The 72,089-nt window shown below is 36.7% G+C and overlaps 1 non-coding gene across 1 annotated transcript; it reads left to right on the top strand.

The window, feature by feature from the left end:
- Nucleotides 1–48,035: 48,035 nt before the first annotated feature.
- On the top strand, nucleotides 48,036–48,142 carry LOC128286334 (small nucleolar RNA R71). The gene has a single exon (XR_008276877.1). It is a non-coding gene; the product is annotated as a small nucleolar RNA R71 (small nucleolar RNA).
- The last annotated feature ends 23,947 nt before the right edge of the window (nucleotides 48,143–72,089 follow it).

Below are 72,089 nucleotides of genomic sequence, written 5' to 3'. Positions count from 1 at the left end.
CCCGAATCACGTACCTTCGGAATTTAACCGGATATAGCGACTCGCTCGATTGTCTTCGGGACATAGCCCGATTATAGTAATTCGCACAATTGCCTTCGGGAATTAGCCCGGATTTAGTAACTCGCACAAATGCCTTCGGGACTTAACCCGGTTTTGGTAACTCGCACAAATGCCTTCGGGACTTAACCCGGTTTTGGTAACTCGCACAAATGCCTTCGGGAATTGACCCGGATTTAGTCACTTAGCACAAAAGCCTTCGGGACTTAGCCCGGATACCATTCGAATAACCAAGCACATATATCAACAAATCATCACACATCCTTATTACATTCTCGTTACCAAAGCTCAAACACAAGACACTTATCATATTTACAATTTCGGCTCAATAGCCACATACAAGGGCATGATTTTGATTTGTTTATTACATAATCTAATTAGATCATAATCTAAGTTCCATTACTCGAAAACTTACCTCGGATGTGGTCGAGCGATTTCGACGGCTATTCGATCACTTTTTTCCTTCCCCTTATCCAACTGTGGTCCTCTAAGCTCTTGAGCTAATTCACACAAATTTAACTTATTAAAGTCTCATTATGCTAGCTTATGGCCGAATATGACAAGGAGTTTAAAAGGTCATGTGGCCACCCTTTAGCTCAAATACACAATGGTCATGCACATTTTTAATCACATCAAGCAATTCAATACAATTCATTCAAACATCAAAGAGAAGCTCAAGGTATTTAGCCTATGTATACATTAGACATTAGAGTCACATGTGTACGAAATCACGGATCGAATTCAACATACTAGCTAATATTTCCCCCTTAGCCGAATTTCTAAGTCAAGCTAAAGCCATCAATAGGCTACCTAAGGCCGAACATACACATCAACATATGTACTCATTCATGTGGCCGAACATACATGTCTATGTTGAGGCCGATTGCAACACTTGGTACATTCTACAAGTATGGTCACTTGTATCGACTAAACACCATTTTGTTTCAAGTTCAAAACTAGGCTAATACACACTTATACACTAGTAAATCAAACACTAACATTTGTACTTCACCTTACTACCATTTCCCATCCAAATAACATGAACAACGACCATAATTTTCTTTTACTTCCTACCATGGCGAATGCCTTACAACCCCATACCATTTCAATTTTGGTCATGGTTGAACAAGGAACTTAATGTCTCACTCAAGGATGCTAAAAAAAAAGAAAGTCCAAGAGCCATCAATCCACCATCACATGTATCATTAGCAAGCTTCATATTTAACATGCAATGGCATTTACACAAAATCCACCTTGGCCGAATATCATCCCCATGACTTAGCAAAGATTTGAACCATGGGTTAATTAGAACTCAAGCTAGCAACTAAAAACATGCATGAATCTCATGGCACAACATCAAACATACCTTAATCTTGATACAAGTATGGCCAAACCTCTTCCTAATCCTCTTCCAAACCAAGCATAAAGCAAGAACTCCTTCCTTCTTCCTTAGAATTTTCGGCTCAAAGAAATGAAAAAGGATGAACAATTTTTTTTTCTTTTTTTTCTTCAACTCACGACAAAATGGGGGGAAATGGATGAGACCATTTTTTTTCATCACTCCTCCCTTTCATTATTTTATTTTTTTCTCCCATGATGCTCCAACATAACATGTTTATGACATGTTTTGCCCATAATTCTTTGTCATGGCCGGCCACTAGCAATTAAAAAGGGGAAAATTGACATGCAAGTCCTCCCTTTTGCTTACATGCACTATTAGATCCTTATAGATTAGCCTATCACATTTCAAAAGTGTCACACAAGTCCTATTAACTAAATTCACATGAAATTTACTAAATCGAAACTTAAAACTTTCACACATTCATAATCACATATTTTAGACAATAAATATTGTATTCAAATAATTCGGTGACTCGGTTTAGCGGTCCCGAAACCGCTTTCCGACTAGGGTCACTTTAGGGCTGTCACAACTCTCCCCCACTTAAGAAATTTTCGTCCCCGAAAATCTTACCGGTAAATAAGTTTGGGTATCGTTCTTTCATGGCATTCTCGGTTTCCCAAGTAGCTTCTTCAACTCCGTGTTTGAGCCATAACACTTTCACTAGCGGAACCCTTTTGTTTCGCAACCTTTCACTTCACGTGTTAGGATACGAATCGGTTCTTCTTTCATAACTCATATTGGCTTGAATTTCAACCTCTGATGGACTAATTACGTGTGACGGATCAGATCTATAGCATCGAAGCATCGAAACATGAAAGACGTCGTGAATCTTTTCAAGTTCAGGGGGCAAAATCAAACGATACGCAACTGGACCGACTCGCTCGGCTATTCACATATCTTTTCACTCGATTATTCGTTTTCAATTCCATCTTCACCAGAATGCTCATTGCTTCACAAGCTATCATTTACCACCAATATTACACAAACTAGCCAAGGTTATCTACTTCCCCTTCACCTTGGCCAAATGTACCAAGTAGACTTTTCATCCAATTTTATTTCTTCTTCATACTTCTAACAAGCTAGAATTCATCTTCTAACCATTTTCTATCCAAAAATGTATCTATTTCACTTAAGTTTTCTATGTTTCCATCAGTGTCCTTCAATGACAACTTTCAATATACTTGATAAAATAAAAAACTATTAGTACATATATGTAAAAAATACTTCAAAGATTCAATATCTATGAAAATTTTGAAGAAAAACCATACCTTATACTTGAATTTCAAGGAAAATGATGAAAGAAATATTTTCTTCTTCTTTCCCCAACTTTCGTGAATAAGAAAGAAAAATAAAGAAAGATGTTCATATTTCTTTTATTTATATTATAATAATACTTAATAAAATACTAATATTTTAAATAAAATATTAAATAATAATTATTTAATAAAAATATCATTTAAAGGCCATCATGAAACCATTGATTTTTAAGTAATGGTAAAATTTCCATTAAGTCCTTTCCATCAAAATAAAAATAGGATAATTGCACTTTAGTCTCTATACTTTCCCAACTTATTCAATTTAGTTCCTGAACTCTATACCAAAATTTTAACTTAGCCATATGCTCCCACTAATAATTCTTTATGTTTTCATGTTTGACAGTTTCCTCTAAATATAATTACAATTTCTCATACTATTATTTATTTATAGATCACTTATTCAAGGACTTCTACCTTAAATATATATTTTTTTAAAGTGGGGATGTTACAATTCTCCCCCCTTTAAAGAAATTTATTTATAGATCACTTATTCAAGGACTTTTACCTTAAATATTCTTTTTTTTTAAACTGGGGATGTTACAATTCTCACCCCTTTAAAGAAATTTCATCCTTGAAATTTATATGAAGAGTTGCGGATATTGCGATCACATTATATCTTCAAGTTCCCAAGTAGCTTCTTCTTGTCTCTTGCTAAAATCTGCATCGATTCTTCTTCATACGATAAATCGGGCCATAACTCAATGTTTTCCATTAACACAGTATAGGATGGATTTGACCTATGTCTTCTGAGTATCGATACATGAAATACATTATGGATTCGGTTTAATTCTGGTGGCAAAGCTAACTGATAAGTAACATGTCCAACTCTTTCTATAATCTCATATGGTCCAATGAACCTCAGACTTAATTTTTCTTTTTGACCAAATCTGAAATTTTTTCCATGAGATTCTTTTAAAAATACTTTATCTCCCACTTCATATTCAGTTTCTTTTCTTTTCAAATCATCATATGACTTCTATCGATCTGAAGTTTCTTTTAATTTTTTTTTTAATTAGTCAAGCCTTCTTCTTCTTCTGTTTCTTGTATTAATTCTGAGCCAACCATATTCTTTTTACCTAATTCAATCTAACACAAAAAAGTACGACATTTATGTCTATATAAAGCTTCATACAATGCCATCTAAATACTTGATTGGAAACTATTGTTATATGCAAATTCTACAAGTGGTAGATACTGTTCCCTATCTCAATCAAAGTCAATAATACAAGCTCGTAACATATCTTTTAACAACTGAATCACGCATTCTAATTGGCCATCTATCTGAGGATGAAAGATTGTGTTGCAATTCAATCTGGTGCCAAGTGATTCATGTAACTTCCTCTAAAATCTTGCTGTAAATCGAGGATCACGATCATAAATAATAGACTTTGGTACACCATACAATCTCACTATCTCAGCTATGTTTAATTTTGCAAGTTTATCTAATGACCAATTTGTCCTTATTGGTAGAAAATGAGCTGACTTCATTAATCGATCCACTATAACCCATATTGTTTTATGCTTCTTTCGAGTGAGAGGTAAACCACTGACAAAATTCATAGTTATTCTTTCCCATTTCCACTTGGAAATTGATATAGGCTGAAGTAATCCTATCAGAACTTGGTGTTTAACTTTCACCCTTTGACAAGTTAGACATTTTGTAACATAATCTCTCTCTTTATACTTAGCTACCAATATAGTTCTCAAAAATCCCGATACATCTTGGTACTTCCTAGATGCATAATATAAGGACTATTATGTGCCTCTTGAAGTATCTCGTTCTTCAATTCAACCTTGTTTGACACATAAATCCTTTCTTGAAATCTTACACACACATTATCCCTAATATCAAAGTCTCCCGGCTTATTATGCTTAATTGATCTTCGTTTTTTTATCACTTTATCATCATTTTGCCGAGTCTCTGTAATCTGCTCAATTAACTGCGACTTCACCTTTAATTCAACTAATAATGCACCATCATCACAAACACTTAACTGTGCAAACATTAATATCAAATCAGTAAGGGATTTTTGGCTAAAAGCATCAGCAATAACATTTGCTTTACCTAGATGATAATCAAGCACACAATCGTAATCTTTTAACAAATCTATCTAATGACACTGTCTCAAGTTCAATTTTTCCTAGATGAGAAGATATTTCAAACTTTTATAATTTGTGTAGATGTATCGCTTTCCACCATATAAATAGTGCATCTAGATATTTAATGCAAAAATAACTGCTGCCAGTTCTAAACATGCATCGAATAGTTGCATTCATATGGTCTTAGTTTTTTTGAAGCAAATGCAATCACTATTCTATCTTACATCAAAACGCAACCAAGACCATTAAGAAAAGCATCACTGTATAGCACAAACTCCTTTCTTAATCTTAGAAGTGTTAACACTGGAGCCTCTATCAACAATTTCTTAAGCATATCAAAGATTTCTTGGCACCGCTCATCCAATTTGAATGGGACATTCTTCTGGAGTAGTTGTGTCAGGGGCAAAGCTATCTTTGAAAATACTTTCATAAATCTTCGGTAGTATCCCACTAATCCTAAAAAATTACGGATCTTTAAAACATTTTTCGGTTGTTTCCATTCTAGGATGTCCTCAACTTTCTTCAGATCTACATGGATACCTTCGGTCGAGACTATATGCCCAAGGAATACTAACTCAGATAAACCAAAACTCACATTTGCTAAGTTTCCCATAAAGTTGTTTTTCTCGTAATTTCTGCAATACAATTCTTAAATACTGATCATGCTTCTCCTTAGTCTTTGAATAAATTAAAATATAGTCAGCCCAAAAGGCATCACCAGAAATTTATATTGTTAGAGAATATTGTTACACCTTTTAATTGATCAAATAAATCATCAATACGAGGCAAATGATATTTATTATTTATTTTCTCGTTGTTTAACTATCAATAATTGATACACAACCACAACGAACCATCTTTCTTATTTACAAACAACATTGGTGTGCCCCAATGTGATACGCTAGGTCATATAAAGCTTTGATCTAATAAATCTTGCAATTGTACTTTCAATTCTTTCAACTTTTTTGGTGACATGTGATAAGGGGCAGTAGATGCTGGAATAGTTCCCATTTAAACTTCAATTGCAAACTCCACCTCTCGACCAAGTGGAAGTCTTGGTAATTCTTCCGTAAACACATCTAAAAATTCACACACCATACGAATTTCCTCAAATTTTGAACTTTTCACAGTTGAATTTATAACATAAGTAAGAAATGCTTCATAACCCTGATTAATTAACTTATCTACCTTTATTGCTGAGATTATTCAGGCAAAGACCAACTGGTTTAATACCTTTCACTTCCATCTCTTTGCCATTTGAATCTTGTATCATGAACTTTTTCTTTCGAAAATCAAGAATTACACCATACTTTGACAACCAATCCATTCTCAAAATCACATCAAATTCATCAAATGACATTAACAATAAATCGGTTAAAAATATTTTACCCTGAATCTTGATAGGGCACCACCTACATACTTGATTTACTATAACTGAATGTTCTACCGGATTTGAAACATTAATTCTAATGCATGAATAGATAAAAAAAATAGATAAAACATACCCGAAACAACATCAGTAGCATCACCTTCCTCTCTGGTCCTAACAGTATAAACTTTGGCAGGAATGGTAGCCTCTGCACGACTCACAAATGAATCTATAACAGCCCGATTTAGGGCCTAGGCGAAATAGTGGTCTCGGGACCATAAATTCAGAGTTGAATAAATTATTTTATAATTATTTAGATTTTATAACATATTTTTAAGAGTGCATGAAAAATATGGTGAGTTAATTGTGACGTTTGTGAGCCCAATTGTGAAAAAGGACTAAATCGCATAAAATGCAAAAGTCCTATTTCGATAGCTAAAAGTTCGAAATAGCTAGAGAACCTAAATTGGGGGTCTTTAAAGGAAAATTAGACCCTTTAGGGAGTCATGGCCTGCCATAGGAGACAAAGGTGGTCAAATTTTCAAAATTTGGTAAGTTAGATGGCTTATTTTCACTAAAATAGGAGTAAATAAAGGAAAGATGATATCATCCCATTTTCATCTTCTTTCTCCATAAAAAATCAGCCATTGAAGTGGGTTTGAAAGCTTAAAAATTTCAGCAACTTGTAATCCTCACAAGTAAGTGATTTTGATATTTTTACACTTTTTGAGACCCTTGAAGCATGAGCTTTCAAATGAGGGTACTATTTCGCAAAATGATTAAGAGTTTAGGGTTTTTTCATGAACATATTTTTAATGTTTTCCATGAGTCTTAGGTGTCTAATAAACAACTTTTGTGAAAGGTGTTAGCATGAAAACACCTAAAATGACTATTTTGCACAAGTTGTAAAATAGATGATAAATGTGTGATATAATGGGAATTTGGAGTTGCTATAAGAGTAACAAGGGTTTAGCTAGACCTAAGATAAGAAGAAATTCGATAAAAATCAATTTTCGAGCATAGGGGAAAAATGGTCATTTTGTCAAAATATAGGGGCAAAATGGTCGTTTTACCAAAGATATGTATTTTCGATTGCCTAATTTTAATTAGTGACTAAATAAGTACATTTTGCTATTATAGATCAAGAAATACCGAATCCAAACCTAGACCGGGGGAAAGGCAAGCAAATCGACTAAATCGACTAGCCGCCACATTTTGTAATCCGAGGTAAGTTGTATGTAAATAGTACAACCACATTAATAATATATGAATTTGAATTGTATTGAAATTATTATAGCATAAATTGCTTGATTGTGGAAATGAGGAAATGTGATGAGAACAGAGATAGTAGAATTCCCGATTGAACCTTAGGAAATAAATTGGATATTCATGCCATGACGTTTGCGTTACTTGTGTGAGCTAGTGTAAGACATGTCTGGGACATGCATCGGCCACATTATGAGAGCCAGTGTAAGACCATGTCTGGGACATGGAATCAGCATTGAGACGAGTGTTAGTGTAAGACATGTCTGAGACATGCTTTGGCCTCGAGACGTAAGCCAGTGTAAGACATGTCTGGGACATGCATCGGCTACGAGATGTGTAGTGTAAGACCATGTTTGGGACATGGCATTGACAAAAATATGGTAGAACTTGTGTAAGACCATGTATGGGACATGGCATCAGTACCTGACCCCATGTTTGAGGCTAAATGAGTATCCGATAATGTTCCAAATGGTTCAACAGTGAAAGTATGATTTCAAGTTAACAAGGAAAGTATAACCGTGTTGTGAATGGTACAGGTACCTATATGGTATATATGAAATGTGAGCTCAATATATGCTATATGGGGTGTAACATCGCTTACCCAATACCGTCGCCGGAGTCGAGTACGAGGCATTACCAAACTTAGCTTACTAATTCGGGGCATAAAAATTTGTTTTTAAAATTAATTTAGTTTCATTCATTCAATATGTACCTAAAAAGGGTCCTCGAGACCCTAAAACATGAAATTGAAACGGTTCAGGAACAAACTGGAATCAATAAAAATTTTCCGATCACTTAAACAAATAAAAACAATTTATTTCATCTTTCATAAATAAACTGTCCATCTGCGTCATAGTCACTAAATAAATCATAACTCGAGTTACAAAACTTGAAATTAATATCCATAAATTTTCTATAAAACTAGACTCATATATATTCTTACTAAATTTGTTTCAGAAATTTTTTGTCTAGCCAATTAGTACAATTTATTAGTTAAAGTTTTCCCTATTTCAATGTTCGGCTGCTCTGACCTCTGTTCACTACGAATTAATTTTCTCCCTGTATAGAATTCAAATAACCATGTTGTTTATTTCTCTTAAAATTAGACTCAATAAGGAATCTATACATATAAATTATAACTCCTAATTATTTTTTTTTTACAATATTTAGTGAATTTCTAAATTTAGAATAGGGGATTCAAAAATCACTCTGACCCTGTCTCACCAAAATTTAAATATCTCATAAAATACAACTCTTTTATTTACTATATTTCTTTCATATGAAAATAGACTAAATAATATTTACTTCTATCTCTCATTAACTATCTAAATCCATTTCTACTATTTTTAGTGATTTTTCAAATTCACATCATTACTGCTGTCCGATACTATTATAAAGCTACTTTCACCTTTTTCATGATTTCCATGGAATAACTAGCATTTAGGCATACATAACACCAAACATGTCCTTGATTAGCCATTCCAATAGCTAATCATTATCAAGCATTTACGTACGATTCATTAGCCATATCATAAGATCATACACACAAAATGGCTATGATGCTATACATGCTATACTCAAAATGAAACGTCTAGCTATACCAAAATAATTCTTGTGATAGTGTGCCCGGACCTCCGACGTACTTTACGATCCTCGAGTTAGCTTGAAAAAACTATAAAAAGAAGGAAAATAAAGGGGGTAAGCATTAAGCTTAGTAAGTTTTCATGCAAATAAATAACAACATTCATAAGAATTATCTTACTACTTGGCATGATATTACTTAATGCAACTTCATTAATTGTCATAGATATATTTTAAACTTCTTCACTTACTCATTTACTTAAATACTTACTTAATCAAATTTATTAATACATTTTACTTACCTTTTTCCTTATCAAGCATACATAAACATTATATACTTACCTTTGCTCTTCTAGCATGAACTTGTCTTACCTTTTTAGTATAACTCGTCTTACCTTACCTTACCTAGATATTCTCTTTAAATTTTCCCATTGAACCACTTGGAATGCTAAGGATACATGGGTACCTTACCATTGCCATGACTTGTCATGGTCTTACGTGGTATCCTTTTTAAACTTACCATTTCCATGTCTCGACATGGTCTTACATGGTATCCTTGCCTTATGAACTCACCAATGCCATGTCTTGGCATGGTCTTACATGGGACCTTTGCCTTATAGTAACTTATCAATGCCATGTCTTGACATGGTCTTACATGATATTCTTGCCTTAGAAACCTTACCAATAGCCATGCCTTGGCATGGTCTTACATGGTATCCTGAAACCCTAATGTCATGACATTTGTATCCTACACATTCCTAAGGTTCAACCGGGACTTTCTGAAATTACTTCTCCGTCAATTCATGCTTGAGTCTTCTTTGAATAATTTCATAATATAAATATATGCATGCTTGAAATTAACAACATTAACTTAAAATAATAGAATATTGCATTATTTCCCGTAAACTTACGTCGAAACAAAATACGATCAACTATATCGATTTAGTCTACTATCTTTTTCTTTCCCCGGTCTAACTCTGGATTTCATTCTTCTTGATCTATAATAAAAAATTTAGCTTATTTAATACTCACATTTATTAAAATAGTCCTTGAATCAAACTTTGGAAAAATTACGCTTTTACCCCTAAACTTTTACATATTTACACTTTTTCCCCAAGGCTCAGAAATTAAAATTCATACTATTTTCTTATGTTTTATGAGATGCTGATCATTTTTCCCTTCTATGGCAACATCAAATTCTCACTCTAACATGCACTTATGAACATTAGGTATTTTTACAAATTATGTCGTGTTACTCGTTTTCACGTAAAATCGCTTAGCAAAAGTTGTTTAACACAATTTTAAGCTTCATATTCTACCATAAAACATCAAAATAAACACATTTCACCTATGGGTATTTTACCAAATATAAACCCTAGATTAAATTATTGCTAGAATAAGCTTAATCAAGTTACTGGGACTCCAAAAACGTAAAGAACATTAAAAACGGGGCTTGAAAATCACTTACTATGGAGCTTGGAAGCTTGAAACAAACCCTAGCTATGGAGAACCCTTGATATTCGGCCTAAGGAAGAAGATGAGCACATTTTTGCCATCTTTTTCCCTTTTTAATTCTTTTATTTGGCACTTTACTAAAATGCCCTTCATTAAAATTTTTAGTTATTTCTACCTATATATATCCATTTTTGTCCATGAAAATATAATGACCTAATTACCATTTAAGGACCTATACTTCAATTATGCACTTCAATTTAATCCCTTAGCATTTAGAACTCATATTTATCAACTTTTGCAATTAAGCCCTAATATGCAAATCAGACATGCAATCACTGAAATTTCTTATCGGTATTCTAACACATGCATCTAATCACTCGATAAATCATAAAATTAATCGCAAAAAACTTTTCTATCATAGATTCATGGTTTCACAACCACTATTCTGTTTAGGCCCTATTTCGGGATGTTACATGGGGTGTATTGAATATTGATGAGTAAGTTTTGCTTATTCCACTTGTGTATTATGATACTTGTTGATGAATGGTAAATTTATGTTGTATATTTATTTATGTGCAACTTACTAATCTTTATGCTTACTCCCTCTCCTTTCTCATTTTCTTATAGTGCTGCCTATCTAGCTCAAGGACCAAAGAAAGTCAGAGATATCGATCACACTATCAATCGAAGCATTCGATATAGTTTGATTTATATTTTTGAATATGGCAAGTATAGGGCTTAGACTTTACTATTTTTGTGTCATTGATAACTGGCCAAATGTGTTGGCTTAAGTTGGAAACCCTTCATTTTGTATTAAGCCTTGAATGATGGAAAATATTCATTTTGGTATATGCAAATGAAGTTACTCTCATGAATGAGTATTCGCTTAATTGATATGTAGTCTTTTGTGGCTGATTAGTTTAAATAAGTTATTCTTGTATTAGTTTGGTTGCTTTTGTGTAGGTTGTGTAAGTAAGGGTGACAAAGAGGCTTGGTAAATAGCATTATATCATCCACACGGGTAGACACATGTCTAGGCTGTGTGTGACACACGGTCTGCCCCATGGGCTTGTGGTCCGGCCGTGTGTCCCCTGCACTTTCAAGTTAGTATACATGGTAGTAAACATACGGGCAGAAACTCGGCCTTGTGTCTCAATCGTGTGATGGACACAGCCTAGCACACGGGCGTGTGCCTTGACCTTGTAACATTTTGGGGATGCTGACATCAGAAATAGAATGTCCATGTTTTTGAACACAGGCTAGGAAACAGGCATGTCATAGCCGTGTAAAGGACACGGTTCGGGGACACGTACGTGTGCCAGATTGTGTGAAAACCCCTGTAGGTGTCCATTTAGAATTAATTCCACATGGGTGGAGGACACGGGAGTGTCCTTGTATTTCTTAGGCAGTGTGAGCCACACGGGCCATCAACACGACCATGTTGAAATGGCCACAAGGGCGTGTTGCCCTTCTACACGGGCGTGTGCCCTATTTCAAAGTCAAATTTTCTATAGATGGTTTAAGGACCCGGGTTGATCCTGAATAGTTTTCAGTGGTCGATTTGGGGCTCATAGGCCCATAATAAGAAGTTTAAAGTAGAAATTGAAAAATTTCTAATTGGTGACTTAGGGAATGTTTGTGTGCATGAGATCGACTTAGGTAATGCCTCGTATTCCGCTCTGGCGTGGGTTACGGGTATGGGGTGTTACAGAATCAGTAACTCTCCCTGGATTGCCTCTGCCACTGACACCACCTTGGGTACTACCATAACCTCGAGGTGCAAAATTTGACCTCTGAGATGACAGGGGTGACATCAATCGACTTCGGACAATCCTAAACACAATGCTCTATTGAACCACATTTAATACATGCTCCGTCTTATGCCAACACTCTCCTTTATGAATCTTCCTACAATAATCGCATTGAGGTATCCAAACACTACGATTAGGATGGTCTATTCTGGCTATTAGAACAAATGGCTGTCTAGATCGGCTTCTGCCCTTAGCACCAATCTGAAGTGTAGGGGATCTCTTTTGACTTCTGAAATCTTTAGCTCGTTTAGAAGGTGGTTGTGAGCTAGAACCAATCAACCTCTTTCCTTGAGCTTTATCATCCCCTTTCTTTTTATCTAACCCCATGGCTTGCTTTACCATTTCGTCTGTTTCTACCATAGTAGCAATCTTTGTAATCTTTTAAGAAGCTAGCTGAACTTTAATCTCATCTCCCAATCCCTGATTGAAGCGTTTGCAACTAGCTTAGTTAGTAAGAACCAATTCTAAAGCATACTTGGAATGGTAAAAAAATTCTCATTTTGGAATGGTAAAAAAATTCTCATTCATAATCAATAATGTTCATCTTCCCCTATTTCATCTCAATAAACTCTTTCTTCTTTTCTTTTAGATGTAATTCTCCAACATGCCTATTATTGAACTCAGTTTGAAACAACTCCCAATTAATTTGATTTGTATGGTGAGAACAGACCATTGTTCTCCAACAATGGAAGACATCTCCTTGCAGTAGAGACATCTCCCTACTGCATTTTTGACACTGTATTGAGATGGGCTAAGGCCCAAACTGCCACTAATACTAAAAAGGACTTAGGCCCAAGACTGTTCAACTGTGCATTGTGAATACTGATTGTTTGTTTGTTTATGCGGGATTACATATTGAGTTTACGTGAACTCACCCTTTTTGTTTAATGTGCACAGGTAATCCCCAGACTTAGACGGATTGGTGCGACGGAGGACTCAGCGGTGACCACAATAATTTTTGGACTTCATGGTTTTCATTTTACGATTTATAATTTGATTATTATTGATTATTTGGGTTGTAATTTAAGGATCCTCTGGGACTTTGGTTTTAAATTTGGGTTTTTATTTATTTATTTATTTTACTTCATGGATTTATACCTGCTGGTCATAGGAAATTAAGTTTTCAAAAAGTTAAAGTATTTTCTAAACGCATGATCACTTAGACTGTTTTATTAAAGCTTCCACAATGAGGGATGTTTCAAAACTAATGTTTTAAATGAATAAAGACGACTTTCTAAGTTCTAACAAAGGTTTACCAAAGATAATAACATGGAATGTTTTCATCGCAACAACGAGGTTTCAAAAACACTATTATGTGACATTGTCAGATACGTCCATAACGTCTAGGCTGGGTTTGGGGTGTTAGATTTCTAGTCAAGTGAATTCCAATGAACTTACATTTGACAAATATTTAAGTAGTTAACATAACTATCTAACATCATACATAACCTGTTGTGTAACAACCTAATTTTTAGTGATGTCAAAAAAGGCAGTTTTAGAATCCCAATTCTGTAAATCAGGTCCATAACAATTTATTAAAGTTTGGTCTGGTAATTTTTTGAATTAATTACTTAAATAAGTACATGTGTTAAATTGTAAAAGTCTTATCGCTATAGATTTTTAATTAGATAAAGGTTCAAAATGGTAAATAAACCATTTTGTTTCATCAAATAGTGGAGGGTGATGTTAACATCAACTAATTTTGATTAATTATGATTAATGTTTAGTTAATTAAGATTTAATTAATTAATTTTGATTAATTAAGATTTAAACTAAGTATATATAAACTTGACTTAGTACGATTGTTATCTTTATTTTATTCTTCTTCACCGAACCAACATAAAACCTAAAGGGAAAAATCATTTTTGAGTTTCAAGGGTTCAATCCTCAATTAGAATGCATTTCCAAGTCCTTTTTTTTTATAATTTTTTTTGTTTTTGAGGTCACGAGAGCTTGATTTAGCTATCCCATGTACCAATTTATAAGATTGTTAAAGTTTTTAAAAGTTGTCATTGTTGATTTTTTGAAGAAATTGATGTTAAATTGATAGATTTAAAGCTTAGATGTGAAAAAAGACTAGATTGTAATGTTTAATTGTTAGTTTTGTACATAAGAACTAAATTGAATAAAATGTGAAATTGATGTGAAATTCTGGTAATAATAGATAGTAAAGGGTCTATTGAATGTAATTGAGGTCAATTTTCGAACTGAAGTTAAAAATTTAAAGTTATGACTATTTCGGTTTCAGGGAATAAATTGAATAAAATTTAAAACTGTAGGGGTATCGAAAAATGAAATTATTTAGGTCCATCCATTTCATGGTATAGTGTATAAATGTTTCATATTGATGAATTGAATGTAATAATTGAATAGATCAAGAATTGGATTAGACTGGTGATAATCGAGGAAATGCCAAATTTTCGCTATTTGCTGTTTTGAACAGGTAATATGAACTTACCATTCAATTTATATTTTATGTATGAAGGATGTTTGAATTTATACTTGTTTATATTTTTAGTTAAGTAGAGTTAATGAATTTGGAAAAAATAACTCGAAATTGATTGAATTGTAAATTCATGTAAATATTGGTTATATAGACATAGTACAGAATGTAAATGTGATTGTTAAAAAATTATTTGTATTGAAAATGAGAAATGAAAAATGTATAAGATTTGATATCAACATTTATACGAAAGTTATGCCCGAGTGAATAAGTAAAAGGTTAGGGTACATATAACATGCCATTAGGGTTATACATGTATTCGATAAGGGATTTACATGTTATTATGAGATCTAGCATTTGTTGCAGATTCTTGAGTTAAACTTATTGTAGGTTTAGCCTGAACGGGTAACCTCAATATAATCTCAACTTGTGTGAGCAATTTGGTTGTAGTGTTAGCTTTGTGAGCAATCTTGAAATATTATGAGCTTCTGTAAGCATTACATTCTTGTGTATCCGAGTCCATTTTACTAAAGTTCTATCGGGCAATGTTCAATTGTTTGAAAATGGCAATTTAACTATTGATTGGAAAATGAAATGGTCTTTGGCAATGTTAATATATTGATGATTATATGAATTTGAATGGGGTTTGAATTATATATGAATCGAGAATGTATCTACTACGTTTGATTGATGTTGTTATATGTATAGATATGTCATCATATGCCAAAGGATTGTTAGATGGTTGCTAAATGGATTAGTTAATTATGCTTAAATGGTCGAGGTAAGCTTTGGGTTCTGTATGAGCTTACTAAGCATCCTATATGCTTACCCCATTTGTTTTCCCTTTTCCTTGTAGATATTGACCTTGTAGAACATGTCAGGTTAGATCGTCTCAAAGCTCACACTATCCTATCCTTAATTCAGTATCTATTTGTTCATTTTGAGTCAAGGGTTGTGGCATGTATATAGGTGATATGGTGTGTAAATTAATATGTGTATGTATTTACTTGTGGCAAGTTGTTTTAACCTTTATTTATCATGTTGAATTGGTGACTTGAATCATTCATGTTGTTGAGAATATATATGTATGCTTATGCTAATAGATGTGATGAACTATAATAAAATGTATGACATATGAATTGACATGAAGAAGAAGAAGGAAACATGTTTGAACATTGGTAACTTGATGCATGCTTGTAAAATGTGGCCTAAACGTGAAATTTGATGATTATTCTTAGGGCTTATGTGTCACAGAATATGCTTAAGGCTTAGGGGATGATGAAATGAAATGAAACAATGTAGCACTCTCACCTGACCCATCCACCGAATTCGGGTGTGGAGTGTCGTAAATGGGCCGATTTGGACTAAATATCAAATTGTGAGCTTGAAAATTTCAGGGCAGACTTTATTAAATAATGACTATTTATTTACAATAGAAACCTCAAAGTTTAAAAAAAAAGTTTAATATCTGCAATCTCAACTCTAAGGGAACAATTTAACTATATTATATTCGACTTGAGGCGAAGCCTCTGAAGGTACCCCTTTCCTATGTGCACGACACCTTGCTGATGCTGATCTTTGACCTAACACAGCCTGGCTTGGTCCATCCCTAGAGCTCCTTATCTCGCTATTTCTGCAACCACAGGTCAAACCCTTATAAGTTCGTAGGAACTTACTGAGTTTCTTCTTTACTAAATTGCATAACTTACCCCTTCTTTACAGGGGTAAAATTTTAAAAGAAAAATAAAATACTTTAACTCCCTATTTATGCTCAGACCTTAGCACCTTATCTGAACTGGCGGACTTTTATGCATCTTTTGTTGTTCTTTAATGGTTATTCGATTGCTAATACCCTGATTCCCTAGTCAAACCTATGTCCCTACAACAAGGTTTCGGTGGTTTATAGATGTCTTGTTATCTTGACGGGTTCTCATTGTACCCTACTCACCTTTTTATCTAGAATATCCCTTTTTTTCTTATTCAGGATCGTAAGTGCCACAATTGGAATACCCCTAACCCATATCTATCGCCGGATTAGGATTAAGAGGTATTATCAATCAAACACAACATTTAACTAACATTTCACAACTTAATAAACATTCATTATCGAGTAACATTCATTCACATACACAATGTCCCTTAAATATGTCTATGAGACCTTAAATCATGCTTTAAAGAAGGTTAGGGACTAAACCGATCACATATGCAAACTTTGGGAAGCATAGAGAATTTTCAACATTTAAGGGTCACATGGCCGTGTAAATAGGCTGTGTGCCTCACACGGCTACCAGACACGCCTGTTACAAACCGTGTGAAAGCAGGGCATACATATTGACTTGCATCACATGGCCGAGGACACGCCCGTGTGCTAGGCCTTGGGAAAATTAAGGAGGTTACTGACTTGGTCACACGGCTGGCCACATGCCCATGTGCCAGCTCGTGTGTCACACATGGCCAATAGACACACCCGTGTGTCAAAATTGTAGGGTATACCGAATTAATTCGAAAGGGTGCCCCAGAGGACACATGGCCGTGCAGTAGGACCGTGTGTCACACACAGCTGAGACACACGCCCATGTATCTGCCCGTGTGGGAAAAAAAATAGGCCATTTGTAAAGCCAATTTGCCACGCTTTTTCTCATACACACCTAGCCATCAGAATGGTATCATTTCAACACATATATAGTCAGCCAAAATATGCCAATTCAATCACGTATCATGTTATCTATCATCAACCAATTCAACTACTAAATTTCATAATCAAAACATACCAAATCAACATGCCACAATCATTAAACTCACATAACTCCTAAATGAAATTTCTGACTTTTCTATCAACTAATTCATGTTTCTCAAACATACCAATTCTTTATCCACAAATCATACCAAAATATACCATTCCTCAAGCATTAATACATCAACTAATAACTAATCAAATGAACAACCACCTAGTCATATCAACAACCATGATAAACATGCCAAAACGCATGATAACTTATATTACGTATATCACTTATAAAACATATAATTCAAGCCAACTTAAATGGCCATATACCAACATTTACAAGCCAAATCTCATGGCTAATATCATGACTCAAAACATACCAAAATGACACTAGCCTATACATGCCATATGCCATATATACGAAGCTTGAAAAGTACCAACGAGTAGATCAATAGTGTGATGACGTTTCCCAACGATCCCTGAGTCTGAGTTAGTTTTGATACTCTATAAAACACAGACAAATAACACACAGTAAGCTTCATAGCTTAGTAATTTTGTACTAAATAAACTTGACAGTTTATAATATTCAAATCATCAATTAATAAACACTTAATAAGTATTATTTTATCACTCAATTCTAACCCATGACCATTTATCATATATATAAAAATACATCAAGCTTCATACACATAGTATCAACTACTACATAGGTATCGTACGTACCTGTACTCTTCTGTATTTATTTATTACATTTTCACCTCTTTGTTCAATAAATTAATCCATTCGAAAATCTTACAATACTCAAGGAACTCGCACACATAATGTAAAAATGATTAGTCGAAGCTATAACGATATCGCACACTTAGTGCCATCACATTAAACTGAAGTTATCTTAGTATCACACACTTAGTGCCACATATAGCCAAAGCTATTCCAATTCGCACACTAAGTGCTATATATAGCCGAAGCTATCTCGAAACTCACACTAAGTGCCAACATAGTTGATTTGTCATCGTACACAACCATCGTCTCATTTATATTATTTATGCAATATTAAAGCATTAAAAACATAATTGTAACAATGTCTATCACGTACGAACTTACCTCGTACTCGGAATTGACGAATCCGATCGATTGCTCGATAACCTTCGATTTTCCCCAATCTAAATTTGAGTTCTTTATTTCTTGATCTATATGTATTCAAAATTAAGCCATTTAATAAACACATAATTTTAGCCAATTTTCACTTTGGCCCTAAACTTTCACATTTTAACAATTTAGTCTTTATTTCATAAAAATACAAATTACTCAAAATTCAATAAGACCTATGCTTGGCCAAATTCTCTAGAGGTCCCTAACAGCCCATATTTTTCATTTATTTCAAAATTTAACCCCTCAGTTTACACTTTTCTCAATTTAATCCATAATATGCATTTTTACTCAAAATCACTTTACAAAACATGTATATTAAACACCAAGCTTTCATAATTCTTCATCAAACATCATAAAACTCATGGATCCATCAATGGCATTTTCCAAAATCACTAACAAACTCAAAAATTAAGGTACGAGCTAGCTAATAATCAAAGCAACGATCACAAAACGTAGAAATCATCAAAAATCGAGCTTGAAACTTACCTGAATTAAGCCACAGAAGTGTCAAATGCATGAAAGCTTCCTATCCCTTATTTTATTTCTATTTTTGGTTAAAAAGATGAATGAATGAATCATCTTTTGTTTTGATTTTGTTTAATTAAACTTAATTTTACAATTATAAAAATAACCTTTATTAATACATTAATAAAACACATAATGGTTGGTCATTTATGAAAAATTCCATTAACCATGGTCTAATCACATCATAAGGACCTCACATTTAAGAAACCATAGTAATTGGGCACTTTTATCAAATAGAATGCAACTTTTTCATTTTATGCGATTTAATCCTTTTCTCAAATTAACCACTTAAATGATAAAATTAGCACACGAAACTTTCACATATATCTAATTTCATGCCATAAACACCAAAAATAATATTAAAATAAATTTACAACCTCAAATTTGTGGTCCCAAAACCATTATTCCAATTTAAGCTAAAACGGGCTGTTACAACTCTCCCCCATTAAGAATTTTCGTCTCCGAAAATCTTACTAGCGAATAGATTTAGATATTACTTTCTCATAGCATCCTCAGGTTCCTATGTAGCTTCTTCAACCCCGTGTTGATGCCATAATACTTTCACTAATGCTATTCTTTTATTTCTCAGCTCTCTGATCTCACGAGCTAGAATTCAGATTGGTTCTTCACTATACGATAAATCTAACTGAATCTCAACTTCGGTCGGGGAAATAACATGCCATGGATTGGATCAGTATCGTTGAAGCATCGATACATGAAATACATTGTGAATCTTTTCTAACTCAGATGGTAATGCTAGCCGATAAGCAACTGGTCCAACTCATTCAATAATCTCATATGGTCTGATGTATCTCGGACTCAACTTTCCTTTTCTCCCGAATTTGAGTATTTTCTTCCACGGTGAAACTTTGAAAAACACTCTATCCCAGATCTTAAACTCAATATCTTTCCATTTCAAGTCTACATATGATTTTTGTCGATCTGACGCTGCTTTCAGATTATCACAAATTACTTTCACTTTTTCTTCAGTCTCTCTAATCAGATCAACCCAGTGAATCTTATTCTCGCTTAGCTTAGTCTAGTACAACAGTGTTCGATATTTACGACCATATAAGGCTTCATATGGTGCCATCTTTATTCTCGATTGGAAGCTATTGTTATACGCGAATTCAATCAACGACAAATACCTTTCCCACGTACCTTCGAACTCAAGAATACAACATCTCAATATATCCTCGAGTATCTATATAACTTGTTTGGATTGACCATGCACCTGTGGGTGAAATGTGGTACTAAAATTTTGTTTTGTACCCAGTGCATCTTGCAGTTTTTTCCAAAACCTCGATGTGAATCTCGGATCTCTATCCGAAACAATAGAAACAAGTACTCCATATAATCTTACAACCTCGGAGATATATAACTCAGCTAACTTTTCAAGCGAATAGTCTATTCGTACCAGAATGAAATGAGCTAATTTTGTCAACCGATCAACAACAATCTAGATTGCATCTTTCTTACTTGGAGATAGGGGCAAACTCGAAACAAAATCCATAGTTACTCTATCCCATTTCCACTCAGGAATCATAATCGGCTGTAATAAACCAGACGGTACCTGATGCTCAGCTTTAACTTGCTGACAAATTAAACATTTGGAAACGAATTTTGAAATGTCATGTTTCATACCATGCCACCAATAAAGTTGTTTCAAGTCATTATACATTTTCGTACTTCTCGAATGAACAGATAAACGACTACTATAAGCTTCATTCAAAATCATCTAAATCAACTTTGAATTTATCGGAACACATATTTGGCCTTTGAATCTTAAACAATTATCGGAATCAGCTTGAAATTCTGAATCAAGGTTAGAATCACATTGAGCTCGTTTTGCTAACATTTCATTTTCAAACTTTTGAGCCTCACAAATTTGCTGTACAAATAACGGTCTTGCTTTTAGCTCAGCTATAACCAAATCATTATTTGATAGAGCCAACTGAGTATTCATTGCACGTAAAGCAAATGAAGATTTCCGGCTTAATGTATCAGTAACAACATTTGCTTTTCTCGGATGGTAGTTAATTACTAACTCTTAGTCTTTTAGAAATTCTAGCCATCTCCACTATCGCAAATTCAAATCTTTCTCAGTCATAAGATATTTCAAACTCTTGTGATCTGAATAAACATGACATTTCTCACTGAACAAAAAATGGCACCAAATCTTCAATGCAAACACAATAGCTGCTAACTCTAAATCGTGTGTCAGATAATTCTTTTCATGCGGCTTCAACTGTCTCAAGGTATAAGCTATGACTTTGCCTTCTTGCATCAAAACACAGCCCAGACTATTCAATGATGCATCACTATAGATCACAAAATCTTTACTCGATTCTGGCTGTACTAACACTGGAGCTTCAGTTAAAATAGCTTTCAACTGATCAAAACTTTTTTGACATTTCTCAGACAATTCGAACTTTACATCTTTCTGAAGCAATCTTGTTAACAGAGTCGTAATCGTCGAAAAGCCTTTTACAGACCGTCTATAATAGCCAGCTAGTCCCAGAAAACTATGGACTTCAGATGCATTTCTCAGAGGCTTTCAATCCATTATTGTAGAAATCTTGCTCAGATCGAATCGAATACCCGATGTTGGCAAAATACGCCCCAAAAAACCAACTCACGCAACTAGAATTTACATTTACTGAACTTTGCATATAACTGTTTATCTCGTAGAGTCTGCAATACAATTCTCAAATGCTCGGCATGCTCAATTTCATCTCTCGAAAAAAACAAAATATCATCTATGAATAGAACAACAAATCGATCTAGATACGGTCTAAAAATCCAGTTCATTAAGTCCATAAAGATAGCAGGTGCATTCGTTAGTCCAAAAGGCAGAACTAGAAATTCGTAATGTCCGTACCTCTTTCTAAAAGTAGTCTTTGGCACATCAGAGTTTCTAACACGCAACTGATAATAGCCCGATCTCAAATCTATTTTCAAAAACACTATAGCCCCTTTTAATTGGTCAAACAAATCATCAATTCGTGGTAGAGGGTATTTGTTCTTGATCGTCACTTTGTTAAGCTGGCTGTAGTTTATACTTATTCTCATCGTGTCATCTTTCTTTTTCACAAACAATACAGGAACACCCTAGGGCAAGAAACTCTATCTTGCAAACCCTTTGTCAATTAACTCTTGCAACTGAGCTTTCAATTCTTTTAACTCTGTTGGAGCCATTTTGTACTGAGCTATGATATCGGCATTGTACTTGGCATTAACTCAGTACCAAACGCAACTTCTCAAATAGGTGGTAATCCCGGTAACTCATTAGGAAACACATCTGGATATTCATACACAACTGGTGCTGATTCGATCTTCTTTTCAGTCACTTTCGTATCAGCACATAAGCAAAATAAGCTTGGCGACCCTTTTTCACTTATTTCCGAGCTAACATCGATGAAATCACCATTGGCAAGCCATTCAAATCATCTGACTCAATTTGGATAATCTCATTATTCTGACATCTAAGATCAATCATCTCTCATTTGCAAGTTACAACAGCATCATGCAGTGTTAACCAATCCATACCCAGAATTATATCAAATTCGTCAAATGGGAAGAACATTAGATCAGCCAGAAAACAAATATCCCAAATCATCAATGGATAGTTCTTGCATACTTTATCAACCAACACGCACTTGCCTAAGGGGTTCGATTCTCTAATTACAATTTTAGTAGACTCTACAGGCAAAGTCTTACTGGATACTAAATTCACACATACATATGAATGGGTTGATCTTTGATCTATCAATGCAATAACTTTAGTATCATAGAGAGTAAAAGTACCGGTAATGACATTTGGAGATGACGCTTCTTCGCGAGCGTGAATAGCGTAGGCTCGTGCAGGTACTCTGGCATCAGATCCATAGTAGTGTCTCATGTCACACCTCTACCACCACTCACATTTCTCGTGTTTCTGAGTGGTCTACCTCTAACTACAGTGTTACTCAGCCTCATGTTCTGAGCATTATCTTTTTCAGCTAACTTTAGGCAATCTTTAATAAAGTGATCTCATGAACCACAACTGTAACAAGTTCTATTTTTATTTTTAACCCAGCAATCTCTAAAATGCCATCTTCTACACTATTGACACTCAGGTTTAACATCTTTTACGTTGCCAACACTCGATATTGATGTGGCTTGAGCTTTAGGGTTGGTGCATTACTTTCTGCGATCTCTATTATGATATCCCATTGAAGCTGTCAGTTTGTTAAAATAGTCTCTAGATTTCTTTGACGAGGAATGATAAGATTTACTCATCGATCTCTTCCTCGAATCTCTTACTTCCTATTCAGCCTTTCTCTTTTCTTTGCTGAGATCCTCGACTTTACAAGCCCTCTCAACCAGTACTACAAATTCTTTCAATTCAAGTATCCTGACTAACAGCTTTATATCTTCATTCAACCCGTTAACAAATCGTTTGCACATGATTTCCTCAGTAGATACATACTTTTGAGCATATTTGCTTAAATGTACGAATTCTCTTTCATATTCTGTCACTGTCATCCGACCTTGTTTCAACTTCAGAAACTCTTTATGTTTCTAATCAAGAAATTGCTGGATTATGCACTTCTTTTGAAACTCTGATTGGAAGAACTCTCAGATAACTCATTCTCTAGGAACCACAGATGTCAACATTTTCCACCAATGATACGCATTATCTCTTAGCAAAGATACAACGCATTTAATGCATTCGTCAGGAGTACGAATACTCTGATTGTATTCTCGAGCCAAAGCTTAGCTCTCTTAACATCATCATCAACGGTAGCCGAAACTCTTCAACTTCGTGTTTACGAATCTTATCTATTGGTGGCTTATTCAACTGTATCAGATCTATCACTTGTGGCACAGTTGGGATTTGTTGCGGAATAGGCGGGAGTAGAGTTTGTTGAGTAGCCGGATTCATTCAAACGAGCTCCTTGAACCACGCACTCATCAATTGGAAGAAGTCTTACTTAGCCTCTCCCCCTTGGCTACTTGAAATAGGCCTAGAATCGGCCAGTGCTGGCCCTTGAGCAGAAGTGGGCGCATTACTTTCAACATCATCAACTTTTGCTCTACCAGAATCTATTTGCTATACGAAAAACACATTTTAACTGTCAGGAATCATCACACTATCGCAGTTTATATATATGGAATGTATAGCTAGACTCTCACTCACTACATTAGTCCTAGAATCAACTAAACTATAGCTCTGATACCAATAAAATGTAACACCCCTAACTCGTATTCGTCACCAGATTAGGGTTAAGAGGTATTACCGATCAAGCACAACATTTTACTAACATTTCACAACTTAATAAACATTCATTATCAAATAACATTCATTCACATACACAATGTCCCATAAATAGGTCTACGAGACCTTAAATCATGCTTTAAAGAAGGTTAGGGACTAAACGATTACATTTGCAAACTTTGAGAAACTTAGAAAATTTTTAACATTTAAGTGTCACACGCTCGTGTGAATAGCCCGTGTGCCTCACACGGCTACCAGACATGCTCGTAATACAAACTGTGTGAAAATAGGGGATACATACTGATTGCATCACACGGCCGAGGACACGCCCGTGTGCCTGGCCATGGGAAAATTAGGGAGGTTACTGACTTGGGCACACGGCCTGTTCACACGGGCGTGTGACCCTTAAATGTTGAAAGTTTTCTAAGTTTCCAAAAGTTTGCATATGTGATTGGTTTAGTCCCTAACCTTTTTTAAAGCATGATTTAAGGTCTCGTAGACCTATTTAAGAGACATTGTGTATGTGAATGAATGTTATTCGATAATGAATGTTTATTAAGTTGTGAAATGTTAGTTGAATGTTGTGTTTGATCGGTAATACCTCTTAACCCTAATCCGGTATTGATACGGGTTAGGGGTGTTACAATAATCCCGATGGATACCCAAATATTCTACTCGTGAGGCTTATCTACTTATAAGGCACACGAGAAAGGACTACACACTTTGGTGATACTTTCTAATCTGTATTGTAACACCTTTTACCCGTGTTTGACGCCAGGACAGGGTACAAGGCATTACCGGACTTAAACATAACCAATCATACAAAACTGGGCCATAAAGTTTTGTTTAAATCAAATTCATTTATACATATGCATATCGTCTCTTATACGGGCCCACGAGGCTCAAAACATATGTTAGGAGTGGTTCGGGACTAAACCGAAAACTTTAGAACTTTCACTACACTTAGAAAAGTTTCATACTTTGGAGAGTCACACTCCCGTGTGGGTAGGCAATGTGGTCATACACACACCCGTGTGGCTTCGGACACGCCCGTGTCCTCAGCTCCTGTAACTCTCTAGTTATGACGTCATGCACAATTTGGGGTCACACGGCCAAGTCACACGTCCGTGTCTCGGGACTGTGTCCTTCACACGACTGAGACACGCGGCGTGTCTCTGCCTGTGTGGCCAAGGAAATGGATATTTACCAAGCCATTTTTCACCCTCATTTGCACACTCACATACTGGAAACACAAAAATTTATATGCTTTTTCATACCCATTTTTACTTAATTTCATGCAAATTCGGTTAAATTCTTGTCGAAAAATAATTAAATATTATAAAATAATTAAATTGTGTTAAAAATATGAATATGGTGAATTTTAGTTAATTTTATACTTAATTTTGATTAATTTTGACTATTTTCGACAGATTCGCGCAAAGGGCGAAAATTGGCTCGGCTGACACTGCTGAAAGCACAAAACTGAGAAGCAATTTGAAGTATCGAGGCACATTAATTTCCAGCCTAAGATGGTCCAGAAATGTTTATTAATTCATAATTTAATTAATTTTAATTTATTCCCCATTTAATTTGGGTTAAATAAATTATTTTTAATTAATTATGAAGAAAGGGTCCAGTTGAATCGCACTGGTCGAACCAAATTGAGTGAACCAAACCAGCCACTAATTGGGCAGCCCAGAACCGTCCATATGCTGGCCGAAATCAGTATTTTAGCTGATTAAGTATGTTTGCAAAAAGACCCTTGAAAGAGTTCCAAATTTTATTCAAACCCCACTTTTAATTGTGGCTTTGTAGATTTGCCTCAGGCTATTTTTAGCAAAGTTGAAAGTCTCAACTTTTGCCAAGTAGATGGCCGGCCATAGGGGGGCTCTTTGGCTATTTGAATTTGCTAGTTTTAGCAGCCACAATCAGCTATAAAATTCACCCCTTTCTAATCATTCAAACCATCCCTCAATCCCACAACATTCTCTCATTCTCTCTTCTCCTCTCTCATTTTTCTCTCCATTTTTTTTCCGTCCCATTTCCCTTTTTGTTCAAGTGCTGATTTCTTCTCTTAGGAAAGAGGCTCTCATCAGCCATTTTGGAGCATCAATTAGGTGTTCATAATCCACCTTGATAGCCGAGGGAAACGAAGAACGAAGAATGGAGCAACTAGTCAAGCCACGGAGAAACACCGGATTTGCTTCTTATTCCCTATCTCTTTAATTTTTGTTGTTGTTTTGACGAACATGTTTATGAATATTTATGCTATTGAAATGGTTATTTTAATCAATTTAGCTTAAATTAAGTTTGTGTTGGGTTGATTATATTCCGTTTGCTTGAATTGTTAAAATGATGTTTATGTTGTTATAGGCCTCGGTAAATTGCTTGGTTAAGTAAAATCATGCCTAAGTTATTTTTGCAATATAATTGTTAAATAACTAATGAATTAATTATTAAATTGTATTGAAATTATAATTAATAGACACAATGCTTAATCAGTGCATGTCTATTCTTCTAAGGTAGCTAAAGTTTAAATTAGCATTGTATTCGGCGATACATATACCTTGCATAACTTGCAAGATTTTTTTGATTAAACTGTTTCAAGGTAGAAATACCCTGTTACCTCACTTAATCTTTTATATGCTTGTGAAGATTAATTAACCGCTTAGATTGACATTGAAAAATGTTGAAGAGATTGATTAATTTAATAAGTATGTATGAGCAGTAGTTAGAAAATTACCGAGTTGCCGTGAATTTATTCGTAGCAATATAAACATAAGCTTAATAATTCTAAGTTAAAGAAACGTAATTAATCCAACACAAGTATGTTATCTTGATTAAATCTTATTTGAAATCATGCATTAGAACTCCTTTGTTTTAGTTTAATTATTTACTTAGTTTTTAAATAGTTTTTGACCATCTTTTAAAACCAAATTATTTTTACCTCGCCAAAGTGTTTTACAATTAATTTCATAAATAATTCTTTTTACAGTCCTTGTGGGTACGATAACTCGACATTTACTTGTCACTTTATTACTTGTTGCGATTATGTACACTTGCACATTTTCCATTGTTCCATATACACACTTTCAATGGAACTTAACATGACACAATTAAGCTACCAACACAACCATAATCAAGGCTTAAACATATCAAAACAATTATTTACTGTTCATAACAAAACTGTCCACTTAAGTCATAGTCACTAAATTATTTATATCTTGAGCTGCAGAACTCTAAATTAAGATCCACTCGATTTTTCCGAAACTAGACTCAAATATATTCCTACCATAAAATTTTTAAAATTTATGATTTAGCCAATAAGTACAGTTAATTCTTCAAATTTGTCCCTGTTCTGCTATTTGACAGTTTCGACCTTTCTTCACTAAAGATTAATTATCTCTTAGTACGGGATTCAGATGATGTTCCTGTTTGTTTCTCTTAAAAATAGACTCATTTAGAAATTAAAAATATAAATTTGAACCCTCAAGTGTTTTTATTCAATTTTTATATGATTTTCCAAAGTCAAAATAGGCGAACTCGAAATCATTCTGACCTTGTCTCATAAAAATTCAAATATCTTATAAAATAAAATTCTTTTGCTTACACGTTTCTTCTATGTAAAACTAGACCCAATAGGCTTTAATTTCATATTTTATTCAACCTATAATTTTATTTCCACTATTTTTGGTGATTTTTCAAAGTTATACTACTGCTGCTATCCAAAACTGTTTTAATGCTAATTTTACTCTTTCATGATTCCCTTGTACTTTCATTAACATACCATTATGAACCACATCACACAATGAAATTGGTATAGACATATGAGTAATTAATATACTTGCAATCAATTAGCCAATATAAGCCAATTTATATGGCTACATACCAAATCAAATCCTTATTCATTACAAGCCAATACATTTGGCCATATCATAATGACACATACACAAAATGACTAAGTCCTTATACATGCCATAGACTCAAAGGTTTGCATTCATTTACCCATCATGATAGCTTGATAGTGTGATAGAATCTCTGACGATCTCCAACCCGAGCTAGTTGAATAAACCTATGAGAGGTGGGAAAGAAAAGGAGGTAAGCTATATAGCTTTGTAAGTTTATATGCAAATAATGACAACTATTAGCATTTATTTACTTTTGTAACACCCCTTACCCGTGTCCAACACCAGGACAGGATATGAGGCATTACCAGACTTGAACATACACTACTATGTAAAATCGGGCCATAAAATTATCGTTCAAATTTAAAATTTATTCAAGAACGTGCATATCGTCCCTTATATGGGCCTACGAGGCCTAAAACATACATCAGGGGCGGTTCAGGACTAAACCGTGAACTTTAGAAACATTTTCTTAAAACAGGGTCACACGCCCGTGTGGACACAAGGACATGCCCGTATCCTTAGGCCGTGAAAGTCTCTGTTTATGACATCAGCATAAATTTAATATTACATGGCCAAGTCACATGCCCGTGTGCTAGGCCGTGTGGCGAATTTAATTTTCGCATTTAAGGTGCAGACTTCACACGGCCTGGGCACACGCCCATGTCCTAAGGCAGTGTCCTCCACACGGCTGAGACACACGACCTTGTCTCTGCCCGTGTGTTTACTACCATGCATACTGACTTGTAAAACTAGGGTGCAAGGGACACACAGCCAGACTACACGCCCATGGGGCTAACCGTGTGTCACACATGGCCTAGACACATGCCCATGTGTCTACCCGTGTGGACAACTTTGAGGCTATTTTCCAAGCCCTCTTGTCACCCTTAACAACCCCAGCATAAAAAGGGTTACTTAGACATCCATAGCTTTAATTCATGCATGATAAATTCATATCAAGTTTACCTAATTGGGACTCCTTGACTTGTTAAGTTCATTCAATACATTTTTTTACCTTTATTAATATAGTGACCATACCAATTGGCATCATTTGTCCATCAAACATAAATTCCACATTTTATCAACCATTTGGCGCACTCCACAAAAGTAATAACACATCTCATGCATGTAACAATATTTAGGGATTTCAACCTAATAATTATATGAGCCATATTTCATGGCCATATACAAAATGGAATAATATACCAAAGGGAGCCATCACTTTGGCTAACAAATATGACACATAGAACAAAATACTAAGTCCCCTATACATGCCATACTTAATTGTAGTAAACTACTTATACCCCAAAAGACTTGTTGATAGTATGACTCAAGCTCCGACGTCCACGATCCCTGAGCTAGCTTGACGATGCTAAAAGAAAAGGGAATTGAGAGAAGGGTAAGCATAGGCTTAGTAAGTTGCATGTAAATAAATAACAACATAGGTCAAGATATTCATGGAATAAACATATTATCAATTATCACTACAATATCATACTACACACATGAACGTAGTCAAAATTGACATTAAATTTCATTAAACATCAAGCTTCTCTTACTCTTCTCTACTCATGCTAAATTTCCCATCATGAATTGAGTTCAATACTCATAAGGTTTACGTACATACCTGTACTGTACATTATTACTCATATCACTCCACTTCTTAACCCAACATCTTGAATGACCCGTTGAACCACCGGAATACTAAAGGACACTCGGAATTGTCATACACCAATTAAAATACCAATGCCATGTCCCCGACATGGTCTTACATGAATCCACATATCATTTCTGATGCCATGTCCCAGACATGGTCTTACATTGGCACACATATCATCGCCGATGCCATGTCCCAGACATGGTCTTACACTAGCACAAATATCATCACCGATGCCATGTCCCAGACATGGTCTTACACAGGCACACATATCATCGCCGATGCCATGTCCCAGACATGGTCTTACACAAGCACACATATCATCTCCGATGCCATGTCCCAGACATGGTTTTACACAGGCGCATTTAGCATGGTGTCACGACATCCAAGTCCTAAGTATTCCTTTGGGTTACCCGGGCTTCTAAGACACGAGGCTATCACTAAACTTCCATTGGATCATCACAAGTCAATTTTATTAAAGCATACATTCATGTATCATATAATTCAAGTATATTAAATACGTAATATTGGAGTTGTTGAATTACTTACACACAACTTACCTTGTTGCAAAATATAGCAAATTTGTGATTTAGTCCACAACCTTGCCTTTTCCTCGGTCAAGGTCTATCCCTCGTCCCTCTTGATCTATAATAGCACATTTAGCTTATTTAATATACGCATTATTTATTTCAGTCCAAAAATCACGATATGGAAAAATTAAAATTTTGCCCTTAAAATTTTACAAAATTACAAAATTTCCCCTAGGCTCGTAAAATGAAAAGTACCCATTTTTCTCATTATTCAATCCTAGCAGAATCATTTTCCCTCTTATACCAACCCACATTTTTCATTTATTCACACATTTACACATAGTTTCTACAACTTTTACAATTAGGTCCTTTTTATCAATTTCACCAAAAGCCACCTAGTAAAAGTTGTTTATCACACCTCAAACCTCCATATTCCTCTATTAGACATCAAAGCACAAGCATGTCATTCATTGGTATGTTTTTGAATATGAACCCTAGCTCAAATTAAAGGTAGAAATAGCTAAATCGAGCTACGAGGATTTCAAAAATATAAAGAACATTAAAAACAGGGCTACAATGCACTTACTTTGAGCTTGAAAGATGAAAGAAACCCTAGCTATGGCTTCTTGTGAAAGTTGGCCAAGGAGGATGAAGATGGACACAAATTTTGACTATTTTTCCCTTTTAATTTTTTTTATTAACCAATGGACCAAAATGCCCTTCCATTATAACTTTGATATTTTATCCCTCCTATGTCCATTTTTGTCCATAATGACATATAATGGTCTAATTGCCAAATATGGACTTCAAATTTCAAATATCATCACAATTAAGCCCTTAAATAAACTAGAACACATGTTTTTCACTTATTGCAATTTAGTCCTAATAACTCAATTAGACACTTTATCGATAAAATTTCTCATCGATATTTTCACACAGGAATGTATATATATCATGGACCTCGTAACATCCATAAAATGATTACTTATATCTCAGATTTGTGGACTTGAAACCACTGTTCTGACTAGGCCCTAATTTGGGATGTTACAACTTTATCCATCCATAATGATACCATTATTACAATTTGCATTAAATCCAATGATTACCACTTACTCATTCATAATGCTTACTCTTTTTTCTTACACACACTAATTATATTGTCTTGTCATTAGGCTAGCAACCATAATCTCCCTATTATAGCAATATCACATTATTAACAAGTTATTTCAATTTGCCTAATAACACGCACATCATTTACGAGTAATCATAATTTTAACATATAGCTTAACAATCTTTCAAATATCTTTTGAATCACAACTTAAGTATATACATCGTAATATATCCCAACTCAATTAGGCTCATAAGCCTAACATATGATTATTTTCAAATCTTATCATACATCCATTTATCATAATTGTAGATCATTAGTCACATGACTATCAATATTTAACAAGCATAACTTTCTCGTATGCATTCTTACCACATATTTATAGTATACCGAGACCTTTACGCATGGGTTATAATTACATACCTATACTAACTTGTAGCACATTCTCATATTTCCTCATCATTGACTTGTCACATAATTCACTGATTTACCCGTTGAACACTTGGAATACTATCGGATACACGGAAAGCTTGCACATAGTGCCTCACGTAGCCACTTGCTACCTCATATCACATATCACACATTACTTGCTTTCCAGCAATCATGGGCCTGCTCGTACAAGCTGACAGTTAGGACTTAACTATATGGCCTGCTCACACAAGCTGATAGGTGCTAGCAACACATGCCGGGCTACTCAGCGACCGGTAGAATGTACAAGACTAGCATCTGGATTCACATAGTCACATATACACATAATCTCATGAGCTCATAATCACATAGTTACTAGTAACATGTCACTTGTATCCTAAACTATTCCTAAGGTTCAAACAGGATTTTCTCGATGTCTCATCTTTGTCGAACTCGTTCACAATATCATACTTGTAGACTATAACATCACTCATACTCTTGTCATAATAATTAATCATAGAGACTCATACATTAGTAAAATATTAAAACATGATATATCATTGAATTATTTACACATGAACTTACCTCGACACCAAAAATGGCAAAGAGGGACCATATTGTCAATTACTCATTTTTCCCCCGTTCTAGGTCCGAACTTTTGATCTATAACATCACATTTAGCTTATTTATTAGTCACATTATTCATTTTGACCCAAAAATCATTTTATGGCAAAATTACATTTTTGCCCCAAAACTTTATCATATTTACACATTTTCCCCTAGGCTCGTAAAATGGTTTTCATTCAATTTCTTTGTACTTTAAGCCTAGCCGAACCATTTTCATAACTATAACAGCCCACTATTTCCACTAGAACACACTTTTACTTCATATTTTATAACTTTTACAATTTAGTCCTTTTAAGCATTTTCACCAAAAATCACTTAGTAAAAGTTGTTTCTCCAACCATAAACATGCATAATCTACCATTAAACATCAAAATACACAAATTTTTAACATGGTTCAAACCGTAAATCTTCATCATACCTTAAATAAATGGTAGAAATAGGTAGATCTTGTTATGAGGATTCTAAAAACGTAAAAATAATTAAAAACAGGGCAAGAACGGACTTATAATCGAGCTTGGAATCTTGGAAAACCCTAGCCATAGTTTCTTCATGTAAAAATCGGCCAAGGAAGAAGATGGACAAAAAAATTTGGCTTTTATTTTGTTTTTAATTCATTTTAATTACTAAATGACCAAAATGCCCCTAACTTAAAAATATTCTATTTCACCTATTTCATGTCTATTTTTGTCCAAAAAATTAACCAATGGCCTGATTACCATTTAAGGACCTCTAATTTAAAATTTCATAGCAGTTAGACACCTCTAGCTTCTAGAACTCAAGTTTTGCACTTTTTACAATTTAGTCCTTTTGACTAAATTGAGTACCCAAATGTCGAAATTTTCGAATGAAATTTTCACGAAATGATTTCGTGAAATTTTAAACCATAAAAATATAATAAAAGTAAATTGTTCGTCGTCAGATTTGTGGTCTCGAAACCATTATTCTGACTAGGCCCAAAATCGGGCTATTACATGTATAGTCCATGGTGGGTTCCCTTTTTCTTACCATAGTCCCAAAGGGCTTGTTGTCATTCCCTCTATTGGGATAACTAATAAGGTTTCCCCCGCCATTTTAGTGGACTAAGTTCCATTTGGGATGAATAGTTGTTGGATTACTTCCTTGTATTCCGCCTTTCATGGGATACCATTTTTATAAGTTTGTCATATGAGTTTGTGATTCCTCTTATGTGTTGGTTCCTTACAAATTTAGTCATTTGGCTGGTACTTCCTCAATAGTTTCCCCTTAAAGAGGAATAGTTTTGACAGACATATTTACCACTCGCTGTATCCCTTTTTGCAACTTTCGCTGTCAATGTGGTTCTAACTAACCCCTCTTTTCTTTATAGGCTAACAGTGTACTTATGAAAAAATTCTAGCATATAGGGTTTCTCTAAGCAACCTATGGTGGTTTTTCACAACAGATTCTTATCTACAATCCTTCGATAAACTCTCTTTCATTTGTCTAAACCCAAGGACTACTAGCACGTCATTTCCCATGGTTGATTCTTGCTTGGTTACCACCCATAGGCCTTACCAGCTTTCAGGATTATTATTGTTGGCGACTACTTTTATTTCTTTTTCCTCGTTTGATGGATTCTTCACTAATTCCCTTTTTCCTTCGCCCACGTGAATTCCCCCAACAATCATTCTAGCGGACTATCCTATTTTTGTGTCCTGATGGACTACCCTGTGTTTACTGTTTCAGTAAATTACACTAGTTTTCAGAGTTGAACTATGGTCTTACATGTTAGACCTCTTTTGAGGTGTTCCCCCGTAGGACCTTACCATTGTCACGTTGTCACCCCATAGAGCCCGTCGTTGACCATCGTGGTGTTGCTCTATGGAACCTAATAAATGTCGATATTGGTTCGTCTCATTTTAACATTGATTCCCAAACACCAAAGTGTCCCCCTTGGTAAGGCCCGTAGCTTCGCTTATCACGGTTTCCCTTAGCAACACCGTATGATGGTATTTTAACAAAATTTCATTTTTCTTTTTCCCTATTCCTCTGATCATTCCTTTATTCACTTCTAACCTTGACGCTCGAACATCGTAGTGTCCCCTCTACAAGGATCGGAGCTTTGAACATCACAGTTTGCACACAACAATACTTTATGACAGTATCTAATAGAAATTCCCATTTCCCAGATCTTAACTTCATCTAAACCCTTTGATAATTCCCATCCGTATTCTATAGCACATACAAATAGGCATTACATACAATTCATCATTTGAACATGGCCTATGCCAATTTTCAAGCATAAGGCTATAACCATCTCTTTCATAACGACACACTAACGGTTACCTATAAACTTATTCAACCTTATGTACACAAGAATTCTTAAACAATAGAGATTATGCATTATCATGGAACTCATTTTAGATTTAACACATACTAATGCCAAACAAACAACATCCCAGAGTTGAAATGTAGAAACTTGACTGATGTTTCTTTACCTTCGCAGCTTAGCGTTTTAAGACCGTTAGAGCTTTCACTCTTCTGGCAGCTAAGCATTACAACCAATACCATAAATTAAACTTGGCATTTTTCAATTTAAAATTCAATCTTTTAGAAACATGTAGAACCCCTAAAATGGTTTTTGGAAGTTATTATCTTCATTTTCTTATCCTTACATATAAAAAAAGATTAAGAACCTTACAAGCTTACTAGATTCTCTACTTTTTCAACTCAAACCTCATGATCACCGCTCCATGTAGAGCTTCCCATAACTATCTCTTCTTCGAAGAAATCAAGAAAGAAGATGAAGAAGAGAGGAAAATGAATCAAAATGGAGAGGAATCTTCCTTGGGAATTGATTTCCAGCTATACGTAGTCCCTCACGCACAATCTTTAATTGTGTAGATACCATTTATTGATAATCATTTTGACTCCCACTAAGGAACCAATTAGTTCCACTCCAACCAGGCTAGAATCGGTTCTTAACCATGTCCAGATAGTCACTAATTTTTTTTTCTGATTTTTCATTAGAGGCAATTAGCTAAAGGTATTTGTAACAGCCCAGTTTAAAACCTAGTCGGAATAGTGGTTTTGGGACCACAGATCTGAGTTAGAAAATATTTAAATATTATTTTTCATGCTTATAATATGTGAATTAGTATGTGTGAAAGTTTCGTATAAAAATTTGATCGTTTATGTGCTTAATTTGATAAAAGGACCTAAATGCGTAAAATGAAAATGATGTGTTCTACTTGCTAAAGTGCCAAATTACTATGTCTTTATATACGTGGGATCGTTATGATGCAATTATACCATGGTTTTAATGAATTGACATGTATGGATACGTGATAGGGGATTTTAAATGAATTTAACAAGGCTAAATAGGTAATTTGTGAAAGAAATGAAACATATGGGCTTATATGATCACCATGTATATTCGGCTAAGCAAGTGTGTATTGAAATTTGGTGTATTTTGTGATTTTATGAATTAACGACTAAAATGTTAAAATGTGAAAATGTGAGGGCTAATTTGTAAAATGCCCTAAATGTGTGTATATGGATTGATTTGAATGAATGGATGATTAAAAGAGTTAAATTTGAATTTATATAGATCAAGAACCAAAGGAAATAGAATTAGATTGAGGAAAGTCAAAAGTCATCGAGTAGTCGATTCCGTTCATTCGAATCCTTACGAGGTAAGTTGATATACAAATAAATGTGTTTGAATCAATTTATTTATGCTTATATGTTCTTGAAATGAAATGAATCGCTTGAAAGATGAATATGTCAAATTGTGAAAGCATCGATAGTGTTTCGACGTCCAAAAAGCCCCGTACAAACCATAGGAATAGTTAGGATACATATGTCATGACATAGGATCCGATATGTGTTTTCGTGTAAGACCACGTCTGGGATGTTGGAATTGACTTATGATTTACATGTAAGACCATGTCTGGGACATCAGCATCGTATTTGATTTCGTGTAAGACCCTGTCTGGGATAGTGGCATTGTACGAGCTTTCTAAGCTATCCGAGTATCCTTATTGATTTCGAACGGTTCAACGGGCAGTCTGAGAAATGAATAACTATGTGGATGTGTATTCGAATCAGGTACATTTGAAATGTTTATCATCAATTGGGAATGAAAGGTAAGTATATGTACAAGTGATGATGAGTGATATAAGTATAAGAAAATATGCTATATATACAAATGAATTGGGGATATGTGAAAGACTATAGAATAAATGTATTTTATGATGCTTATATGTGTTAAAATATGAGTTTATTTGTATATGGCTTACTAAGCTTTTAGAAAGCTTACTTTGTGTGTGTATGCATTGTTTATATATATCGAAACTACTGGGAGCTCAGGGATCGTCGAGGATCTTCACCACACTATTGACTCTATTTTTGGAACCTTTTGGAAGTGTAAATATTGAAGTATGGCATGTATAGACTAGAAGTATAGAGATATGTTTTGTAAATTGTATATCATGCTATGTGATATGGCTAGATTATGGTTGAATTTTATGGTTTGATTTTGGTATATGATATATGATGCAAAAGTGGTATGTTTGATGTATATATATGACCTAGCGATACGTGATATTCGCAACAGGTTTTAAAAATTTATAATTAATCATTCTTGAAACTAACTATTATCATGACGAAGGCAAGTGTACCTGTCGAACAGTAGTATAGCTCTAGTAAGACCGGATTGTCGAACCCAAAGGAACCAAGAGTACTAGTAATTACTTTCTTTTTATTATCTAGCCTAAAAATTAAGGGATTTGTTTATCTAAACTAATTAACTAAACTAAGAGTGAACAAAGAGAAAATTGGGGAAAAGCTTTTGGGAAAACTCGATTGATTAAAACAATACCCAAGGAAAAATCCACCTAGACTTCACTTGTTATTTGACTCTGAATCAGACGATTTACTCATTTGACTTGATCGGTAGAAATCTCTAAGTTATATTATTATCTCTCTCGAGACTAATAACGTCTAACTCTAGGTTGATTAATTGAAATCTCTTTCTAATTAACACCCTAGTGTTGCATTAACTCAATCTATGGTTCCTCTTATTAGGTTTTTGTAACACCCCGAACCTGAGACCATCGCCGGTGTCGGACACGAGGGGTTAGCAAGCCAAGTTCACTTGTTTTGCCCATCCATTGGACATTTCCAGTGAGGCTGGAAAAAACTGCGTCACTGTCGCCTTAAAAATCATATCTCGAATTTCAAAACTCGGAAACTGGTTTCGTAAATTTTACCTGAATTTAGACTCATATATCCATCCATGGATTTATTTCTAGAATTTTTGGTCGGGCCAATTGGTACAGTTTATTAGTTAAAGTCACCCATGTTACAGGGATCGACTGCTCTGACCTTCGCGCGGTATAACTTGAATATCTCTCTGTACAGGGCTTTAATGCTGCTTCCGTTTGTTTCTAATGAAACTAGACTCAAAATTGAATCTGTACATATAAGGTATGTCTCCTAATTCTTTCTGGATAATTTATAGTAAATTTTTAAAGTTACGACAGGGAACCCAGAAACCGTTCTGGCCCTGTCTCACAATAGCTTTAATATCTCTTAACATGTAACTCCTATGACCATTTCGTTTCTTCCATATGAAAATAGACTCATCAATGTTCATTTACATAGCTGATTCACTATTTAATACCATTCCTACAAATTTTGGTGATTTTTCACATTCACGTTACTGCAGCTGGCAGCATCTGTTTTAAGGTAGGTCTTACCTATTTTGTAGTCTCCATGAACCAACTAGTCTTGCCTTACATAGGTCCACATATGATCATTTTAACCATGCCAATGGCTGATCATGTGACCAACATTCCCATTTCCAATTCATAGTCACATCATGACACCATATATATATATACAAACCGCAAATAGTTTAAGTTGATACTTCACTATTACGAGCCATTTTCGCATGGCCGCATACATATACATCATAACATATTTAAACCAACAAGGGTAGTCCTATACATGCCATTTCAAGTTCAACCAAGAATTTATACCAAAATGGGGGCTTGATAGTGTGGATGACTTCGACTTCAACGATCCCGAATCCGATTGCTATCGGCGAAATCTAGAAAACGAGAGCCAAAGCAATGAGTAAGCATTTTATGCTTAGTAAGTCTCAAGGAATATAATCAACTCTAATTACAGCAATACATTCACATAGTTAAATGCATCATTTCATTAATGCACATTCACATAATCATACTTACTTCACCATCCCAACTCTTATGTTCATACACAAATAACGGCTTCATTAAGGCCGATAACTCGTTCCATCATAGGAGCGGATATTCACACGCCTTACTCCTAGCGCATAAGCACACACCGCACTTACCTTGTCATTGGGAAATTTCACAAGTGCATTAGCTGAAATTTTCCAGCAAGCTTATAATTTTCAAATCACATACCTTCGAGTTTAACCGGATGTCGCTACTCGATCAATCGCCTTGGGACATAGCCCGGTTATGGTAACCCGCACCAAGGCCTACGGGACTTAACCCGGATATCACGATTTGCACAAATGCCTTGGTCTTAGCCGGATAGAATGACTTCGCACGAATGCCTTGGTCTTAGCCGGATGTAGCCACTAGCACAATTGCCTTGGTCTTAACCCGGTTATAATTTCCAGCATAATTGTCTTGAGGCTTAGCCCGGATATCATTCAATTTCTCATGCACACATACATCAATAATCATTGGACATACATATTTATTTTCGTTACTAAGGCTCAAACACAATTATAATCACTAACATAATCACCTTCGGACTTAGCCCGGTATCATTCAATACTCATACACACATAAATCAATAATCAATACATCCATATTTCATTCCACATAATTCAAGTAAGGTCACTTCTTGAGGACTTACCTCGGATGTTGTCGAACGGCTTTTACGGCTATTCGATTACTTTTTCCTTCCCCTTGTCCAATTGTGGCCCTCTTAGCTCTTGAGCTAATTCAAACAAATTCAATTTATCAAAACCTCATTGTGCTAGCTTATGGCCGAATATGACAAGGAATTTAAATGGTCATATGGCCACCCTTTAGCTTGAATACACAATGGTCATGCACATTTTATACTACATCAAGCAATTCAATACAATTTATTCGAGCATCAAGGAAAAGCTAAGGCCTTCAATAGGCTACCCAAGGCCGAATATACTTGTCCATGTTGAGGCCAATTATGCACTTAATACCACACAAAACAGCATGCATTTTACTAGTTAATGCTTTGCATATTGTAGCTCAAAACTTACAATATAGCATCAAGCACTCATATGTGTGCTATGCCGAATGTGCTTACAATTTCACAATTATTCTTCAACATCTTCTTCTTTAAACAAACTTATTCATCACTTCCTTCATAACCAAAACATCATGTGCAAACATATATATACATATATGAGCATGGCGAATTTCAAGGTGTCCATAGCCATCCAAAACACAAATTTTAACTAACATGCAAGAAGCATGAACCATGCTCATGAATGCATCATGGCGAATATGACAATCATGCTCCTTTTCAACTTCAATCATGATAAAACAAAAGAAAGCTCAAAATCTTACTCAAGAGTAGACAATCCATCATTGCATGCATCATCATCAAGCTTCACACTTAGCATGCAATGGCCTTATCACCATAACAACTTTGGCCAAATACCATTTCCATGGCTTAACAAAGATTTGAGCCATGGCTAACATGCACATCAAGTTAGCAACCAAAACATGCATGAAACTCCTAACACAACCTCATACATACCTTAATCTTGATGCAAACTTAGCCAAATCTCCTTCTAGATCTCTTCCAAACCAAGCATGAAGCCAAAATCCTCCTTCTTCCTTAGTTTTGGCTCAAAGAAAGGATGAACAAAATTTTTTCTTTCCTTCTCTACAACTCACGGCAATGGGGGGATTACCACACTCACACACATTTTTTTTCATTTTTTATCACCCATACACCTTTGTTTATTATTTCACCCTAATGCACCAACAAAACATGTTTCATGACATGTTTAGCCCATCCTCCTTGTCATGGCGGCCACCACCTATAAAGGGGAATTTGACATGCAAGTCCATTATTTTGCATGCATGCTTTAATTAGTCATCACACATTTCCTATCATACTTTCAAAGTTCATTACTAAGTCCTTTCTTGTGGAATTCACCCTTATAACACTAAATCAATCATCATAAAATGTCATACATGAGCACACACATATTATAGGCATCAAAATAAATTTTTAATTATTTTTATGCCTCGGTTTTGTGGTCCCGAGACCACCTTCCGACTAGGGTCAATTTTGGGCTGTCACAGTTTTACCCTAATCCGACAAAATCTTGTCACCGTATCTCTAGGCGTACAATGAACTCCGCTTATTTATGAAAAATTTACTCTTAGATAGGGACTTTAGCTCCTCTGAATAAGTACATTAACTTGAATCAATATCCTAGAATATTAAGACAAGAATTAAGAACACATAATTAAGAACAAGTTAAATATTTATCATACAATTCAGATAATAATAACAAGATCCGTCTAAGGTTTCATTCCCCTTAGGTATTTAGGGGGTTTAGTTCATAATTATGAAAGAAAACATCTTAGAAGAATAATGAATACAAAACATAAAGAAAACCCAAAACCTCTGAATGGAAATTGAAGGGAGATCTTCAGTCTTGACGATCAATCCTGTTTCTGAGATGGATCAATCGACTTCCCTTAAGTAATTCCTTGGCTCCTATCCATGTCTCTCTTCTAAGTGCCTCCTCAGGTGTTTAAATAGGCTTTAGAATGCCTAAGAGCCCTCAAAAGTGGCCTTTTCCGGATAAGACTATACTTGGGCTCGACAGGGACACGCCTGTGTGTGATTGTTCCAGCCCGTGGTCAAGGCTGTTAAATAGGCACGGGCGTGTAGTCTACCTGTGTAAGTCGTGCTTCGATCCTGCGAAATGGACACGGCCGTGTGGCTTACCTGTGTAAGGAAGTCCAGGCCGTGTTGATTTCCCATGTGGGTCCATTTTCCCTGTTTTCGGCCCGTTTCTCGCTCTTTTTACTCTCTTGTGCTCACTTAAGTATAAAACATGAAATTAAAGAACATAAATGTGCTAAGCATGGGATAAAAATATGTATAAATTATGGTTTATCAAATACCCCCACACTTAAGCGTTTGCTTGTCCTCAAGCAAAATCCTCAACTCACAATCAAAAAAAATCTTCTCAATTTATAATCTCTATCAATAATGTCTCAAAATAATCCATAAGTATTCATACATTGAAAATTGAACTAAAAGTACATCAAAGTTTCAAACATTCCAAGTTGAGCATTTTATCATGAAAACATAGATGTCCCCCCTCATTTAAGTAATCACCTTTGATCAAAATATCACAGAGTTTAAAATCCTCACTAAAGGTTCACTCAAATCACTCGAGGTGTTTAAGGACATCAAATAAAGCACTCATTAGTCAATATGAAAAGTTATTACCATAGGCTTGCATGACAATCAAATCTCCACCACTATATATTGAGATGATACATCAATCAAAAAGGTCTTTAGAAGGTTGTAATGTGGCTTTGGTTAGGGAGTGGTCACAAGCTGAAGAAAAGGTTAGAATTGAGATTGAATTGAAAAAGAAATCACCTAACTAGAAAAATAACTAATTATCATTTGAATACAAATGAGCTTCTTCTCAGAATATGGAATTAACACTCAAGCTCAAAAACGACGAATTACTACTAATATGTATGTAAGTGTTGTTCTTTTTTTAAGAACAAGTTAAATAACATAGTACTTAATTATTGCAACGAAGAGTAAAACATAGCTAAGCAATTAATTCAAATCAAATCTAGACAAAAATAGGGATCAAATTAGGGGATTTCAAAAATAATGGGTTATGGGTTAATATTGAAGGGAAATCAATTAATGGCTTGTTAGGCTCAAAGGGGTTCACTAAGGGTTAATTATGAAGGTAGGCTTTTGTGGATTGAGTGGGTTAAACCAAAGTGCCTTTATCATTTCGACATATCAAATCAAATGGTGTAGTCTTGACATGCATAATCAAGCAAGTTCTAGAATAACAAATCAATACTGACGCACTCGTAAGAAGAGTGAGAATGAAAGAAATAACATATGCTCTAAAGGCTCAACATCTCACAAAAATTATGGCTTTTTGATGTTAACCTTGTGAATTTTAACTCAAGATAATTTCTAAACTATGGGAAACAACCTAAAAAATTTTTAATTCTCAAAAATCAACTTATCATTCTTGATTCCCTAATGTCTTAAAGTTTAAACAATCAATGCATAAGTGCCTATGTTTTAATTCAAGACATATCAATAAAAATCATAAATTAATCAAAATTCATTCTAATAGTGGTATGAGAAGATCACATGAGAACAAGATAAAATTCAGGGATTTTTGATAATGATATAATAGACCCCCCCACACTTAAGATGTACACTGCCCTCAATGTACAAAGATAAATATATTGAAAAATATAGATCCATAATCATAAGATTGAGAGAGAAGTGAAACTTCCTGAATGATGAATGAACTCTTTGAATTGGAGTTATAGAGAATAATTGGCCAAGGCAATGATGAGAGTGGGGGAGGATACTCCGGTGGTGGTAGAGGTTCATTAGTCCATAAGTTCTCGCCAAAAGAATATTATATATGGTAGTAGCTATGGTCGTGGTCGAGCAGGATATGGCAGTCGTGGAGAACCATTTCCAGTGGAGTTTATAGTTCCTAAGTGATGATGAGCTTTAGAACTCTTTATAACTTTGATAAAATTAAGGACTCTTTAGGAAATATAAGGAAGCATAATTACTCGTAATGAAATAGCCGAAACTATAAATTACTCAATAAAATTTATAGAACCTAAAATTAAAATAATATTAAAATAAAATAAAATAAAAAGTACTTAAAGAAGATAAATAAAGATAAAAGTAAAAATAAAAAATAAAAAGTCTTTAAACATCGTCATCGCAGGATGGTTCGCGAGGTGGTGGTGGCGATGAGATGTGAAGGTGCTGACAAATCTGATGAAGAGTAGCATCAATGTGATCAAAGCGCTAAAAACACTACTACTCAAATCGAGTAAGGCGCTCAGAGATGTCAGAGTATGAAGTCGGCGCATGAACTGGACGATGGATGGGTGGTGGCTGAGACGGTGGGTCCTCATGAAGTGGAGGGACATCATCAGTAATGTCCTCTGGGTCCTCCTCTTCAGTGGACTGGACGAGGCGGTACTGAGGAGGGTAGGTTCCATGTCGTTTCTCGATCATCCTCATATGTAGCATGCTCAAGATGTCTTATGGGGACATTTGGCCCATGAGAGTGAGGGAGGATGATTGTGCCACTATGTTGAGGAGCCCAAAGTGCCAAGCCAATTGAGTCACATAAGGCCCGATAGAGATTACTCCTCTTCTATGCTTCTCTGTTTGATTACGGATGGTGAGGGCAATGAAATAGGCAAGGTCGAAGACGTGCCCGTTCGCCATGCTCCATAGGAAATAGGCATCGCGAGTGTTGATGATGCCGGTGCTCTCTCGTCGTCCTGTCAGAGTGTGGGCCAAGATGGCATGTAGGTATCGCAAGGATGGGGCGAAGGCTGATGACTTAGAGTGGCTAGGATCATAGGTGGTCGAGGCAGGGGCAAGGTCCTTCCAGCACTTTGAGGAAGAGTAGTGGATGTGGCGATGGAGGGTGTCGAGTTCATTGTTGTCCATGAACTCCTCCGTGTACAGCCCTAGTGCAATTCCAAACTCTGGTACGCTTAACTGGTGCACTAGACCACCAAGGCAGAACTGGACCGTTCTAGGATCGTCGAAGTTTGTCATGACGACCTGAAGATGGACGGTCGAGTAGAGTTCTATTGTGAGCTTGAGGTACGTCGGCTCGATGATCTTAAAGAAGAGCCCCCATAGGTCAGTCATCAGGAGGGCTCAGACCGCGTCAGCCATTTGAATTTGTTCAAGTGCGGCCCAGTCAATGTAGCGGCCCAAACCTAGGGGTCGGGTTCTTAATATCTGAAATAGTTACTCCTGGGGTCCCAAGGGAAACTGGAGGAACGGGTGCCTAATCTCCGCAGTAGGACCCGAGGATGACACTGCTCCTTTCCTCTTCTTCGAGGCAGGGACAACGGTCTTCTTACTATGTCAGGTTGACATTGTATACCTGCAATGAAAAGTCAAAGTTAAATATTCCCCAAGAATGTACGCGTGTTAAAACTGAATAAGAATATTTCATGGGGCTCACTACTAGATGAAAAATATACTAAAACAACCAAAACAGATATATCAATTCATTATTATGAATAGGACTAGGAGAGTAATGTTAATGGAAATATCTAGTGAATGAATGCATGTGGGTTTGATGAGTATGAAATATGGTGTGGGTAAGCATGAAATCTATGGAAACAAGAAAAATGGATCAATGTAGCAAAATGTATTGACTAAGATGACAAATTTCTTAACAAAGAGCATAAGTATTCTATCATTACAACCATGATTATTTACTAAAAATAAAACCTTAATATCATGAAATAAGTAAAAGAATAAAGAGAATAGAGGGGAAAAAAATGAACAAATGCAAGAGGGAGGAGCTTTGGGTTGTCGAAAGTGGTGCTATGGTCGGCGCACGGGTGTGGCAGGTAGGGCATGTGAAGTTGCAGTGGCTAGGGTTAGGGATTTTGGGGAAAAGGGGTGATGAATAGTGAGTGGTATATATAGATTTGGGGGCACATGGCCGTGGGATAGGCCCGTGTGCCCTAATTTTTGCCCGCGTGTTTCGTAATTTTTAAATTTGGGCACGTTTGGCATTCGGCCCACGCCCATGTCCCTTGGGTGTGTGGGTGCACACGGCCGTATTGCACAGTCGTGTTTTGCTTCGTTCGCTTCTCCCACGCCTGTGTATGGATGTCCAAGCTGGTGGTATTTTATCAGTCTTGAGCAGGGTTGATGGGCACGGGAGTGTCGTACGCCCGTGTTAAATCCTCAGTTTCAACCACAGGTTATCGACACGGGTGTATCGCACGCTCGTGTTGGTTTGACAGACTCGCCCACAACCACATTGCACGGCTGTGGCAACTTATCGCATCCCATGTTAAGGAAAAATTTTCCCCTGTTTTCACACGACTGTATCGCACGATCGTGTCTCCTACCGTGGTGTGAGCACGACTTAAGGCACGCCCGTTGCGCGGCCGTGTGGATTAGAAAACCTGTGTTTCAATGACTCAGTTAGTTATTAGATGTCAAAAACTAAAATTTTAAAGAACTTAACATCGTTAGTGGTCGGGTTGCCTCCCTAGAAGCGCTTATTTATAGTCTAAGCTCGACTTACCTTTCTGTTGCATGGTTATGGTGGTGCGAGGAGTTTACACTCCTCATCCCTGCTATCAATTTTATCAACATAAGGTTTAAGACGAGTACCATTTACCTTAAAAGTACCGAATTTGGGATGAATTACCTTGACTGTACCATATGGGAAAATACTGAATACCATAAGAGGGATTGCTCTGTTAGGTTCAGAAGTGGCAAGACGAGGGTCTGCTGCATCTAGCAGTACTTTGTCTCCAACCTTAAGTTGATTTGGTGAGATATTGAGCTCGTCATGGTGTGGTTTTGGTTTATCGTGTGTCCTCAGTTTATGTGTCTGGCATTCATCTAGTTCCTCAATTTGTAGCCTTCGTTCTTCATAGATAGGTCCTTTGTTATTATTCGAACATGGCTCAAGTGTGTTTTTTGAACGTGTTTCCTGCCAGGAAGGTTTCACCACATGATCAGTTTTAATAGTATGATTTATACAACCACCTTCAATTTTCGATGTGTTACTCAGATTACGAGCTTGAAGGGTGACTGTTTCGTCTCCCACACGAAGTGTGAGTTCACCTGTGCTAACATCAATTATTGTTCTAGCAGTTGCTAAAAACGACCTCCCTAAAATTAAAGGAACGTTACTGTCCTCCTCTATGTCTAGAACAACGAAATCAACTGGGAATATAAATTTGTCAATTTGAACGAGTACATCTTCAATAATACCCCTAGGAAATCTGATTGTTTTATCGGCTAATTGAATACTCATCCTAGTTTTTTTGGGTTTCCCAAGACCTAGTTGTTTAAACATTTTATAAGGCATGACATTGATACTAGCCCCCAAATCAGGCAAAGCATTATTAACATCTAAGCTACCAATTAAACAAGGAACCATAAAACTCCCTGGATCTTTTAATTTGTTGGTCAGCTTATTCTATAGTACAGCTGAGCAAACCACATTTAGTTCCACATGCGACGCCTCATCTAACTTCCGTTTATTTGTTAAAAGCTCCTTTAAGAATTTGACTGCGTTCGGCATCTACGAAAGAGATTTAATAAATGGTAAGTTAATATGTAATTTCTTTAAAAGTTTAAGGAATTTACCAAATTGCTCGTCTGAGTGGTCTTTCCTTGTCACATTTGGGTATGGTACATGTGGTTTGTACTCTTTACTTACCTGTTTTTGTTCATTGTGGTCCACCTCGCCTTTACCTTTACTTACCACAGTCTCTTGCCTCGATTCTGGTTGAGGTGCAACTAACCCTTCCTCATCTTGAATGGTAATTGTGTTGAGGTGTTCCCTTGGGTTAGATTCTGTGTTCCTCGGAAGGCTACCTTGTGGTCATTCAGATATTAATTTGGCAAGTAGTCCTATCTGAGTTTCGAGCCCTTGGATCGATGCTTGTTGATTTTTAAGTGCTGTCTCGGTATTCTAGAAATGATTTTCTGACACTGAGATAAATTTTGTTAGCATCTCTTCAAGGTTCGATTTTTTCTCTTGTTGGTAGTGTGGTTGTTGGAAGCCTGGAGGTGGTGGTGGTCTTTGATTTCCTTGGCCTCCCCATGAAAAATTTGGGTGGTTCCTCCAACCTGCATTGTAAGCGTTACTATAAGGATTATTTTGAGATCGAGGATTATTACCCATGTAATTTAACTGCTCGTTCTCTATGTTGTGGCCATAGGGTCGGTATTCTGAATTGCTTGATCCACCTCCACTTGCTTCGCACTGCATTACTGGGTGAACCTGTGAAGAGCTAAGAAAACCATCACTTTTTCTATTCAAAAGTTCTACCTGATTAGAGAGCATTGTGACCGAATCGACGTTAAATACGCCGGCTGTTTTCGTTGGTTTTGTTCTCATGACTTGCCACTGATAATTATTCAGTGACATCTCTTCTATAAATTCATAAGCATCCTCGGGTGTCTTATTATTGATAGTTCCTCCAGCAGCTGTGTTAGTCATTTGTCTAGTCGAAGGATTCAGGCCATTGTGAAACATTTGAACCTGTAGCCAGAGTGGTAACCCATGGTGAGGGCATCTTCTTAAAAGGTCCCTGTATCTCTCCCATATATCATAGAGTGTTTCTAAATCCATCTGCACAAAAGAAGATATATCATTACGTAATTTGGCTGTTTTAGCTGGTGGAAAATATTTTAATAAAAATGTTTCGGTCATTTGTTCCCAAGTAGTGATTGACCCTCGTGGTAACAAGTTCAACCACTGTTTAGCTTTGTTTCTCAATGGAAAAGGGAATAACAGAAGGCGAATGGCATCATCAGAAATGCCATTGATTTTAAAAGTGTCACAAAAATCTAAGAAATTCGCCAAATGAGCGTTTGGGTCCTCGTCCTGCAAACCATTAAACTAAACAAACTGTTGGATCATTTGAATGGTGTTAGGTTTCAGTTCAAAATTATTTTTAGCAACAGCAGGCCTAACTATGCTCGATTCAATTCCTATTAAAGAAGGTTTAGCATAATCATACATAGTACGCGGAGCAGGATTCTGATTAGCTGCAATCGCAGGAGGTAGCAAATTTCCTGGTTTTCAACCATCTCCTTGGTTGTGGTGTGAATATGTCCTCTTGCTCTTCCTCTATGTATCTTAAGCTTTGCCTTATTTCTCTTGATTTAACTGCGTATGATCGATCTCACTATCAAGCAAGAATGGTCCCGACGGGTTTCTTCTAGTCATACACTATAAAAACCTGCCAGGAGCGAATAAAAGAAAAAATAGAAAAGAAAATAAAAATTTAAATTGCAAATAAAGTAAAATGGATAAAGTAATAAAAATCGAGCGTTCCTAATATCCTAGTTCCCCAGCAACGACGCCAAAAACTTGATACGTGATATTTACGGCAGGTTTTAAAAATTTATAATTAATCGTTCTTGAAACTAACTATTATCACGATAAAGGCAAGTGTACCTATCGAATAGTAGTATAGTTTTAGCAAGACCGGATTGTTGAACCTAAAGGAACCAAGAGTACTAGTAGTTACTTTCTTTTTATTATCTCTAAAAATTAAGGGATTTGTTTATCTGAACTAAGTAACTAAAATAAGAGTGCACAGAGAGAAAATTGGGGAAAAGCTTTTGGGAAAACTCGATTGATTAAGACAATACCTAAGGAAAAATCCACTTAGAATTCACTTGTTATTTAACTCTGAATCAGACGATTTATTCATTTAACTTGATCCTTAGAAATCCCTAGGATATATTATTATCTCCTTCGAGACTAATAACGTCTAACCCTAGGTTGATTAATTGAAATCTCTTTCTAATTAACACCCTAGTGTTGTGTTAACTTGATCTATGGATCCCCTTATTAGGTTTCATCCTAATCCGACAAAATCTTGTCACCCTATCTCTAGGCGTGCGATCAACTTCGCTTAATTATGAAAAATTTACTCTTAGATAGTGACTGTAACACCCCATACCTGAGACCGTTGCCGGATTCGAACACGAGGTGCTAACCGACTTAATTCATTTACTTTCACAGTCCATTTTAAAAATTTCCAGGCAGTTGGCTAACTGCATCACTGTCACCTTAAAAATCATATCTTGAGTTCCAAAAATTGAAAATCAGTTTTGTAATTTTTCCCTGAAACTAGACTCATATGTCCATCTACAGATTTTTTTCTAGAATTTTTGGTTGGGCCAATTAGTACAGTTTATTAGTTAAAGTCTCCCCTGTTACAGGGTGCAACTACACTGACCTTCATGCAATACGACTTGGATATCTCCCTGTACAGGGCTTCAATACTGATACCGTTTCTTTCTATAGAAATTAAACTCAAAAAGGAAACTATACATATATGGCATGACTACTAAATGTCTCTGGTTAATTTATAATGAATTTCCAAAGTCATATCAGGGAATCCAGAAACCGTTCTGGCCCTGTCTCACGAAAACTTTAATATCTGATAATATACTGTTCACATGAACATTTCGTTACTTTCCTATGAAAATATATTCGTTAAGGTTCGATTACATAATTTATTCACTATTTAATTCCATTCCTACTATTTTTAGTGATTTTTCACATCCACATCACTGCTGCTGCCAGCATCTATTTTTAAGGTAAACTTTACCTATTTCATGATCCTCCATGGATCAACTAGAGTTTGTCATACATATACCAAAAGTGATCATGAATAACCATTCCCATGACTAACCGTTACCAACATTTCCATACCTCTCGACGGACATCATACAAAACGATTATAATGCTATGATCAAAGTATACTTAAGCCATTTTCGCATGGCTATCCAAATTTACACAAAACCGAAAGGTACATGACCTACAACAAAAGGATAGTCCTATACATGCCATTTCAAAGTTCAACCAAAAGTATACCAAAAGGAGCTTTGATAGTGTGGGCGACTTCGAGTTCAAAAATCCCGAGTCCGATAGCTGAAGAACCAAAATCTATAAAACAGAGAATTAAATAAACGGAGTAAGCATTAAATGCTTAGTAAGTTTTGAGCAAAGAATTTAAGCACAACTGAAGTATAGCATTCATATAACTAAACGGATAATTCCATATATACATATTCTCAAATCATTCCTACTTCACATTCCAACCCCTATATTCATACATAAGGGATCATCTTAGCCAAATACCGAAGCTCATTACTCATTGGCGAACATTATTCGAAGGAATCAACTATTCCAATGCACATCTGAAACATACCTCATTGTTGGGACTTTACAAGCGTATTAACTGAAATTTTTACAGCAAGATCGCTCATTCCCGAATCACGTACCTTCGGAATTTAACCGGATATAGCTACTCGTTCAAATGCCTTCGGGACATAGCTCGGTTATAGTAACTCGCACAAATGCCTTCGGGACTTAACCCGGATTTAGTAACTCGCACCAATGCCTTCGGGCTTAGCCCGGAATTAGTAACTCGCACCAATGCCTTTGGATCTCAGTCCGGATATAGTCACTTAGCACAAAGCCTTTGGGGGCTTATTTGACCTTATTTGGTCAGTTACCGGAGGTATTGTAGGTGCGGGGGTGGTCTTTGTCGGGAATGGAGGTTGTGGAACAGCCGTATTAGTTCGAATGTATTGGTTGAACCAATCATTCATCACGCTATAGAAAGCTTGTCTAGCTTCATCATTCGGATTACTAGCATTAGGTTGAGAGTCCGCCGGCGCTGTCCCTTGTCTTGAGAGCAAGCGCTATACTTTCAAGATCGCTCGACTACCGCTTCGGTCGGGTCGGGATCCATTACTATAAATAAACACATTTGCAAATGTCAGAAATCACCACACTATCAAATAATCACATAAAATGGCATGTATAGCTAAACCCATCGCATTACGGTAGTCCTAGAATCGACTAAACCGTAGCTCTGATACCAATTTAATTGTAACACCCCGTACCCGAGACCGTTGCCGGACTCGAACACGAGGTGCTAACCGACTTAATTCATTTACTTTCACAGTCCATTTTAAAAATTTCCAGGCAGTTGGCTAACTGCGTCACTGTCACCTTAAAAATCATATCTTGAGTTCCAAAACTAGAAAATCAGTTTTGTAATTTTTCCCTGAAACTAGACTCATATGTTCATCTGCAGATTTTTTTCTAGAATTTTTGGTTGGGCCAATTAGTACAGTTTATTAGTTAAAATCTCCCCTGTTACATTGTGCGACTACACTGACCTTAATGCAATACCACTTGGATATCTCCCTGTACAGGGCTTCAATGCTGATGCCGTTTCTTTCTATAGAAACTAGACTAAAAAGTGAATCTATACATATATGGCATGACTTCTAAATGTCTCTGGTTTATTTATAATGAATTTCCAAAGTCAGATCAGGGAATCCAGAAACCGTTCTGGCCCTGTCTCACGAAAACTTTAACATCTCATAATATACTGTTCATATGAACGTTTCGTTACTTTCCTATGAAAATATATTAGTTAAGGTTCGATTACATAATTTATTCACTATTTAATTCCATTCCTACTATTTTTAGTGATTTTTCACATCCACATCACAGCTGCTGCCAGCATCTATTTTTAAGGTAAACTTTACCTATTTCATGATCCTCCATGGATCAACTAGAGTTTGTCATACATATACCAAAAGTGATCATGAATAACCATTCCCATGACTAACCATTACCAACATTTCCATACCTCTCGACAGACATCATACAAAACGATTATAATGCTATGATCAAAGTATACTTAAGCCATTTTCGCATGGCTATCCAAATTTACACAAAACCGAAAGGTACATGACCTACAACAAAAGGATAGTCCTATACATGCCATTTCAAAGTTCAACCAAAAGTATACCAAAAGGAGCTTTGATAGTGTGGGTGACTTGAGTTCAAAAATCCACGAGTCCGATAGTGAAGAACCAAAATCTATAAAACAGAGAATTAAATAAGCGGAGTAAGCATTAAATGCTTAGTAAGTTTTGAGCAAAGAATTTAAGCACAATCAAGTATAGCATTCATATAACTAAGCGGATAATTCCATATATACATATTCTCAAATCATTCCTACTTCACATTCCAACCCCTATATTCATACATAAGGGATCATCTTAGCCAAATACGGAAGCTCATTACTCATTGAGTGAACATTATTCAAGGAATCAACTATTCCAATGCACATCTGAAACATACCTCTTTGTTGGGACTTTACAAGCGTATTAACTGAAATTTTTACAGCAAGATCGCTCATTCCCGAATCACGTACCTTCGAATTTAACGGATATAGCTACTCGTTCAAATGCCTTGGGACATAGCCGGTTATAGTAACTCGCACAAATGCCTTGGGACTTAACCCGGGTTTAGTAACTCGCACCAATGCCTTGAGCTTAGCCTGAATTAGTAACTCGCACCAATGCCTTGGGCTTAGCCCGAATTAGTAACTCGCACAAATGCCTTCGTATCTTAGTCCAGATATAGTCACTTAGCACAAAGCCTTCGGGACTTAGCCCGGACATCATTCGAATAACCATGCACATTTATCAATAAATCATGACACATCCGTATTTCATTTTCATTAGCAAAGCTCAAACACAAGACACTTATCACACTTGCAATTTCGGCTCAATAGCCACATACAAAGAGCATGATCTAATCAAATCATAATCTAAGTTCCATTACTCGAAAACTTACCTCGGATGTGGTTGAATGATTTCGGCGGCTATTCGATAACTTTTTCCTTTCCCTTATCCAACTGTGGTCCTCTAAGCTCTTGAGCTAATTCATACAAATTTAACTTATTAAAGTCTCATTATGCTAGCTTATGGCCGAATATGACAAGGAGTTTAATAGGTCATATGGCCACCCTTTAGCTCAAATACACAATGGTCATGCGCATTTTTAATCACATTAAGCAATTTAACACAATTCATTTGAACATCAAAAGAGAACCTCAAGGTACTTAGCCCATATATACATTAGGCATTAGAGTCACATATATATGGAATCATGAATCAAACTCAACATTTTAGCCCACACTCTCTTTTAGCCGATTATCTAAGCCAAGATAAAAGCATCAATATGCTTGCCTCTAACCGAACACATACAACACAAATCTATTTCATGTGGCCAATATACATGTCTAGGTTGAGGCCGATTATATGCTTAATACTTCCTACAAATATGGTTGCTTGTATTGACTACATACCATTTTGTTTCAAATTCAAAACTAAGGCTAATACACATATACACACTAGTAAATCAAACATTAACATTTGCTCTTCACCTTACTACCATTTCTCATCCAAATAACGTGAATAACAACCATATTTCTCCTCTACTTTCTACCATGGCCGAATGCATCACAACACCATACCATTTCAATTTTGGTCATGGTTAAACAAAGAACTTAATATCTCACTCAAAAATGCTAAAAAGAAGATTCAAGAGTCATCAATCCACCATCACATGCATCATTACAAAGCTTCATTTTTAGCATGTAAATGACATCAACACAAATCCACCTTAGTTGAATATCCTCTCCATGACATAGTAAAGATTTGAACCATGGGCTAGCTTGAACTCAAACTAACAACTAAAAACATGCATGAATCTCATGGAACATCATCAAACATACCTTAGTTTATCAAACCACCATAGCCGATTTCCTCAAAGCTCTTTTTTTCTTCTTTTTCTTTCTCCTATTCGGCCAAGAACAACATGAGAGCTTTTCTCTTCTTTTTTTTTTCTTTTTTTTTCTTTTTCGTTCTTCTATTCACGGCAATAGAGGGGGGGACAACCACACACATTTTTTTTGTCATCATTTACCTTCCCATTATTATTTTATCCTTTCTCACATAAGCCATTAGCACAACATGTTTATGGCATGTTTTGCCCATCACCCTTTGTCATGGCCGGCCACTAGTAATTAGGGGGGGAAAGTTGACATGCAAGTCCTCCCTTTTGATTACATGCACTATTAGATCCTTTTAGATTAACCTATCACATTTCAAAAGTGTCACACATAAGTCCTATTGACTAATTTCACAAGCAATTTACTAAATCGAAGCTTAAAAATTTTCGCACATTCATATTCACATATTTTAGACAATAAACATCACATTCAAATAATTTGGTGACTCGGTTTAGCGGTCCCGAAACCGCTTTCCGACTAGGGTCACTTTAGGGCTGTCACAACTCTCCCCCACTTAAGAAATTTTCGTCCCCGAAAATCTTACCGGTAAATAGGTTTGGGTATCGTTCTTTCATAGAGTTCTCGGTTTCCCAAGTAGCTTCTTCGATTCCGTGTTTGAGCCATAACACTTTTACCAGCGGAACCCTTTTGTTTCGCAACTCTTTCGCTTCACGAGCTAGGATACGAATCGGTTCCTCTTCATAACTCAAGTTAGATTGAATTTCAATTTCTAATGGATTAATCACGTGTGACGGATCAGATCTATAACGTCGAAGCATCGAAACATAAAAGACGTCGTGAATCTTTTCAAGTTCAGGGGGCAAAATCAAACGATACGCAACTGGACCAACTCGTTCGGATATCTAATATGGACCGATGAACCTCGGACTCAGTTTGCCCTTACGGCCAAATCTGAGTATCTTTTTCCAAGGTGAGACCTTAAGAAACACTTTGTCTCCCACCTGATACTCAATATCTCTTCGTTTTAAATCCGCCTTCTGACGATCTGATGCTGCCTTCGGACTTTCACAAATTATTCTTACTTGCTGTTCAGCATCTTTAATCAAATCCACTCCGAAAATTTTACTTTCACCGAGCTCGGTCCAAAACAATGGTGTACGGCATTTATACCCGTACAAGGCCTCGTAAGGTGCCATCTTAATACTTGATTGAAAACTATTGTTGTAAGTGAATTCAATCAAAGGTAAATTCCGCTCCCACGAACCACTGAACTCGAGGATGCAACATCTCAACATATCCTCAAGTATCTGAATTATTCGCTCAGATTGACCATCGGTTTGTGGATGAAAAGCGGTGCTAAAATACAGCTTGGTACCCAAAGCTTTTTGCAATTTCTTCCAAAATCGCGAGGTGAATCTCGGATCTCTATCCGACACAATAGAAATCGGTACCCCGTGTAATCTCACAATCTGAGAAACATACAATTCAGCTAGTTTATCCAATGAAAAATCCGTGCGTACGGGAATAAAGTGAGCCGACTTAGTCAGTCTATCCACAACAACGCAAATCGCATCCTTCTTACTTGCCGATACTGGCAACCCAGATACGAAATCCATCGTGACTCGATCCCATTTGCATTATGGTATCATGATCGGTTGAAGTAAACCGGTAGGCACTTGATGTTCCGCCTTCACTTCCTGACATACTAAACACTTCAAAACAAAATCGGAAATGTCTCGTTTCATACCATGCCACCAAAACTGGAGTCTCAGATCGTTGTACATTTTCGTACTCCCCGGGTGAATTGACATTCGGCTACAATGAGCTTCGTTCAGAATCATCGAAATGAGTTCCGAATTTCTTGGAACACACAACCGACTTCTGAACCTCAAACAATCGTCATCATCAATTTGAAATTCGGATTCCATATTTGGAAGACATTCAGCCCGTTTTGCAACCAATTCATCGTCGACTTTCTGAGCTTCACGAATTTGATGAATCAATAATGGTTTGGCCTTTAATTCAGCTACTAACACATTGTCGGGTAGAACAGACAAATGTACATTCATTGCTCGTAAAGCAAACAGTGATTTCCGGCTTAAGGCGTCCGCAACCACATTAGCCTTTCCCGGGTGATAATCAATGACAAGCTCATAATCTTTCAACAACTCAAGCCAACGCCTTTTTTGCAGATTCAAGTCTCTTTGAGTCATCAAATATTTGAGACTTTTGTGATCTGAAAATACATGGCACTTCTCACCAAATAAGTAATGTCGCCATATTTTCAAGGCGAATACGATGGCGACTAATTCGAGATCATGGGTCGGATAATTTTTCTCATGTGGCTTTAATTCTCTCGACGCGCAGGCCACAACTCGACCTTCTTGCATCAATCGCAACCTAACCCAAGTAGGGAGGCGTCACTATAGATGACAAACTCTTTGCACGATTAAATTTGCACTAAAATTGGAGCTTCATCAAATAAGTTTTCATTGATCAAAACTTTTCGACATTTTTCCGTCCATTCGAACTTAACATCTTTTTGAAGTAGCCGTCATTGGTGTGGCTATCATCAAGAAACCTTTACAAACCGTCGGTAATGTAACCGCAAGTCCCAAAAAGCTCGAACCTCGATAATATTTCTGAGGCTTCCGAGCTAAGTATGGCTTAAATTTTGCTCGGTCAACTCGAATACCGTCACGGATACCACATGGCCCAAGAAGCTAACCTCTCTTAACCGTAACTCACACTTCTTGAACTTAGCATATAACCGCTCATCCCGTAAAATTTGCAACACTAATCTGAGGTGCTCAAAGATGTTCGGTCTCATCTTTTGAATAGACCAAGATGTCATCAATGAACACAACTACGAACCGGTGCAAATCGTGCAAGATCCGATTCATCAAATCCATAAATACCGCGAGGGCATGAGTGAGCCCAAACGGCATCACTAAGAACTCATAGTGGCGTACCTCGTTAAAAGCGAGTTTGGGTATGCGAATCTCGAATTCATGGCGGGTAATAACCCGATCTTAAATCTATCTTTGAAAACACCGAGGCTCCTTTAGTTGATCAAACAAATCATCAATATGCTGATAACGGATATTTATTCTTTATCGTCACTTTATTCACCGACGCTAGTCAATGCACAACCTCATGGTTCCGTCCTTCTTTTCACAAACAATCTTGGTGCACCCCAAGGTGAGAAACTTGGTCGAGCGAAACCTCTATCCGTCAATTCTTGCAACTGAGCTTTCAACTCTTTTAACTCGGTTGGTGCCATACGATACAGAGCTATTGAAATCGGCGTAGCCCCAGGTACAAGCTCAATACCAAACTCTACCTCCCGAACAGGTGGTAAACCCGGTAATTCTTTAGGAAAAACATCCGGGTATTCACAAACCACCGGCACAGATTCAGGTTTCTTTTCTAACTCTTTGTCATCAAGTACATACGCAAGGTATGCTTCGCACTCCTTTCTTACATATTTCTGGGCCAACATTGCTGATATTACAGCTGGTAACCCCTTTAAGTCCGTAGACTCAACTCGGATTATCTCGTTATTTACACACCTCAAATCGATAGTCTTGCTTTTGCAATTCACCACCGCATCATGCACGGTCAACCAATCTAAACCGAGGATAACATAAAATTCATCAAACGGCAAAAGCATCAATTCCGCCAGAAAACAGGTACCTCGAATTACTAGGGGGCATTTCTTACACACTTTGTTGACAAGCACGTAACGACCCAAGGGATTTGACACCCGAATTACGAACTCGATGAGACTCTATAGGTAAAGTCTTCTTTGGATGCTAAGGTTTCGCATATATAAGAATGAGTAGAACCGAGGTCAATCAAAGCAATCACATTAGTATCAAAGAGAGTAAAAGTACCCAGTAATAACATCCGGCGAGGAAGCATCCTCGCGTGCGTGTATAGCATAAGCCCTAGCGAGAACACGAGCCTCGGATCTGGTCGCAACATCTCTAGATCCTCTCGACCACCACTAGCATTGCCGTATTTCTAGATGGTCTACCCCGGCGGTGGTAGCACCGGTTTCCCACTCGATTTACATTCTGTTCGCACAATCTCGGGCAATCTTTGATAAAGTGGTCGGTGACCAAGACTTGTAACAGAGCGATCATGGAATCTCTGACTCCCGAGTGCCATTCTTCGCAATCTCGACACTCTGTTCTATCTCGACGATCATTTCCCACATTGGCGATCAAGTGACTCGTGTGCTCACGAAGTCGATCGCGATCTTGTCTAGAAAAGCCGAAGTGTCTCTAGACCGCCTAAGCCATCTCTAAATTTCTTCGATGATCGTGGGAAGGGCTTCCCAAGACCTCTTCTGAAACTCCTTGCTCCCACCTTAGCTTTTCTTTTCTCCATCTTGAGCTCTTGACTTTGCAAGCTCGCTCGATAAGTGCCACAAATTCTCGGATTTCCAAAATGCCAACATACTGACTTTATATCATCATTCACCCATCCTTGAAACGTTTACACATCACGGCTTCTGAAGAAATGCATTCTCGCGCGTACCGGCTAAGCCTTACAAATTTTCGTTCATAGTCGGTAACCGACATGGAACCTTATTTGAGTTCAAGAAATTCCTTCCATTTTGGTCAATGAATCTCGACTAATATACTTCTTTGAAACTTCGGTTTGGAAGAACTCCCAAGTTACTTGCTCTCCGGGCACGACGAAGTCAACGTGTTCCACCAATAGTAGGCGTAATCACATAGCAAGGAGATGGTACACTTTAGGCACTCATCGGGTGTGCAAGATAGCTCATCGAGTACCCGGATAGTGTTGTCCAACCAAAATTCTGCTTGCTCGGCATCATCGCCGTCCGTAGCTTTAAATTCAATAGCCTCGTGTTTTCGGATTCTCATCAGCTGGGGCTTATTTGACCTTATTTGGTCGATTCTGGGAGGTATTGTAGGTCTTGAGGTGGTATTTGTCGGGAATGGAGGTTGTGGAACAGCCGTATTAGTTCGAATGTATTGGTTGAACCAATCATTCATCACGCTATAGAAAGCTTGTCTAGCTTCATCATTCGGATTACAAGCATTAGGTTGAGAGTCCGCCGTATTTGTCCTTTGTCTTGGGAGCAGCGCTACACTCTCAAGATCGTCAGCTACCGCTCGGTCGGGCTCGGGATCCATTACTATAAATAAACACATTTGCAAATGTCAGAAATCACCACACTATCAAATAATCACATAAAATGGCATGTATAGCTAAACCCAACGCATTACGGTAGTCCTAGAATCGACTAAACCGTAGCTCTGATACCAATTTAATTGTAACACCTCGTACTCGAGCCCGTTGCCGGATTCGAACACGAGATGCTAATCGACTCAATTCATTTACTTTCACAGTCCATTTTAAAAATTTCTAGGCAGTTGGCTAACTGCGGCACTGTCACCTTAAAAATCATATCTTGAGTTCCAAAACTCAAAAATCAGTTTCGTAATTTTTCCCTGAAACTAGACTCATATTTCCATCTACAGATTTTTTCTAGAATTTTTGGTTGGGCCAATTAGTACAGTTTATTAGTTAAAGTCGCCCCTGTTATAGGGTGCGACTACACTGACCTTCATGCAATACGACTTGGATATATCCCTGTACAGGGCTTCAATACTGATGCTGTTTGTTTCTATAGAAAATAGACTAAAAAAGGAATCTATACATATATGGCATGACTACTATATGTCTCTGGTTAATTTATAATGAATTTCCAAAGTGAGATCAGGGAATCCAGAAACCGTTCTGGCCCTATCTCACGAAAACTTTAACATCTCATAATCTACTGTTCATATGAAATTTTCGTTACTTTCCTATGAAAATAGATTCGTTAAGGTTCGATTACATAATTTATTCACTATTTAATTCCATTCCTACTATTTTTAGTGAATTTTCACATCCACATCACTGCTGCTGCCAAAGATCTATTTTAAGGTAAACTTTACCTATTTCATGATCCTCCATGGATCAACTAGAGTTTGTCATACATATACCAAAAGTGATCATGAATAACCATTCCCATGACTAACTGTTACCAACATTTCCATACCTCTCGACGGACATCATACAAGACGATTATAATGCTATGATCAAAGTATACTTAAGCCATTTTCGCATGGCTATCCAAATTTACACAAACCGAAAGGTACATGACCTACAACAAAAGGATAGTCCTATACATGCCATTTCAAAGTTCAACCAAAAGTATACCAAAAGGAGCTTTGATAGTGTGGCGACTTGAGTTCAAAAATCCCGAGTCCGATAGTGAAGAACCAAAATCTATAAAGCAGAGAATTAAATAAGCTGAGTAAGCATTAAATGCTTAGTAAGTTTTGAGCAAAGAATTTAAGCACAACTGAAGTTTAGCATTCATATAACTAAGCGGATAATTCCATATATACATATTCTCAAATCATTCCTACTTCACATTCCAACCCCTATATTCATACATAAGGGATCATCTTAGCCAAATACTGGAGCTCATTACTCATTGAGCGAACATTATTCAAGGAATCAACTATTCCAATGCACATACTGAAACATACCTCATTGTTGGGACTTTACAAGCGTATTAACTGAAATTTTTACAGCAAGATCGCTCATTCCCGAATCACGTACCTTGAATCTAATCGGATATAGCTACTCGTTCAAATGCCTTGGGACATAGCCGGTTATAGTAACTTCGCACAAATGCCTTCGGACTTAACTTTCGGATTTAGTAACTCGCACCAATGCCTTGGGCTTAGCCTGAAATTAGTAACTTCGCACAAATGCCTTTGGATCTTAGTCCGGATATAGTCACTTAGCACAAAGCCTTTGGGACTTAGCAGGACATCATTCAATAACCATGCACATTTATCAATAAATCATGACAGATCCAGTATTTCATTTTCATTAGCAAAGCTCAAACACAAGACACTTATCACACTTGCAATTTCGGCTCAATAGCCACATACAAAGAGCATGATCTAATCAAATCATAATCTAAGTTCCATTACTCGAAAACTTACCTCGAATGTGGTCGAACGATTTCGGCGGCTATTCGATAACTTTTTCCTTTCCCTTATCCAACTGTGGTCCTCTAAGCTCTTGAGCTAATTCAAACAAATTTAACTTATTAAAGTCTCATTATGCTAGCTTATGGCCGAATATGACAAGGAGTTTAATAGGTCATATGGCCACCCTTTAGCTCAAATACACAATGGTCATGCGCATTTTTAATCACATTAAGCAATTTAACATAATTCATTTGAACATCAAAAGAGAACCTCAAGGTACTTAGCCCATATATACATTAGGTATTAGAGTCACATATATGGAATCATGAATCAAACTCAACATTTTAGCCCACACTCTCTTTTAGCCGATTATCTAAGCCAAGATAAAAGCATCAATATGCTAGCCTCTAACCGAACACATACAACACAAATCTATTTCATGTGGCTGAATATACATGTCTAGGTTGAGGCCGATTATATGCTTAATACTTCCTACAAATATGGTTGCTTGTATTGACTACATACCATTTTGTTTCAAATTCAAAACTCGGCTAATACACATATACACACTAGTAAATCAAACATTAACATTTGCTCTTCACCTTACTACCATTTCTCATCCAAATAACGTGAATAACAACCATATTTCTCCTCTACTTTCTCTGTGGCGAATGCATCACAACACCATACCATTTCAATTTTGGTCATGGTTAAACAAAGAACTTAATATCTCACTCAAAAATGCTAAAAAGAAGATTCAAGAGTCATCAATCCACCATCACATGCATCATTACAAAGCTTCATTTTTAGCATGTAAATGACATCAACACAAATCCACCTTAGTTGAATATCCTCTCCATGACATAGTAAAGATTTGAACCATGGGCTAGCCTGAACTCAAACTAACAACTAAAAACATGCATGAATCTCATGGAACATCATCAAACATACCTTAGTCTATCAAGCCACCATAGCCGATTTCCTCAAAGCTCTTTTTTTCTTCTTTTTCTTTCTCCTATTCGGCCAAGAACAACATGAGAGCTTTTCTCTTCTTTTTTTTTCTTTTTTTTCTTTTTCGTTCTTCTATTCACGGCAATGGAGGGGGGGCAACTACACACATTTTTTTTGTCATCATTTACCTTCCCATTATTATTTTATCCTTTCTCACATAAGCCATTAGCACAACATGTTTATGGCATGTTTTGCCCATCACCCTTTGTCATGGTGGCCACTAGTAATTAGGGGAAAGTTGACATGCAAGTCCTCCTTTTGATTACATGCACTATTAGATCCTTTTAGATTAACCTATCACATTTCAAAAGTGTCACACATAAGTCCTATTGACTAATTTCACAAGCAATTTACTAAATCGAAGCTTAAAAATTTCGCACATTCATATTCACATATTTTAGACAATAAACATCACATTCAAATAATTTGGTGACTCGGTTTAGCGGTCCCAAACCGCTTCCGACTAGGGTCACTTTAGGGTCACACAACTCTCCCCACTTAAGAAATTTTCGTCCCGAAAATCTTACCGTAAATAGGTTTAGGTATCGTTCTTTCATAGAGTTCTCGGTTTCCCAAGTAGCTTCTTGATTCCGTGTTTGAGCCATAACACTTTTACCAACGGAACCCTTTTGTTTCGCAACTCTTTCACTTCACGAGCTAGGATACGAATCGGTTCCTCTTCATAACTCAAGTCGATTGAATTTCAACTTCTAATGGATTAATCACGTGTGACGGATCGGATCTATAACGTCGAAGCATCGAAACATGAAAGACGTCGTGAATCTTTTCAAGTTCGAGGGCAAAATCAAATTATACGAATCGACCAACTCGTTCGGATATCTCATATGGCCCGATGAACCTCGGACTCGATTTGCCCTTACGGCCAAATCGAGTATCTTTTTCAAGGTGAGACCTTAAGAAACACTTTGTCTCCCACGATACTCAATATCTCTTTGTTTTAAATCCGATACGACTTGACGATCGATCTTGCCTTGAGACTTTCACAAATTATTCTTACTTTCAAAGATCTTTAATCAAATCCACTCCGAAAATTTTACTTTCACCGAGCTCGGTCCAAAACAATGGTGTACGGCATTTACGCCTGTACAAGGCCTCGTAAGGTGCCATCTTAATACTTGATTGAAAACTATTGTTGTAAGCGAATTCAATCAAAGGTAAATACCGCTCCCACGAACCACTGAACTCGAGGATGCAACATCTCAACATATCGTCAAGTATCTGAATTATCCGCTCGGATTGACCATCGGTTTGTGGATGAAAAGTGGTGCTAAAATACAGCTTGGTACCCAAAGCTTCTTGCAATTTCTTCCAAAATCGCGAGGTGAATCTCGGATCTCTATCCGACACAATAGAAATCGGTACCCCGTGTAATCTCACAATCTGAGAAACATACAATTCAGCTAGTTTATCCAATGAAAAATCCGTGCGTACGGGAATAAAGTGAGCCGACTTAGTCAGTCTATCCACAACAATGCAAATCGCATCCTTCTTACCTGCCGATACTGGCAACCCAGATACGATATCTATCGTGACTCGATCCCATTTCCCTTAGGTATCATGATCGGTTGAAGTAAATCGGTAGGCACCTGATGTTCCGCCTTCACTTGCTGACATACTAAACACTTCGAAACAAAATCAGAAATGTCTCGTTTCATACCATGCCACCAAAACTGGCATATCAGATCGTTGTACATTTTCGTACTCCCCGGGTGAATTGACATTCGGCTACAATGAGCTTCGTTCAGAATCATCGAAATGAGTTCTGAATTTTTGGAACACACAATCGACTTCGAACCTCAAACAATCGTCATCATCAATTTGAAATTGGATTCCATATTCGAACACATTCACCCGCTTTGCAACCAATTCATCGTCGACTTTACGAGCTTCACGAATTTGATGAATCAATAATGGTTTGGCCTTTAATTCACTACTAACACATTGTCGGGTAGAAACGGACAAATGTACATTCATTGCTCGTAAAAGCAAACGGTGATTTTCGCCTTAAGGCGTCCGCAACCACATTAGCCTTTCCCGGTGATAATCAATGACAAGCTCATAATCTTTCAACAACTCAAGCCAACGCCTTTGTCGCAGATTCAAGTCTCTTTGAGTCATCAAATATTTGAGACTTTTGTGATCCGAAAATACATGGCACTTCTCACCAAATAAGTAATGTCGCCATATTTTCAACGCGAATACGATGGCAGCTAATTTGAAATCATGGGTCGGATAATTTTTCTCATGTGGCTTTAATTGTCTCGACGCATAGGCCACAACTCGACCTTCTTGCATCAATACGCAACCTAACCCAAGTAGGAGGCGTCACTATAGATGACAAACTCTTTGCACGATTAATTTTGCACTAAAATTGAGCTTCATCAAATAAGTTTTCGATTGATCAAAACTTTTCGACATTTTTCCGTCCATTCGAACTTAACATCTTTTGAAGTAACCGTCATTGGTGTGGCTATCATCGAGAAACCTTTACAAACCGTCGGTAATCGGCAAGTCCCAAAAGCTCCGATTCTCGATAATATTTCTCGAGGCTTCCGGTTAAGTATGGCTAAAATTTTGCTCGGGTCAACTCGAATACCGTCTGAGATACCACATGGCCCAAGAAGCTAACCTCTCTTAACGAACTCACACTTCTTGAACTTAGCATATAACCGCTTATCCGTAAAATTTGCAACACTAATGAGGTGCTCGGCATGTTCGGTCTCATCTCTTGAATAGACCAAGATGTCATCAATGAACACAACTACTGAACCGGTCCAAATCTTGTCAAGATCCGATTCATCAAATCCATAAATACCGCAGGGCTTTAGTGAGCCCAAGCGGCATCACTAAGAACTCGTAGTGGCCGTACCTCATTCTCGAAGCGTTTTTGGGTATGTCCGAATCTCGAATTCATGAATCGGTAATAACCCGATCTTAAATCTATCTTTGAAAACACCGAGGCTCCTTTAGTTGATCAAACAAATCATCAATACGCTGTAGCGGATATTTATTCTTTATCGTTACTTTATTCAATGACGATAGTCAATGCACAACCTCATGGTTCCGTCCTTCTTTTCACAAACAATCTTGGTGCACCCAAGGTGAGAAACTTGGTCGGCGAAACCTCTATCCGTCAATTCTTGCAACCGAGCTTTCAACTCTTTTAACTTCGGTTGGTGCCATACTGATCTGAGCTATTGAAATCGGCGTAGCCCTGTGTACAAGCTCAATACCAAACTCTACCTCCCGAGCAATTGGTAAACCCAGTAATTCTTCGGGAAAAACATTCGGTATTCACAAACCACCGCACAGATTCGGTTTCTTTTCTAACTCTTTGTCATCAAGTACATACGCAAGGTATGCTTCGCACCCTTTCTTACATATTTCTGGGCCAACATTGCTGATATTACAGCTGGTAATCCCTTTAAGTCCGTAGACTCAACTCGGATTATCTCGTTATTTACACACCTTAAATCGATAGTCTTGCTTTTGCAATTCACCACCGCATCATGCACGGTCAACCAATCTAAACCGAGGATAAAATCAAATTCATCAAACGGCAAAAGCATCAAGTCCGCCGAAAAACAGGTACCTCGAATTACTAGGGGGCATTTCTTACACACTTTGTTGACAAGCACGTAACGACCCAAGGGATTTGACACCGAATTACGAACTCGATGAGACTCAATAGGTAAAGTCTTCTTTGGATGCTAAGGTTTCGCATATATAAAAATGAGTAGAACCGGGGTCAATCAAAGCAATCACATTAGTATCAAAGAGAGTAAAAGTACCAGTAATAACATCGGCGAGGAAGCATCCTCGCGTCGCGTATAGCATAAGCCCTAGCAGAGCACGAGCCTCAAATCTGGTCGCACATCTCTAGATCCTCTCGACCACCACTAGCATTGCCGTATTTCTAGATGGTCTACCCCGGCAAGTTGTTAGCACCGGTTTCCCACTCGATTTACATTCTGCTCGGACAATCTCGGGCAATCTTTGATAAAGTGGTCGGTGACCAAGACTTGTAACAGAGCGGTCATGGAATCTACACTCCCAGAGTGCCATTTATTGCAATCTTCGACACTCCATTCTATCTCGACGATCATTTCCCACTGGCGGCCAAAGTGACTCGTGTGCTTCTGAAGTCGATCGCGATCTCGTCTAGAAAAGCCGAAGTGTCTCTAGACCGGCCTAAGCCATCTCTAAATTTCTTCGATGATCGTGGGAAGGGCTTCCCAAGACCTCTTCTGAAACTCTCTTGCTCCCACCTTAGCTTTTCTTTTCTCCATCTTGAGCTCTTGACTTTGCAAGCTCGCTCGATAAGTGCCACAAATTCTCGGATTTCCAAAATGCCAACATACGACTTTATATCATCATTCACCCATCCTCGAAATGTTTACACATCACGGCTTCAAGAAATTCATTCTCGCGTCATCTGGCTAAGCCTTACAAATTTTCGTTCATAGTCGGTGAACCGACATGGAACCTTGTTTGAGTTCGAGAAATTCCTTCCGTTTTTGGTCAATGAATCTCTGACTAATATACTTCTTTCGAAACTCGGTTTGGAAGAACTCCCAAGTTACTTGCTCTCTGGGCACGACAGAAGTCAACGTGTTCCACCAATAGTAGGCAGAATCACGTAGCAAGGAGATGATACACTTTAGGCACTCATCGGGTGTGCAAGATAGCTCATCGAGTACCCGGATAGTGTTGTCCAACCAAAATTCCGCTTGCCCGGCATCTTCGCTATCCGTAGCTTTAAATTCAGTAGCCTCGTGTTTTCGGATTCTGTCAACTGGGGGCTTATTTGACCTTATTTGGTTAGTTACCGGAGGTATTGTAGGTGCGGGGGTGGTATTTGTCGGGAATGGAGGTTGTGGAATAGCCGTATTAGTTCAAATGTATTGGTTGAACCAATCATTCATCACGCTATAGAAAGCTTGTCTAGCTTCATCATTCGGATTACTAGCATTAGGTTGAGAGTCCACCGACGCTGTCCCTTATGCGGGAGCAGGCACTACACTCTCAAGATCGTCAGCTACCGCTCGGTCGGGGTCGGGATCAGTTACTATAAATAAACACATTTGCAAATGTCAGAAATCACCACACTATCAAATAATCACATAAAATGGCATGTATAGCTAAACCCAACGCATTACGGTAGTCCTAGAATCGACTAAACCGTAGCTCTGATACCAATTTAATTGTAACACCCCGTACCCGAGACCGTTGCCGGATTCGAACACGAGGTGCTAACCGACTTAATTCATTTACTTTCACAGTCCATTTTAAAAATTTCCATACAGTTGGCTAACTGCATCACTGTCACCTTAAAAATCATATCTTGAGTTCCAAAACTCGAAAATCAGTTTCGTAATTTTTCCATGAAACTAGACTCATATGTTCATATACAGATTTTTTTTTAGAATTTTTGGTTGGGCCAATTAGTATAGTTTATTAGTTAAAGTCACCCCTATTACAGGGTACGACTACACTGACCTTCATGCAATACGACTTGGATATCTCCCTGTACAGGGCTTCAATACTGATGCCGTTTGTTTCTATAGAAACTAGACTAAAAAATGAATCTATACATATATGGAATGACTTCTAAATGTCTCTGGTTAATTTATAATGAATTTCCAAAGTGAGATCAGGGAATCCAGAAACTGTTCTGGCCCTGTCTCACGAAAACTTTAACATCTCATAATATACTGTTTATATGAACGTTTCGTTACTTTCCTATGAAAATAGATTCGTTAAGGTTCGATTAAATAATTTATTAACTATTTAATTCCATTCCTACTATTTTTAGTGATTTTTCACATCCACATCACTGCTGCTGCCAGCATCTATTTTTAAGGTAAACTTTACCTATTTCATGATCCTCCATGGATCAACTAGAGTTTGTCATACATATACCAAAAGTGATCATGAATAACCATTCCCATGACTAACCGTTACCAACATTTCCATACCTGTAACACCCCGTACCCGATACCGTTGCCGGAGTCGAACGCGAGGTGCTAACAGACTTGATTACTTTGTTTTCACAGTCCATTTAAAAAAAAAAATTTCTAGACAGGCTGGCTAACTGCGTCACTGTCGCCTTAAAAATCATATCTCGAGTTTCAAAACTCGAAAACTGATTCCATAAATTTTTCATGAAATTAGACTCATATATACATCTGTGAATTTATGTCTAAAATTTTTTGTCGGGCCAATTGGTACAGTTTATTAGTTAAAGTCTCCCCTGATTCTGGGTTCGACTACTCTGACCTTTATGTATTACGACTTCGATATCTCCCTGTACAGAGCTTCAATACTCATGTCGTTTGTTTCTAATGAAACTAGACTCAAAGGGTAATCTATACATATAAGGCATGACTTCTAATTGTGTCTGGATAATTTATGGTAAATTTTCAAAGTCGAAACAGGGGATCCAGAAACTGTTGTGGGCCTGTTTCACGAGAACTTTAATGTCTCTTAATATACTGTTCATATGATCATTTCGTTACTTACATATGAAAATAGATTCATCAAGGTTCGATTAAATAATTTATTCACTATTTAATTCCATTCCTACAAATTTTAGTGATTTTTCAAATCCACACCACTGCTGCTGTCAGCATCTATTTTCAAGGTAAACTTTACCTATTTCGTGGTTTCCATGGACCAACTAGAGTTTTGTCATACATAGGTCCACATATGATCATATTTAGCCATTCCAATGGCTGATCATTTGCCCATCACTTCCATTCCAGTCCATAGTCACATCATGAAACCATATATATATACATAAACACAAATGGTCTAATGCCATACTCCACTTCTACGAGCCATTTTCGCATGGCTGTACACACATACATCACAAAAAGTACTTGAAAAACAACAAAGGGTAGTCCTATACATGCCATATCCAGAGTTCAACTAAAAGAGTACCAAAAGGGCTTTGATAGTGTGGATGACTTTGACTTCGATGATCCCGAATCCGATAGCTAATGAGCAAAATCTATAAAACAGAGAGCCAAAGCAACGGGGTAAGCATTTTAATGCTTAGTAAGTCTCAAGTAATGAAATCAGCTTTGACTAAAGTATTACATTCACATAGCTAAATGAATCACTTTATTAATACACATTCTCATAATCATACTTACTTCACACTTCATCAACATATACACACACAAGGTATCAACCTATCTAAGAGCCGAAAGTTCGTTAGTCGATTGAACGAATACTATTTAAAACGAATCAATTTTTCCGATGCACATGCAAACATACCTTATCGTTTGGGTTTTTCGGCGTATTAATTAAAATTATTATAGCACAAATCGCTCACCTTCAAACCCAAGTTTCTTGAGTTTAGCGGATATAACCACACGCCCAATTGCCTTGGTCTTAACCCGGACATAGCAACTTCGCACAAATGCCTTGGTCTTAGCCCGGATATAACAACTTCGCACAAATGCCTTGGTCTTAGCCGGATATAACAACTTCGCACAAATGCCTTGAGGCTTAGCCCGATATCATTCAAATGCTCATGCACACATATATCAATATTCATGACACATCCATATTTCATTTCACACTAAGGCTAAAACACAAATCATTTATCAAACCTTTCCAATTTGGCTCCATAGCCACACACAAAACATGATTTCAATTGGCTTTATAACATAGGCTCTATGCACATTCGGCTATCCACCATAATATGACAAATCATTTCAATATAAATCAAGTAGGGTCATTACTTGAAGACTTACCTCGGATGTTGTCGAATGATTTCGACTACTATTCGATCACTTTTTCCTTCCCTTATCCAACTTTGGTCCTCTAAGCTCTTGAGCTTAATTCAAACAAATAGAGCTTATTTAATAATTTATCAATTTAACAATCCGATTAAATACATTCATATTATACAATTTGGCGCGAATAGCTTTATTGACTAGTTATTCAAGCATTATACATGTGCTCTACTCATGCACCACCGAATAATAGGACTAGCTTAATACCTTGCATTTTCGAATTCATAGACATCATTTCGTTCCTCACAACACAAATTTTGTCCCTAACCATCATAAGAGCCCAAGGCATCACTTACAATGCCGAATTCCAATTAAGTCTACCATCATAGCATTATCATATTTATGCACTTGGTAAGTTAAATCGAACACATTCGGCACTAGGTGTCCAAACCAATGTTCCTCGAACATTAAACTCAATTTATAACCCATTCAAAATTCCTTAGCAACAAGCATTTAACAACAATGTACTTAACCAATTCCTTAAGCACACATTCGGCAACATATATATATATGTCAATGACTAAAACACTTAGGCGATTCTTTCCATTTTGTATCTATGCACCTATTTGATCATTAGTTTAGTTCAAACACCCTTACACCAAGATTCATCCAATTTAACATGAAACACAAACCTAAATCCTCAATAGCTACCATGGTAAAAGTTCTAGTCATCCCAAAATTCAAAATTCTTAGCATGGGCTACCTAGAGGATTTGATGACTAGTTCAAATCTCAAACCATTTAACATACTTATCAAAATATATAACATTACCACCATTTTTCTTTAACCTCTACCATGGCCGAATGTTCATATCACCATCCATTTCAAAGATTTCGGCATGGTTAAGTAAGGGACTTAGAATCTAGCTTAAAACCATGCTAAGATTTTAAAGGACTAGCTTGAGTTTCTTACCTTAATGAAGGCCTACCATGGCCGAATGGCTCCTCCTCTTCCTCTCTTAGAATCGGCCAAGAAGAAAACATGAGAAAGACTCCATTGTTTCTTTTCTCTTTTCCTTATTTTATTTACTTATGTTATAAAATATAAGCTACTAACTAATAATTAATACATATTATGTGCATATAAGCCCATCATGGCGGCCACTACTTATGATATATGGGAAATTTGACATGCAAACCCCTCATTTTTGCATGCATGATCCACTAGTCATCACACATTTCCCCATCATACTTCCAAAGTTTACTACTAGGCCCTTTCTAGTGAAATTCACATTTATAACTCTAAATCAAAACATCAAAAATGTCACACATGAGTTAACACATATTATAGGCATCAAAATAAATTTTAAATTATTTTTATGCCTCGGTTTTGTGGTCCCGAAACCACATTCTGACTAGGGTCATTTTAAGGCTGTCACAATACCTCTCGACGGACATCATACAAAACGATTATAATGCTATGATCAAAGTATACTTAAGCAATTTTCGCATGGCTATCCAAATTTACACAAAATCGAAAGGTACATGACCTACAACAAAAGGGTAGTCCTATACATGCCATTTCAAAGTTCAACCAAAAGTATACCAAAAGGAGCTTTGATAGTGTGGGCGACTTCGACTTCAAAAATCCCGAGTCCGATAGCCGAAGAACCAAAATCTATAAAACAGAGAATTAAATAAACGGAGTAAGCATTAAATGCTTAGTAAGTTTTGAGCAAAGAATTTAAGCACAACTGAAGTATAGCATTCATATAACTAAACGGATAATTCCATATATACATATTCTCAAATCATTCCTACTTCACATTCCAACCCCTATATTCATACATAAGGGATCATCTTAGCCAAATACCGGAAGCTCATTACTCGACTGAGCGAACATTATTCAAAGGGAATCAACTATTCCAATGCACATACGAAACATACCTCATTGTTGGGACTTTACAAGCATATTAACTGAAATTTTTACAGCAAGATCGCTCATTCCCGAATCACGTACCTTCGGAATTTAACCGGATATAGCTACTCATTCAAATGCCTTGGGACATAGCCCTGTTATAGTAACTTCGCACAAATGCCTTCGGGACTTAACCGGATTTAGTAACTCGCACCAATGCCTTGGGCTTAGCCCGAATTAGT

Source organism: Gossypium arboreum, chromosome 12 (genome assembly GCF_025698485.1).
Source record: "Gossypium arboreum isolate Shixiya-1 chromosome 12, ASM2569848v2, whole genome shotgun sequence".
NCBI classification, from domain to species: Eukaryota; Viridiplantae; Streptophyta; class Magnoliopsida; order Malvales; family Malvaceae; genus Gossypium; species Gossypium arboreum.
The sequence above is the reverse complement of the archived record's forward strand: the minus strand, read 5'-3'. Positions and strand labels throughout refer to the sequence as shown.